This window comes from Coffea arabica, chromosome 5e, assembly GCF_036785885.1.
Source record: "Coffea arabica cultivar ET-39 chromosome 5e, Coffea Arabica ET-39 HiFi, whole genome shotgun sequence".
NCBI lineage: Eukaryota > Viridiplantae > Streptophyta > Magnoliopsida > Gentianales > Rubiaceae > Coffea > Coffea arabica.
This window is the reverse complement of record NC_092318.1, coordinates 40,225,565-40,297,653: the sequence shown is the minus strand read 5'-3', so window position 1 is coordinate 40,297,653 and position 72,089 is coordinate 40,225,565. Positions and strand designations below refer to the sequence as shown.

Sequence of the window (72,089 nt, the reverse complement as noted above, 5' to 3'; positions counted from 1 at the left end):
TGTCTTATCACAACTTATGACCCCCTTATCATTCAATCACGTATGGAAACATTGAAAGTCAAGGGGTATTGCCGGAACTTAAACACAAATCATTTAAAAGTCTTGCACTGTTGATAAAAATTACAAGTTTCGAAGCGCGACACAAATTCTGGGACGGAGGGAGTATTAGGGAATAACTTCAAACCCTTTGTTCTATTTATCCTACGAAATTAATTTAAGTGGACTTTGTTTTTTATGTACACCATCGATCCCTTTTAACTAATTGTAAACCATTCGTTAGAAAACTCACTTATTACATTTGAGAGGGGGGAAACTAAGCTTGAGTATAACTTTATTAGAAAAAAAAGGAATAAATCAAGATTAAATGAACAAAAAATTGAAAATGTTGAAATAAATTTTAGTGGTTATATTTTGATTGATTGTTAGCTCTAGGAATTTTTTCTTAGTTGAATTTCAGAAGAGTTGTAATGGTTGGATATTGTTGACTATTTGAAGTACCAATAAAAATTTGGACATTCTTAGATGTAAAAACTTCAAAGCTGGGGAAAGGGATGAATTAGATGATATATAGGCACCTACACTAAAAAAATTCATAAAGATTTAAGAAATAAATAAAAAAGCTTCAAAGGTTCCAGGCTTAACACTTGTTTCAATAGTCCTTTTATTCAATTTTCTTGCTCCCGATAGTCACAAAATACTCAAATCTCAATAAGTTACTAAATAACCTGAAAAATCACTAGTATAATTAAGTGCAAGCCTTATGTTTTAGAAGTTCTAAACCTTTTGCTTTTTCATCTAAAGCAACCACAAATGTTTAATTTTGATTTTCAAAAGTTTATTCTATTGACAAGTTTTTTTTTTATATTATCAATAACTGTAACCTAGTCTAAAACCATTCTTTTGGTTCTCCTAATCATTGCAGTAGAACTAGTTAAATTCACTATATTCATTAACACAAAACAAAAACATTGAAGTTTATCTAGTTGAAAAATAGAAGAAGTAATTGTCAATTTTATTTAATCTAAAATGACAATTTATTGGACTAATTAGGAAAGGGTAACTAAATTTTAAACCAATGGAGGCACGAAAATTATTGTCATCATAAATGTTATCTCGTGACACCCAAGATCCAAATTCACTTTAGTTATATATATTAAATGCACAAAATGAAAGTTTCATCTTTGAGTGAATATAAAAAAAAAGTTATAACCAAAAAAAAATCTAAAGGTCAATTTTTGTCTTCCATCAAAACGAAACATAGAAAAACAAAAGATTTGCCCAATAGCTAAACTGAATGCTGGAGCCTTGGGTAGATGACTTAATGAAACATTGCAAATAAAATTATCTTCGGACAAAATTTTATATAGAAATTTACAAGACGAAAATCAAGAAGTTACACAGGATAGGATATGGAATTTGCCTGGTTGTCTTTTTAAGGGAAAAAGAATAATTAAAAAAGAAGACAATAGGTAATGGTGGGTTTTTCAATTGTTTTGACTTGGGCTTTCTGTTATAGGATTGGATAACTAAATTGGTATTGGGCATTCTTATTTTTCATGGAAGTAGTTGACATGGTGGAATTTTCGGTGCCATTTGAATTTGGTTTTGGATGGGAATCAGAGTTGGACTTTCTTTGTTTTATTAGTACGAGACATATGCATAAATGTTAGGGGACAGACTTCTTGTTGTTTTAAACTTTAAGAATAATTTGTAAGTAAAATTAAAAGAAAAAGAATAATTTATAGGCACTTGCTTGGTGTCAAAAGGGCACTTGTTAACAAATCTATATTTCATCCGAAATATTATATATAAACACACATTAATAATCATTATTCGTCAGATAGACCGATTTTAAATAAAGACCCTAGAACACTTGCTCTATGACAAGGAAGACAAAAAAATAGGGGAAATTTTATTATTTTTTTCATTTATAATTACATTAAGACTTTTTTATTTGATGCTTAAGAAATCTTAGGTGATAATAAATCATTGAATGCTGAAAAAGTTCCAAATCAGGATGAATCTGATATAATTTAAACTCCTTTTAACTAATAACACACTCCAAGAATTGTGAACCAAGACAGCCTTTATATTGGTTTTGTTACCAAACGTATACATTGTAAACCCGGCCGGGCTATCCTTCATAATTCGTTGGTACAAAGATATAATTGATAGACTCAGTTTGGAAGCCAACTTTGCTATGTACAAATGATAAAAGTTCAAGACACATTGTTTGTTCGATCAGCTGGGGAATAATGTTCATAAATAAAATTGCTCTTCTATTTTTAAAAAATATCTAAAGAGCGACAACAACTTGCATTTTCTTTCAAGCACATCCTTATACCCCTAAGGTGGAAGAAGTCAATTAGTGTGAAGAAGCAAACATTGAAACGATCCCCTAATTTCCAACAATAGTGGGCAAATTTAGATACCTTCCTGGTAAATGAATCATGCTTCAAAATCTACAACATAATGCTGATGATGAACTTGATATTTTCTTCCAGAATTGGCCTATTTCTTCCTTCATCTGGGATATGGTTCAGTAATTGATGCATCATTGACAGAGCTTGGAGCTGAAATTCTTTGAGTGTTGGGTTGATCAACTTTCAGCTCGTCTACTGATAGGGTGTAATTTTATCATTTATTTTATTATTAATTTTCCCTATTACCTGACCCGATGTGGATTAATTGCTGGATTCTACTCATTTTTAGTGTTTTGCATATATTTCAGGGAGTAGAACGAAAATATGATAACAAGTGCTAATTTGACAAAAAAGGAGTCTAAGGCACAGAGCTCACCCCAGGGGCATTGTTGGCAAGCTTATGCCCATTTTAGTAATTGCCGAAGACAAAAGCATTAAAAGGAGCAACGAAGGGCTGAAGGCAGGGGTCGGCTTCTTCCTCTCCGGAAGGAGAGCCGCCGCAGAGGAGATAGGAAATATAGAAATAGCATAGGACTAGCACTACGGAAGCTTAGCTTTTGATTTCTCTTTGGAGAGCTTTTCGTCTTGTAGCTTAGCCGCAGTTGTTGACTTTTCTTCTTAGTCTTTGTTAGTTAGCTTTTTCTTACGCATGGAAGATTGCTGAGGAGCTTAGCTTATGTCTTTGATTCTGCCTATTCAATTTCTCTTCTCCGAATGTCGGGCAAAAGCGAACACACTCAGTGGACTCTTGTAGCTTTCTTTCTTTATTGAATAGACGAATTGAATTCGCCCAGCTTCCCAATTGATGGCCGCAGCTTTTGCAACAATTTCTGGCGGATTTAGTTCATCAATTATGAACTAATTTTCTTTCTCTAGTCAAGGGACAATGGATGCTTTGGATTGCCTAAAACTTGTGAGATCGATTTAATTTTATCTTTTTCTCTTATTTATTGGTATTTGCATATTTCCTGATTGCAGTGCTTATGGTTGTTTAATTAATTGATTGTCTTGGATCCGGATAATTAGTTAATTTAATAATCTATTGTCAATTGAGGTGTTAAATCCGTAATTGTTTAATTGTCTCAAAATATTGATAACTGGCATGATTGGGTTTGTGTCAGGGGAATACGCGGGCTAATCTAAAATAACCCTGGTAGTGCGTTATTTGGTTAGAATAGGGCTCCTCTAATACGTAAGGCAATTGAGGAATTAAATTCTACGGGCGTACCTAGGATTATTTCTCAATTAGAGCAGTGATTAACGGGCGTACCTTGATCACCGACACAGTAAGGAGGGGTTGACTGTCATCGCTTGTTTGGCAGTTATAACCTATTTATTAGTAAATAATTGGAATTGCCTTTGCTTATCGATGATCAATTAGGTGCACCTTTGCTGAAGTTATTCCTTGGCTAGATCCTTAATTATCACTCATTTGATTTTAGTAATTTGTTATTTAATTTTTAGTAGCTTTTTATTTTAGTTGAATTTCTTTGATTGTCACCTTCTGCATAAAAACACTCCCCTTGTCACTGTGAGCTTGAAAAGAAATAATTACTCCCAGTCCCTGTGGATTCGACCCTGCTCACCACTATCTACAGAAACTACTTTTAGTTTGAGCAGGTATTTATTATTGCACAGGCTTCGACAACCTGTCAATTTTTGGCGCCGTTGCCGGGGACTGGTGCCAGATTAATTTGTTTCTTTTTGAGTTCATCTTGTTTTCATTTTCTTTTAATTTATTTTTCCTCTTATTATTTTTTATTTATTTATTTATTTTTTATTTTTGATATAGTTTATGACTTCTAACACTCCGTATTTTGGTGATGTATTGGATTTTATTTCCAGGCAAGGCGATGAGATTTGTTTTTTTCCTGAGTTGGCATATGCAGAGGCAGTAAACTCTATTAGAAAAAGAATGGCTGCTGCAACCTGTAAAATTTGTTATGCCAGGGATCATTCAACAGGTATGTGCCCCGAATATCAAGATAATCTGAGTGTCTCATTCGATAATTATGGAGAATTTTCACCCTGGTCTCAAACGTGGTATGACCCTAATCCAAACGGGTATGATCAAGGATGGTGGGATAACTCCAATTATAATTATACAACGGGGCCAATGGATTTTCAGCAGTATGAGACTCATGTTTTTCCTAATGATCAATGGGCTGTTGCAAATTGTGGAACTTATTTTGACTCAGGTTATTCAACTGACACATGCCCCGCATTTCAAGACAATCTAAGTGCTCCAATTGATACTTTTGGAGATTTTCCACCCCAATATCAAATGCAGTATGACCCTTATTCAAATGGGTATGATCAAGGATGGTGGGATAATTCCAATTTTGATTATGCGACCGGGCCAATGGATTTTCAACAGCAAGAGTCTCAACAACCATCGTCCCTGTCAGGTATGTCTTTTCAGGAATTGGGTGAATTATTTATTAATACATACAAATCCCAACAGGAGACACAAAGGAGGAATGAGATGATGAAGGATGCAATGAGTTATCTGGCGGATCAACTATGTCTATTGACATCCAGAATGAATCGATTGGCTTCTCAAATGGAAGAATTGCCCTCGAAAACCATTGTTGATCTAGAAGAAAATGAGAGTGCAATTTGCCTGACTAGTGATGAGGAGATGCAAGAGTGTCAAAATGAGAAATCTACAGATGCAGTTGAAAAAGAAGCCGAAATGGAAGAAATGAAACCCCAACCGCAACCCATTCAAGTGAATGAATCCAGTGAACAATCTCCAAATGCGGTGAAATCTCCTCCACTCCTTCATCAATATTCTCCTGACTCTTACTCTTCAATTCCTGTTAATGAAATTGACTTTATTATACCAGACAATTTTGAATTTCATGACAGGAATAAATTAAGAGTGGCGATGGCAAGATATTTTGTGCCAATAAATGCAAGTGAGGGAGGAGTGAATGGAGAATGCAAATTATCATCGACTCGTTTGGCGCCATTTACTAGTCCATGGAAGCCCGTAACTCGTATGCCCAAAGATTATTCTATCTACGAGGGCTATCAGGACTATGTAGAGGATGAAGCAATGAGACGAGCCACAAGATTTTATCCTCCATGAAAAAAAACGTGATAATGTCTAGCCAAAGACAGTAAAGAAAGGCGCTCATTGGGAGGCAACCCAATTGTTTCTTTTAATTGGTTGTTGGTTTCGTGTCATAGTTTAAATCTGTTTTCCTTGAATTTGACTGATTTTGGGTGTTAGTTTTCGTTTTTGCTGCTTTATAGGTGCCATTCAGTCATGACGCGCCCGCGTGGTGACGAGCAGGAAGCTCACGATCAGAAACTTCAAACTTCTGGGAGCTCTCTTGCCCTCATGACGTGCCCGCGTGGTGACGTGCAGAAAGCTCACGACCTGAACTTCTGGGAGCTCTCTTGTTCTCTTGACGCGCCCGCGTCACGTTCGCGGAAAAGGTAAGAATTCAAAAAAATAAAAAAATAAAAAATAAAAAAAAGAAGAAAAAAAAGAATTTTTTTGAATAAATGAAATGATAACAAATCAAATAAAAAATAATTAAAAAAAAAGAGAAGAAGAAAAATCTTTCCTCTTAACCGTAGCAAGAGAAAAAAAAAAATTCCTTTTTCTTTTCTTTCTCTTCTTTTCTTTCTTTTCTTTCTTTTCCTTTCTTTTTTTTTTCTTCTTCTTTCTTTCTTCTTCCCCTGTTTCTTCTTCCCTCTGCGCACGCCGACGCCCCGATTGCCGCCGCCCTCCTCGCGGCTGCCAGCTCTCTCACCCGAGGCCGCGCCTCCCTCTATCTACCGTAGCTCCATCGCCACCACCTCGCGCGACCAGCGTCGCGCCGCAAGCCACTCCACCTCACACCAGCTCATCTTCCCCCTGTTGCCGCCCAAGCCGCCAACTCCGCTGCCCAATCTCGCGCGTGGCGAGCCATCCACCAGCGCAGCTCCCTCGCGTGCCTCGCCCTTGCTCACGGCCGCATCACCACCTCATCCGCCACCAAGCAACTGCACGCAGACCCTGCGGTCTTCTCCTTCTCTGTCGCACAGCTCACCCAAGCTCCGGCTCACCGCCGCCACTACTATGGACGCTGTCCACCATCACCACCTGTCAAACAAATTGACGGGTGGAGGTAGTGCTGTTCACCTCTGTTTCTAAATTTTTTTTTTTCTGGATTTTAAACTGCTGGAGTTGTTGCCATTTTCTTGTGTTTTTGGGTGGATATTAGCAAGTGGTATATTGCTTGATTTTCTTTACCTGTGCCTTGCTTGGAGTTTCTAGTGCATGTTTGGGGCTGCCTTGGGAGTTATTTGCCACAATTGATTGCCATTTGGTTTCTTCTATTTCTGGTACTGCTTGTGCTGATGGATTTATCAGTGTTTTGGGCGGCCTATTCGAATTGCTTCTTCCCTATGTGTTTGGTCAGCTGTTTGCTTGAAAACCCAAACCCTTGTGCTTATATTTGCTCCCAGTTGAGTTATGTATTGGACTTTCCAATTGGTGACAACTTTTGGGCTTTAGGGGTGAGTTCATTTTGTCATTATTTGCTACCTTGTTGGGGTCATTTTTGGTTTCACCTGAGTCTATTGTCCTGCCTTCTGTCTTGAGTCCATTGGAGTGAGTAATTTCTGCTTTTGTTTGTTGATTTGGAAGGCTACTGTGCCACTTTCATTGCTTATTGCTTAGTGATTATGTCTAATTAACAATGTGCATAGCATGGCGCAGAATTTGGCAGCATTCATGTAGCATGCGGGTCTTATACCTCAATTGGGTACCTCTATTTGGTTGGCTGCGTTCTTATTGTCCAATATCTATGCTGTTTTCATTGGAATTGCTGATCTTGGGTTAAGACTTTAGCTGGCCAACTGGAGCCATTTGTTGAGATTTTGGGTGAACTGCAATACTGCACTTGTTTGTTCAATTGGGAGTTTGTTCAGTGCGCATTCTCTACGCCAAGTGGCAAGGATGTCTCAGAACTCGACTTCCCTCCACTGTTCCCTCCTATCCCTTAGCTGTTCAACAGGGAAGTTTCATTGTTCTCTTCGCTTTAATTACTTTATTACCTCCATTGAGGACAATGTAGGATTTAGGTGTGGGGGGAGCAGTTATGGTGCTAGTGTCTTTCATTCATTTTCTTTTTCTTCTTTTTAGTGATTGGCTCGTAAGTGCATGCCAAGGTTTGATGTTGGATTATTGCCTCTATTTCTGCTATTGCCAATTTTAATAATAAAAGGGTATCAAGTTAATGTGGTTGAATCCAAAAACATCTCTTTGGTGAATATCAATAATTATTTTACTCTTATAATTTTTTGTTAACTTTCCTAGGCATAGGGAATGATTATTGGCATTTTCATGTGAATTGGTCCGGTTATTAATTTTAGTTCTCCATGTTTGAAAATGAGGCTAGCTGATGCAAGTTTTCTTTTGGTTCTTGTGTTATATTGAGTTTTTGTGATTTTTAGTTATGAATAAATTTGACTGTACTTCGCTATTAGTTACTACTGAGTAACCGGGGATCTGCACCTAAAAGTGTTGATTCTCGCGTCAAAAGGTAGTAATTGCTATGAGTACGTGGTCACGTGGCGATAGAAGCTGAGTAACCGGGCTCTTTCATCTGGCCAATGTTGGAGTTCGCGTCAAAAGGCTCCAATGGCTAGCGACTAAGTCTTTTGTTACTATTGAAAAAAGAAAAAAAAATCAAAAAAAAAAGAGAAAAGAAAAAAAAAAGAAGAAGAAAAATGTGAAAAAAAAGTGAAGGTTGTGTTAGTGTGTAATAAAAATCAGCTTGCCGAATTATGGATTTAATGTTGAGATTTTGGTTAATAGTTGGACCATTTGCTGATAAATGTTATGCGTCATTCATTTTTCTTAGATTAGTTAACCTGAAATTAGAGGAGTTTGTGGTTTAGAAGCTAACCGAAGTGATGTTTCTTGGATCTTGGTCACCCATGCTTGATATATATTTTTCTTGGTATTTTGGCAATATGGTAGATGGAGCAATGACCATTGTCAAATATTGGTACTTATTTGCTGTTCTCATGCTTGAGGACAAGCATGGTCTAGGTGTGGGGGGAATTGATAGGGTGTAATTTTATCATTTATTTTAGTATTAATTTTCCCTATTACCTGACCCGATGTGGATTAATTGCTGGATTCTACTCATTTTTAGTGTTTTGCATATATTCCAGGGAGTAGAACGAAAATATGATAACAAGTGCTAATTTGACAAAAAAGGAGTCTAAGGCACAGAGCTCACCCCAGGGGCATTGTTGGCAAGCTTATGCCCATTTTAGTAATTGCCGAAGACAAAAGCATTAAAAGGAGCAACGAAGGGCTGAAGGCAGGGGTCGGCTTCTTCCTCTCCGGAAGGAGAGCCGCCGCAGAGGAGATAGGAAATATAGAAATAGCATAGGACTAGCACTACGGAAGCTTAGCTTTTGATTTCTCTTTGGAGAGCTTTTCGTCTTGTAGCTTAGCCGCAGTTGTTGACTTTTCTTCTTAGTCTTTGTTAGTTAGCTTTTTCTTACGCATGGAAGATTGCTGAGGAGCTTAGCTTATGTCTTTGATTCTGCCTATTCAATTTCTCTTCTCCGAATGTCGGGCAAAAGCGAACACACTCAGTGGACTCTTGTAGCTTTCTTTCTTTATTGAATAGACGAATTGAATTCGCCCAGCTTCCCAATTGATGGCCGCAGCTTTTGCAACAATTTCTGGCGGATTTAGTTCATCAATTATGAACTAATTTTCTTTCTCTAGTCAAGGGACAATGGATGCTTTGGATTGCCTAAAACTTGTGAGATCGATTTAATTTTATCTTTTTCTCTTATTTATTGGTATTTGCATATTTCCTGATTGCAGTGCTTATGGTTGTTTAATTAATTGATTGTCTTGGATCCGGATAATTAGTTAATTTAATAATCTATTGTCAATTGAGGTGTTAAATCCGTAATTGTTTAATTGTCTCAAAATATTGATAACTGGCATGATTGGGTTTGTGTCAGGGGAATACGCGGGCTAATCTAAAATAACCCTGGTAGTGCGTTATTTGGTTAGAATAGGGCTCCTCTAATACGTAAGGCAATTGAGGAATTAAATTCTACGGGCGTACCTAGGATTATTTCTCAATTAGAGCAGTGATTAACGGGCGTACCTTGATCACCGACACAGTAAGGAGGGGTTGACTGTCATCGCTTGTTTGGCAGTTATAACCTATTTATTAGTAAATAATTGGAATTGCCTTTGCTTATCGATGATCAATTAGGTGCACCTTTGCTGAAGTTATTTCTTGGCTAGATCCTTAATTATCACTCATTTGATTTTAGTAATTTGTTATTTAATTTTTAGTAGCTTTTTATTTTAGTTGAATTTCTTTGATTGTCACCTTCTGTATAAAAACACTCCCCTTGTCACTGTGAGCTTGAAAAGAAATAATTACTCCCAGTCCCTGTGGATTCGACCCTGCTCACCACTATCTACAGAAACTACTTTTAGTTTGAGCAGGTATTTATTATTGCACAGGCTTCGACAACCTGTCATCTACCCTGCTCTCCGATCCATTGCTCCGGAAAACCGCCGGACGATGTGGAGTTGGTAGGGAAACAGAACCAGGATTGAGCATGCTGACCACGGAAGCCATTTTGGGTCTTTTACTGGCATCTTCTTCAACACATAGTAAGCCAACTTGGATGCATTGAATGACTTCATTTCTGGCATAAGAATCTCCAACGCTTGAATCCAAAAGAGCTAAAGTTTGGCCGCGTCTCCAATGGTTCCAAGCCTTTTCGAAATAATCCCACGTATAAGGAGTTCAGACTTAAAAACTTCAATTAGCTTAAATAGATATACAGGTAACGTCAATATTCACAATAGGCAATTGTCAATACTCTCTATTTCAAGTTTAATCATATAAAAAGATTGATCAATCTTTCTTACATTGACAGTGTATACACTGTTGTCAGTGTTGGATGAACAACAATTATGCAAAATTTGAATTTTAAATTTAACTTTTGCATACATGTTATGAATCTAACGGTGATAGTATATACACTGTGTGATATATGAGATTTATTCATAAAAGATTTCGAATCGCAACCTTTTTTCCCATCATTGTAGTTAAGTATAACCTGAGAAAGAAGTACAATGGTCTTTACTAAAATTTACAAGTACTCTACTTTGAGTGTGTGACAACGTACAAAACGAGAGAAAGAATAGCAATTATGACAAGTCTTGCATCCGACATCTAAAAATTTCCATAAGAAGCACATAAACAGAAGTACGTATTTATTTAGGGCAGGTAGTTCATAAATTATCGTGCCATTTTGGTCTGGTTCACACAAAAAATGGTATTGCAAGTTTAGGTGAATTTAATAATGAAAAAAAAGAAAAGATAAAAGGTTGAAAATTAGGAGTGCCAATATCAAATCCTCCTCCCCAGTTCTGCAAAAGCCAAAAAAAAAAAAGGTAACAACTATAGCAAAGGTTTTGCAATTTGTACTTACATAGCTTAGAAGGTCTTCGGAATCTCTAGATTGATGGAAGTCACTGCTCTTCTTGCCCGTGACAATTTCCAAAATTACAACCCCAAAACTAAACACGTCTGACTTTAGTGAGAACTGACCCCACCTTGTGTATTCAGGAGCCATATAACCACTACAAGCCACAACGATTGTTATAATCAGCACAAAGATAATCCGAATGATGCAATCAAATGGAGGTGTACATAATTTTCCATGAAAGATTCAAAGTGATATTATGTGAGAAAAGATAGTATGGGAGCAAAACTTACACTGTCCCTGCAATTCTATTTGTGTTTCCTTCATATTGATCAACTCCACAAATCTTTGCCATGCCAAAATCTGCTATCTTTGGACTCATATTTCCATCCAATAATATATTACTTACTTTGAGATCGCGATGAACAATTCTTAGACGAGAATCCTCATGCAGATAAAGAAGTCCTTTTGCTATACCTCCAATGATATTGTAACGTCTTGACCAGTTCAATGATCCTTTATTTTCTGGATCTACACAAATTTAAACAATAACTCCAGAAAGCATAATCAAATAGGTAAATTACATTTTTAGCTTTTAAAATATAAATGCACTCCACAGACACTTCACCCTAATGAAATCATCCAAAATTAAAGTTTAAAAACTAAAGTTTGAGTGCGTCTGTGGTTTAAGGGTCTAAACTAGAATTCACACCAATTAAACATTTCTAGAGGCGATTTGTCCGTCATTTCCATAAAATGGCAAGTCACATGGAACAACAAAAAATTACTATAGAACAGGATCACATGGAACCACAACAAATAGAACAAGATCACATGGAACAACAAAAAATTACTATAAGTATGTCCAGATTGAACCCACCAAAGAGAAAGTAGTCAAGGCTTTTGTTGGCAACAAATTCATAGATGAGTATCTTTTCTTCTCCTTCCAGGCAAAATCCCAACAGCCGAACTAGATTTCTGTGTTGAAGCTTTGCAACTACTACAATTTCATTTTTAAATTCTTCTGCACCTTGCACTGAGCTCCTTGACAGCCTTTTAACAGCTACTTCTTGTCCATTACCAAGTACACCCTGATTAAACATGCATACTAGAATTTAATTGAAATATTCAATGTGTAGATATTCAAATTCACAAAAGCAAAATATTTCATGCAAAGACCTTGTATACACGACCAAATCCACCTTCGCCAATTTTGTTATCCACAGAGAAGTTATTTGTGGCAATTTGAATTTCAGTTAAGCTATACTGTAAGGATTCGACTGTTAAGATTTCAGCAACTCCATCTACACCAGGGATAAGCAACTTCACTCAATTTATTAGTTCAAAAACCTCTGAGGTTTCCTGTAATTGCAATCAATAAACTTTACCACTTGTTTCCGGTGCCATTGCAACACAACTCTTCCGCAATCTTCTTTTCCGGAAAACTAAAGCCATGACAAATAGCACAACAGCAACCCCAATTAATGGGACAGCAATTGAAAAAGCTGCTCTTCGCCCTTTGCCTGGATGAAAGTTAGTTTAATTTAGCTTCGAAAGTCAGCTGATCATAGGAGATCAAGTTTATTAAACTTCGAGGTAGAGTCACTCTGAGACAGCCTTACATAGACAAAAAGCTAGAGTTGAGATCCTCTCTATTACTTTCTCACCATTTATGTGCCTAAATTTTTCATAAAAGTCTATTTATGTCAACAATTTTACTTCCACAAGTAGAACAACATACTTAAAATTCATTCTCATTTATGAATTTTTTGTCATTCAATTTGTACAAAACACTTTGACGGTGTGAAATGGGTCAAAATTACGATAAAAAATGTAAAGTTTGATCCCATAGTAAAATCCAATAGCTTAACTGTTTTTGGACAAATCACCAAAAAATTCTTTACCCTATGCACTTGTAGCCTTGTGTTGAAGTGCAAATCCTTATTTCTTATTTGCTGGATGATTTCGCACCACGCATCTGTGGCCTGTGAAATTGGATAGCATAAGTTTCCTTCTCTTTCAGAAGACCATGGATCTGAGGTGGGAAATCACCCAACGATGTGTTTCCTCTGCGGTGTTTTTTGTTCTTTTGTCATGTATTTGTTTTTAGTTATTCCATTTTGATTTTTTATGACCCTACATGAAGAATACATGGCAATATGCATAGTTATTAAACTCGATCAGACAAAAAATCCAACAGAGGGACCAGGGCAACAGGTGACTAGTTTAACCAATCATTCATTAGCTGAAGTAGTGGGTACTAAATTAATATTTACAAATATAAAATAGTAATAAAGTGCTTTTAAATACTAATTATTATACTTTGAAAGATATATTATGAACATACAAATATTAATAGATGATTCAATTTCATTTTACTGTACTTGCATATAATTAAATAACACATTCAAATATAGAACAAAATTGTATTACTTATTTTCAAAGATATAGCATTATTTTTATTATTTTATCTTTCAAAAATAAAATAATTTTTAACAACTCAAATATTGTAAGTTTGAAAGTTAAAAGAATTAATTGTATAACAAAAAAGTAAACAAGTTTATGTAATAAAACATTTAATTAACAAGTAAAAACTAAGCAAGTAGTAAAATTTCATACACATTTAAATGAAAATCCAACATACAAATCTAGTCAAAAGTATATTACACTTTATTTCAAAAACAATGATCCACAATTGTGTTAGAAAAAAGAACCCAGTCAAGTGGAAAACCGGACAGGCTCCAATTGAACCACCATGTCAAACAGGTTTGATCGGACCAATTCATTCTCCAATCAAACTGGAAATCCTTTCGGCCGGATGGTCGAGTTATTGGTAGGATTACAAACGAATCGAATCACCTACGAGCAACCAAATCCAAAGCTCGACTCGAGTTCAACCTAATCAAGTCGAACTCGAATTCAAACTCGAGTTCAAAGATATTCAGTTTATTAGTTCATAAGCCGACTTAATTATATATATATATTATTTTTTATTTTAATAGTAAAATTACGTATATATTCCTAATATTTTATTATTTGTTAAGAAAATTATTATTTTATTCACTTTTTCAAAAATAAAATAATTTTTTTAAACTCGAGTTTGAACTCAAACTTGATTCAAATTTGAGTCAAGTTCGAGCTCAAGTTGTTACATTGAGAGCTTGTTGAGTTCAAGCTCGAGTTTGAGTTTGATAAAACTAAGTCAAGTTTGAATCGATTAAACCAAAGTCGACTCTACTCAACTCGTTTATAGCCTATTTCATTGGGCTGATTGTTTCAACTGCTAGGGTCATGCCAGGTTCAATAACTATAGGGGATGAAATAAAAAGTGAAACAAAAAATCCATTGTGAAACAAATGTAAAAAATTTTATTTGGCAAGAAAACAATGATAGGATTTAAAAGTGGAGGAGAAAGGAAATTTGAATTTAAGATCTCTAAATCCTAAGGTCTCAACCTTAGCCACTAAGCATATAGTGCGTTACCTCATGATCTCTTGTGCATGTGAAATTATCCTATTATCCTGGCCCCTTGCACTTTCTTTGAAAGTGGATCACTGATTTTTCCTTTTTTGGCTAAATTAACTTCAAAGAGGGTAAATATGGTATTGGTTGATTTCAATGCTAATATTTGTCTTGTATATTTTTTTCTCAGCTATTTTCTACTTTGGGCTCTTGAACTATAGACATACTACCACTTTAATCATTAAATTTCAAAGTTAAGCACTTTATTTCTTAAAATATGAAATGCATCTTACTTTAGTTCTTAATAATTGTATTCAAAATTTTGACAGCTAGTTTTGTCACAAAACAAAGAAAGATCAAATGGCTTCACGTTGCCAAAGCACAACTAAGGTAAAATTACGATTTTGAAACCACAAGGGGTTAAGAGGCAAAACATTAAACCACAAAGAAGTAACATTAATTTAATTATTTAATATCATATTTCAAACTAGCAAACAAATTATATTGCACTATAACGGAAAATCTTTTACATGCATACAATACATCATCGATCTTCTTCAATGTCTTTGTCTTAAAGTGGAAAAACTAAAATGGATTCTTCTTTGCATTATGCCATAGTAATTTCATTTTTTTACATCAATTTTGCTATCAATACCATTCATAATATAACTCATGTACTATTTTAGTTAAACTCAAAAGTTAAATTAAAAATACCAAACTTTTTCCATTTGATTAATCATTGCAAAATTTTCCATGAACTTAAACCCTTTTACACTATATAAATGTTTCTAGCAAATTGAATGCAAAAACTTTCTCAAATGCACTTTATATTCATGTATGCTGATCAACCAATCAAAATAAAATTATAACATAAGTATATGAGTTTTAAAAACCATATCATAGATAAATGGATAGATAACTAAATAAAAACGTAATGCAAAAGTGCCCAACCCATTTTCGGACGTCAGGCCATCACGGTTAAAGGGATTCCGCAATGACCATAACAATACTACTTCAACAGTTCAACATATATTCAATAGTTATTACAGTCCTAATGCTTGCAAAAAGACTAAATTTACTGTCCATAAATGACAAATGATGGATCCAAATCTGCATGTGATCTGCTAATGCTGAAATCTTACTGTTGCGTATTCAACTAAAATTTGACTTAGAAAATTCAATAAGTTACGTGGTGGTCTTCTATAGGTACATATTTTCGTTTGAAAGTGAATTCACACCCCTCATCCTATATTTACATATTCTACTAACTTCAATAATATTAATTCCAATAATAAAGGTATGAATTTAAAATGAAGGCATGTGAATTTAGTACTACAAACAAGAAATTGTAAGAATTAAGATTGTATTCAACACCAATTCCAAGAAGAGACGGCCATAGCAAGGCTGCAGAACTTACCTTCAGTGGATTTAGGAGGAGGACCGCCAGGAGAGTTTGGCGATGCAGAGGATACAGTATCATAGAAGCTGGAGACCTCATACCTCAGGTTACAGCTTGGATAAATTACTCTCCCTCCCTGCTTCTTGGAACAGCACGCGGGTACATCTATTATAGCCTCTGTGAGGCACCTTTTGCAGTCATAAGGGGATAGATCTGGTGTGCACTGCGTAAGGGTATACAATCTCTTTTGATCAGTGGAATAATTGCCTTCTTCGACAGCAAACTTTTTGCCCATGGTATGATTTGCAGCCTTATCCGCAGCGTTATGCAACAAATTGATCAATACCATTTTGAATTTGTCCCAGTCAGGTCCAGGGACATCGAATGGATTGCGCCTAGTCAAATTCTCTCCCAAATCAGCCCTGGAGAAGATCGTCTGGTCAGAAAAACGTAACAAGCACTCGTCATACTAAACAATAGCAGCTTTTTGATTCGGGCACTCATCAAGTAGTCGTGTGTGGGCATCTGCGACGCATTCTTTGCAAACATCAGTGTTGACATCACCTCGACAGAGAAAGAGGCCATAGACCTTGTTTGAAGGGTCATCGCCAGTACTGAAATTATAGAAGCCATTGTTGTCTGTCCGAGATGCATGCGAAGACAGATTGTAAAGCAAGAAATTCAGATTGGCTCTGTAAATGCTGCCGGAAGGACTGTTAGGATTGTATGTAATATTTCCACAGTAAGAGTCAAGATAGTTCCAGGGGTTTGTGTCGTTGGAAGTGGAACAACAGTATTCAATGGTATGGAAGCTAAGCAAACAAAGCATGTAATATTTGAAGTGGAACAACAAATTTCTGGAGATCATTTCAAAGGAAGGCATCAAAAGAGTAAAAGGCTAACAACCTACAAACTAGATTGGTAGATTAGGAGCCAAATTAAGTATTTTTTGAGGGACCATGAAAGTTGTATAAGCCAGGAAAACTTATGGCCTGGGAAAACTTGACCTTGGCAGACAGCTAACTCGCCTGGACGTGAACCATCAGCTGAATGGTCTCTAACCAAAATTCAATACGTCAGTAATAGATTTTTACCGTTTGACCAAAAAAAAATAATGGATTTTGACGGGAATGCAAATTTCAGGATGCTAACAACTATCAAACAACGTCATCGTGGAGGATAATTGTAATTTGACTAATGCTCTATTGAGTAAAGTGGACCCAAATTGAATCTCTATCTACTAGCTCAATACTTTTAAGAAAAAGTTCTCTATATATAGTTAAAAGGATAAATTACACACATAATCCCCTATAGATTCATTGATTTTCAATATTCATATAAAACCTCTATGGTTTCATATAAAATAGAAATTTTACAAAAAAAAATATCTTATGTTACACAATTAGTTGAACTACTATTATTGCCCTTACTTAAATATTAAATCGAATAACAATCAGACCACCTTGTATAAAGTTATAGAAGAATTATGTGGATAAATACAAAATCTATAGAGGGTTAAAGTGGATGTTTATAAATTGTAGGAGCATTAAGTGGATATCATTAATTCACCACATGCATTTTTGGAGCACATCTAGTTCAATCACAATAACCATTGATGTTTTCTGTCTATTTTTCATATTACATGAAACAATAGGGATTTATGCGGATATTTTGAAATGTAAAGGAGATCATATATTAATATAAAAATCCAAGGTGATTACATGTAATTTACCATAAAATCCCGTAAAGTCTGTCACATTTTAATTGGATTGGAACTTTCCAACAATTTTCGTTGTCAAAAACGCCAATAAACTGTCCAACTACTTGTTTTGCAGTACATGCGTGTTCACCATTTTGTCAAACTGATTTACATTTCTTAATCTTCTTTTGATTAATTCAAAGGAACCCTCAAGGAAAGCAACGTCTACCCATTTATTAATGACCAATTCCGCGTTGCTTTGTTTTAAAAAATTCATCAAGTTTAAGGGCCACTTTTTAAACATATTTACAAGGGTGCCTGCAGCATCAGTAAGAAGCGACCATTATGATGGTTGCTGATCTTTGTTTTTGCAAGAAACCGGTCACAATAGAGCTACTCCTCGTTTATGTTATCAGTTTTTGAGAACCAGGGTTTTTCGAGAATGAAAAGGAACTAATATTCTCTTGCTCCATATTCTAACTCAAGCGATGACCAACCTAAAAATCCCCACTACACTACTAAGTAGTAGGCCATAATATATGCTTGCTTGCTGTGGATGAGAGAGAGAGAGAGAGGATTGGAGGAGGAAAAGAAAGAGAAGGAAATCTTTGTTATTGTTTTGCATTAGAATCTTTAAGAATACCTTATGATGATGTTCTAAAGCATATAATCGTGAAAATTTAATGATGAAAACAAGAAGAATTCATGGCTGAAGATTCGGTTTCAATGATGAAGGTTTGACATTTTCATTGGAGAAAATCAAAAAGAGCTGTAACATTTAAAGGAAATTTGTGATCCTATTGCCAATTGCGTTTGTACACATACCTTCTCAATGATCCAATATACTCTTCTTTAGACTGACCCTCCATTTCGTTGACCTCATTTTCAGACGTCGAGAGCTACATACATTAAGCAAAACCGCTATGATTATCTAACCTAAAAAAAATTTTTAAAAAAAAATTCTTCAACAAAAAAGGGAAAAAAAATGCATAGATTTGCAAGATGAATTATAGATTACAGGAAAATTAAGAATTGTGTCTTGTCCCCAGTACTTCAATGCTGCCAAGTCATATGCACGTGCAGCCGCTTCTTCATCATCGTAAGCTCCTGCCAGCAAAAAAGAAAAAAAGAAAAAAAATTCCCCGATTCATGGAGCACCCACTTGTACAATATTACTTGTATCCACGTAGCTACACTAAAGTGACTCTTTTTTCTTTTCTTATTTCATATGTCAGCACAAGAAGAGTGGACCTTTTCAAACCGATATAGTAATATTTCTTTCGGGGTTCGGTTCACTGGTTGTAGTCCCAGTTGGGGGAGAGTCAGGTCACGGGATCGAATCCCCGGTTTACCGTGGCTGGTAATGCTTAGGGCGAGCCGCTCCCAGCCCGCAGTGGAATTAGTTGGGCCGTACGGTAACCAATCTATGGGTCCAGATACCCACTGTGAAGAAAAAAAAAATATATGTATATATATAGTAATATTTCTTTCAAATTTCGAATTGAGGTTTAGTGATAATTAAAGAATTTGATAGTACCTAGCACCTTTTATCCAATCTACTAAGTGCACGCAATAGAAGGACCTAACTTTTAAGAAAAAGTCAATTAAAATTTCAAGCATAATGAAAGTCAAAATATTGTATCGAGTGGAAAGTCAGGCTTAAAATTGAAACTCATATCCAGCTCGATGTTGATTTCGAACCCGAGTTGGAGCATGTTAAAAATAAGGCTCAGCCCGATTCGATTACACTTCGGCCCTCACCTACCCCGTCACTAATCTCAATATTTGAAATTCCATCGAGCTCTAAACAGCAACCTATCCTTTCTTGACATGCGTCACAATAAACTATCAATAGATACCATTAGGGAACGGCTTCAAACCCTTTGCTCTATTTAACCTGAGGAATTAAGCGGACTTTGTTTTGGATGTACATCATTGGTCCCTCTTAACTAATTGTAAATAGTTCGTTAAAAAACTCATGAATTAGCATATTGCATTTGAAATCAGGATGGGATGGAGCAGTGGCGGTGCCAGGAATTTGTTATAGGGGGAGAGAGGGGGGGGGGAACTAAGCTTGAGTATAACTTTATTTTAAAAAAAAAGGAATAAATCAAGATTAAATGAGCAAAAAAAATTCAAAACGTTGAAATAAATTTAGTGGTTATATTTTGATTGATTTTTAGCTCTACGAATTTCTTGCTTAGTTGAATTTCAGAAGGGTCGTAATATTTGGATAATGTGGACATTCTTAGATGTAGAAACTTCAAAGCTGGGGAAGGGATGAATTACACTAACAAAATCCATAAAGATTTTAAAAATAAATAAAAAAGCTTCAAAGATTCCAGGTTCAACACTTGTTTCAATAGTTCTTTTATTCAATTTTCTTGCTCAAAACGTATATGCTACCAAATACTCAAATCTCAATAAGTTACTAATTAACCTGAAAAATCACTAGTATAATTAAGTGCAAGCTTTATGTTTTAGAAGTTCTAAAGCTTCTGCTTTTTCATCTAAAGCAACCACAAATGTTTTATTCTGATTTTCAAAAGTTTATTCTATTGAAAAGTTTTTTTTTTTTAAATATTAGCAATAATTGTAACCTAGTCTAAAACCATTCTTTTAGTTCTCCTAATCATTGCAGTAGAACTAGTTAAATTCACTATATTCATTAACACAAAACAGAAACATTGAAGTTTATCTAATTGAAAAATAGAAGAAGTAATTGTCAATTTTATTTAATCTAAAATGACAATTTATTGGACTAATGAGCAAAGGGTAACTAAATTAATCTAAAAGTGAATTGTTGTCTTCCATCAAAACGAAACATAGAAAAACAAAAGATTTGCCTTGGGTAGATGAATTAATGAAACATTGCAAATAAAATTATCTTAGCACAAAATTTTGTATAGAAATTTACAAGACGAAAATCAAGAAGTTACACAGGATAGGATATGGAATTTGCCTGGTTGTCTTTTTAAGGGAAAAAGAATAATTAAAAAAGAAGACAATAGGTAATGGTGGGTTTTGGCTTGGGCTTTCTGTTATAGGATTGGATAACTAAACTGGTATTGGGCATTCTTATTTTTCATGGAAGTAGTTGACATGGTGGAATTTTCGGTGCCATTTGAATTTGGTTTTGGATGGGAATCAGAGTTGGACTTTCTTTGTTTTATTAGTACGAGACACATGCATAAATGTTAGGGGACAGACTTCTTGTTGTTTTAAACTTTAAGAATAATTTGTAAGTAAAATTAAAAGAAAAAGAATAATTTATAGGCACTTGCTTGGTGTCGAAAGGGCACTTGTTAACAAATCTATATTTCATCCGAAATATTATATATAAACACACATTAATAATCATTATCCGTCAGATAGACTGATTTTAAATAAAGACCCTAGAACACTTGCTCTATGACAAGACAAAAAAATAGGGGAAATTTTATTATTTTTTTCATTTATAATTACATTAAGACTTTTTTATTTGATGCTTAAAGCACCAAATAAGCATATAGAAAAAGGAAATTGGCCCACCATTAAACCTTTAAAATTACCACCCTGAAGTACAGCACTTTAGCAAACAAATTACCCTTTTGAAAAAAAAAAAAAGGAGACCCACTCCTTATGGTGCTTTCAGGGCACAAAATATAAACCCAAAAGATAAGACAACATTTAAATCAGTAACTAATCTAATCTAATTTTATTAGATGATGTCTAATCTGATATTTATAAAACATTTACGTATCTTAACTAAGGGTGCATATCAGGATCATCATGATTTGAGACTTTTTAGGCACCCAATTATGCATTGCGACCTAAACTTCCTTTTAAGTGTTCTACTGTTACACTAATACACCATCACCTATGATATCTGGACACCAAATTTGACTTAAAAAGTTTTAAAAAATGATGAAATACAGAGTCCTCCTTAAAGTGCCAATAGTTTTTCCTGTCAATCACAACATCACAGATCACAATTCCCTGGGCTTTCCTTACCCAGAAAAAGAAAGAATGAAATGAAGGAAAGAAAAATCCAAGATGAAGAACAAGAAATATTTTGTTGATCTGCCATTATCTCTCATACACTTGCTAAGATATTCACTTGTATAATTTTGGGTTGATAATTTTGTATTTTTTAATATCAACTTCCATACTCTAAATTTCATCTATGCATTTGGGGATTTCATAGAATTTTATATACCTTTAAATTCTCAAGATTTCTAGGTTATTTGTGATTATTTATGTTGCAGAATAGTTCACAGATGTAGTTATTCACTTGAAAAAGTTCATATGCTAAATGTGAAGATTGTATAAATGCATCAACTATCCTTTTTCTTTTTTGCGTAATCATTGATAGTTGGGATAGCCATATTTACACAATTATATGAATGGTTTTTACAATTATATGCATCATATTTACACAATTATATGAATGGTTTTTTCTTTGCTTAAGGAAAAGGGAAAAAGATTGGCTAAGTTACATTAAAAAGAAGAACAGAAAAAGGTAAGTGCAATAAAGAAAAGAATAAAGAAAACAGAAAATTAAATGACAAAATTGGGTAAATACTTTAAACCAAAAAAAAAAGAAGGAATAACAAATACGAAGATTGTATGAATGCAAGAACAATGTTTTTTTTTTTTTTGGTCAAAGGTAATTTTTTATTAGAAAAATTTTGGCAGAGTTTCCCCTTATAAATGGACGAAACTCCCTGCCAACAAACTCAAATACAAGAAAATTATCTGCATGGTAGTAAGTTAATACAATGTAACTTTACGACAGTTTGCAAACAATTTAATAATAACTGCACGATTAAAACAGAATGTGACGGCCAACCAAATAAGGCTCAACTGCAGAATTTCGAACTAGACTTTTCATCCACTCTAAACACATTTCCTAATTGAAGGCAGGCCTATTCTATCTAAGCGAAACACCCCACAAGCTTTGATAGGGAGGTCCACAAGCTGATGATATGTTGTATTGAAACCTTGATCACATCCCATGTTTGCTAAAGAATCGGCAACTTGATTACTTTCCCGAAAGCAATGAGAAATTGCAACAAAATTAGACGACAACTTTAGAAGGTATTTAACCACTGTATAAATACTCAATGGACAGCTAGATCCCTGTTTTAGGATGTGAACAAGAACCAACGAATCCATTTCAATGTGCAAGTTAACATAACCACGAGAGAGACACAACTTAACCCTAAAGAGAAGAGCGCACGCCTCAGCTTGAATGCTGGTTACATTCCCAAAAAAAGAGGAGAAAGCAAGCAGGAAATTTACTCCATCATCACGCAAAACCCCACCACCACCTGCCCTCCCTGGGTTACCCCTTGAACAGCCATCAGCATTAAGTTTAATTACACCCAAGAGTGGCCGACACCACCTTACAATCATAAATGAGACTTTCTTATGAATATAAGAGAGCGAAGAATAAAACTCCATCCATGTTGAGGAAGTGAATGGGTACCCAGGGAATTGCAACCTAAAGAGGTCCTTCACATTGTCAAAAACAAACTCAAAGATAGTGACGTGAGAAAGAAGTCTCCCTTCAAAACGTGCCGAGTTTCTAGACTTCCAAATATTCCAACAAATCAGAGAAGGTATAATAAAATGAACAAATGCAATGAAACCATTTCTTGGTGCGCTATACCACCAACCTGCAATATAAGCCCGAACCGAGCCACCTGCATTAAGCACACTTGAAGCAGAGCCAAAGAAATTCCAAACTGAAACTGCTACCTGTCCACTACAAAAGACATGGTCCAAAGTCTCACCATTAGCCTGGACATAATAGAAACACTTTGATGGGCCCGAAATACCAAGTTTGCATAACGTGGAGTCCATGGGTAATCGATTTCGCAACAAGCGAAGAAGAAAAACAGACACTTTGGAAGGAATTCGTGGGTGCCAGACTTTTGAGAACATAAATGACCTTTGCTTATGTGATTGCACCAGGTTAAAAGCTAAGTTCAGCGTGAAAACTCCAGATTGAGAAGGAGCCCATATCATTAAATCTTCCATACCAATCTCAATTTGAGGGAGAGAGAACATTCGGATGTCGTTGATAATAAATGGAGGTACCCACAAACCCAGCAACTGAAAATTTCACCTGCCATCAACTAAAATATCAGACATCTTGTGATCCGAAACACTCCCTAACCGCATAACCAAAGGCCCAGAACCTAACCAATTATCAAACCAGAAATTAGAGTCCCCAGAGTGGATAATGAAAGTTATATGTTGTTCAGCAATGTCCCGAACATATAACATCCTACGCCATGTATGAGAGGCCCCTTCCGAACGAACAACCATACCTGGGTGCGCATTCGAATAATATTTGGCCATCATAAAATTAGCCCAAAGAGACGCATTTTGTCGAAACCTCCACCATAGCTTAATAGAAAAGGCATTAAAAACATCATCCAGTGATCTAAAACCAAGCCCACCCTCCTCTTTTGGGGCACAAAGATCCTTCCAACGAATCCAATGGCATTTTAAACCACCCTTATCTGAACCCAAAAAGAAATTTGCAAACAAATGCTCGAGAGTAGAAAATACAGATTTTGGAGGTGACACAGTAGCTAGCAAATGCAATGGAAGCGAGGACAGTACATGTTTAATAAGTACAACCTTACCTCCTAGTGACAACAAACGATTTTTCCAAGAAGCAATCGTAGCAGCCACAGTCTTGATCAAATTGTGGAAATAAACCTTTTTACGTCTCCCCACCATTAAAGGACAACCAAGATAGTTAAAAGGAAATTCCTTGGGAAAAAAGTCCGTCATGCTCTGAATGAATACCTTCCTTGTTCGGGATAGTCGCGGGTGAACCATGAAACAACTCTTTGAGGCATTTATTCTCTTGCCCGAAACATGTTCATATTTTTTCAGCGTTTCCATTAACAACTTCAGGGATACTGCTGAGGCATTAGAAAAAATAAGAATATCATCTGCATACCCCAGGTGACTAACTAGAGGACACCCTCGAGGAACCTTGAAACCATTAAAGCGTGGATGCAGCAGAAGTTGATTCAAAAGCCGGGAAAGCACATCTGCACCTACAATAAATAAAGAAGGAGACAAAGGATCCCCTTGACGAAACCCCCGAGAAGATGGGAAAAAACAACATGGCACCCCATTAATCAAAACAGAAAATCATGGATTAGAAATAAGATGCCAAACCATATCAATACATCTTTCGCCAAACCTAAAAGCACGTAACACATTGATCAAAAAAAATCCAAGAAACCCTATCATAAGCTTTGGTCATATCCAATTTGAGAGCAACATTACCTCCCCTATTCTTCTTACCAATACCTATAATAATTTCTTGGGCAAGTAAGAAGTTATCAGATATTAGCATACCACAAACAAATCCACTTTGATTTGGAGAGATAATTTTAGGGAGCAACTGTGATAACCTAACAGCCAGGAGACGTGAAAACACCTTATTTATAAAATTGCATAAACTAATAGGACGAAAGTGAGAAAAATCTTTTGGGTTCTTCACCTTGGGAATTAACATCAATAACGCCGCTATCACTTTTTTTGGCAACTCAGCACCACAAAAAAAACTAATAACAGTGTTTTACAAATCTTGAGCAACTATATCCCAAGCAAAAGTGAAAAACTTTCCAGTATAACCATCAGGACCAGCCGCACTATCACCATCCATATTAGAAACCACCCGCCTCACATCTTCCATTGTAGGAATTTCTTCTAACTTAGCATTATCAGCTGGCTGAATTAATTTCGGGATAACAGAAGATAAATCCCAAGAAGATGTAGCCTCAGCTGAAAATAAAGAAGAGAAAAATTTGACGGCTTCCTGCCCTATGTCAGCTTCAGAAGAAAGCCAGTTTCCTCCCTCGTCTTGGACTCAGTGAATAACTGATTGTAATCTCTTCTGCTTTACCACTGAATGAAAAAATTTAGTATTTTTATCTCCTAAATCTAACCAACGGACCCTTGCTTTTTGCTTCCAGAAGCTTTCTTCCACTATCAAACTCTGACGAAACTTTGCCTGGGCTCTTCGTAAAGATTCCTGAGCACTAATCGAGATATCATCCTCCACTTATTTCTCAGCTAAAACCACCTCCTTCTCAGCCCTTTTTACATTATTAAAAATATTACCAAAACATTGTACATTCCAAACTTTAATATCTGCCTTTAATCTTTTAAGTTTGGAGCAAAACACTTGAATAGGAGCACCAACATACTCTTACTGTCAAGACTTTCTAACAACTTCCAAAAAGTCAGGATGAGTAGCCCAAGCATTAAGGAAACGAAAAGGGCGAGGTTTATCATCCAAACGGGTAGTAAACGAAAGCAAAAGAGGTGAATGATCAGAAGGATCCCTAGCAAGATGAGTAACAGAAACCCCAAAACCCGCATCATAATAGGAATTATTAATCAACAGGCGATCCAAACGTTTCCAAATTCACGCCCTTCCAAATCGATTATTACACCAGGTGAAGGAAGATCCAGAAAAGTCAGCATCAAATAATTCAGCAGAAGACATAAAATCCAAAAACTCAACTGCCTCAGACAAACGAAAGGGCTGCCCACCTTTTTTTCCCCCCACATCTACCACAACATTGAAATCCCCACAGACTAACCATGGCACTACAAGAGGCTTATCTTGCAACAACCCACTCCATAAGCCTTGTCTCTCCTCTACCGTGCACAACGCATGAACAAAAGAAGCAGTAAAAGGGGCTGCGTAGAAATTATGATAAACTGTAAAAGAAATATGTTGTTCTCCCTCGCCCACCAACAAAAGATGAAAAGGATCATTATAAAAAAATCCAAAGAGATCCAGACTTGTTACACAGGACATGTTCAAAATGAAGCTTTAGTCGAAAGCTTTCAGCAAGGATAACATTAGCATTAGCTTCACAAATAACTAAAAATTGAATTTGTTGCTGAGAAATAATTTTTTCCTAACGTCTAAAGTGAGAAGGTTTAGACAAACCTCTTATATTCCAGAAAAGAGACTTAATCATTGGATGGCAGTTGGAAAGAAATCTGTGAATTTTTTAATGAAGAACGCAGCTGCCTATCCGAAGGAGTGATAGTATGAAGTCCCTTATGTTTCCTACCATCTTGGAATGAATCATCTTGAACACACCGGCCAGCTTCTGGAATCGAAGGCAAAACCACTGCCAATTCGCCTCTTGGAGAAAGATTACCAGAAGAAAAGGTAACATAGAGTCGACATTTACTTCGTCATCCAAAACCTCCTGCTGCTTGTGAAGGGAACAAGAGCCATGGTCAGGTTGGTGAGCAGAAGCACTAGCAAAAGACTGATCAGACTCAACTTGGACATCTATAACAGCTGCTTGACATGCAGACGCAGACTTAGTAGTTTCAAGAGGCTACTGTTCTTGAGATTCCACCATCAACATATTATCTTGAAGATTATTTTCCGCCGGAGCCCAAGGTAATGGAATAGTAGAAAGTGCCGCAGACGTAGCAATTTGAAATTTCTGCTGTGCTTGCAACTCTGAAGATATCACCTTGTTGGGGGTAGCATCATCAACGTGCAACGTCGCAGCCGTAGCTTTCGTATCACAGTGCTGATCTTGGGCCAAAGAAACAGCTTGCACCATTGTGTCTGGTTTATTTGTCGAAACTGGAACCCAATTTTTTTTTGTAATGTGGCCACCATCCAAACCTATAGAACCTTTTCCTATACGTTGATTAAAATCCTCCTCCAAAGGCATATGGTCCTTACCCAACTGTTGAGACGAAATTCCAGCAAGCACATCCTTATTACAAGCAGTACTAGAATGTCCTAAATGGCTAGAGCAATATTGGGGCAAATTTTCAGCTTGCAACTGCTGCCAAAACCCCTCATTAGAATTCTCAGTCCCAATCCAAACCCTAGAAGGAAGTGGGTGAAGTAAATCTACTTCCACGCAGATACGTGCCACACTTGGCTTGGACAGATTAGCAGTTGCAGCATCTATAAACATTGGCTTCCCCAACGGATTCACAATGGAGAAAAGGGAATATTTGTCAAATAGATGAATGGGTAAACTCGGGAGAGAGAATCACACCGGCACCAATGAAGATTCTTTAGTCACATGAAATGAGGGAGTCCACTTAAAGACTCACATTGGAAAATTACCAACGTACCAGATTCCTCTGGTCCATAGGCGATGAAAATCTGTTTCTGAAGCACAGCGAATGAGAACATGTCGAGCATCCATATGTCCAACCGAGCATGCATCCTTTAAATCAAAAGAGTGAATGAACTTTCTGATCTCCTCCAATTAGAACGACCACGTACGCGAGAATTTTCCAACCAAGGCCAGCCGAAAAGGTGAAGCTAACTTATTAATATCATCAAGTGAAAAGAATATCGCAGCTTGCCCTTTATGAGTTGAGAGGGATTTAATGGAGATGGGAGAGGATGGAACAGGGTCAAACAATTGGGCAAATGATTTCTTTTCCCCCATAATGGCTTGGGCATTTATTCAAATAGCTAATAGGCATAGCAGAACTAAATGTATTTCTATTCAACTTGTACCTAAAGTGCCCAATATTTCACCAATCGAAACCGAAGACTACTACAAGCTAATTATTCTATAGAAGCTCTAAATAGAACCTGGATTTGAAGATCTGGTGTTTAGCAAGTACAATGTCATTACAATAGAATATTTAAGAAAGCTTAGGTGATAATAAACCATTGAATGCTGAAAAAGTTCCAAATCAGAATGAATCTGATATAATTTAAACTCCTTTTAACTAATAACACACTCCAAGAATTGTGAACCAAGACAGCCTTTATATTGGTTTTGTTACCAAACGTATACATTGTAAACCCGGGCTATCCTTCATAATTCGTTGGTACAATGATATAATTGATAGACTCAGTTTGGAAGCCAACTTTACTATGTACAAATGATAAAAGTTCAAGACACATTGTTTGTTCGATCAGCTGGGGATTAATGTTCATAAATAAAATTGCTCTTCTATTTTTAAAAAATATCTAAAGAGCGACAACAACTTGCATTTTCTTTCAAGCACATCCTTATACCCCTAAGGTGGAAGAAGTCAATTAGTGTGAAGAAGCAAACATTGAAACGATCCCCTAATTTCCAACAATAGTGGGCAAATTTAGATACCTTCCTGGTAAATGAATCATGCCTCAAAATCTAGAACATAATGCTGATGATGAACTTGATATTTTCTTCCAGAATTGGCCTATTTCTTCCTTCATCTGGGATATGGTTCAGTAATTGATGCATCATTGACAGAGCTTGGAGCTGAAATTCTTTTAGTGTTGGATTGATCAACTTTCAGCTCGTCTACCCTGCTCTCCGATCCATTGCTTCGGAAAACTGCCGGACGATGTGGAGTTGGTAGGGAAACAGAACCAGGATTGAGCATGCAGACCACGGAAGCCATTTTGTGTCTTTTACTGGCATCTTCTTCAACACATAGTAAGCCAACTTGGATGCATTGAATGACTTCATTTCTGGCATAAGAATCTCCAATGCTTGAATCCAAAAGAGCTAAAGTTTGGCCGCGTCTCCAATGGTTCCAAGCCTTTTCGAAATAATCCCACTCATAAGGTGTACATTCTTAAAAACTTCAATTAGCTTAAATAGATATACAGGTAAATGTCAATATTCACAATAGGCAATTGTCAATACTCTCTATTTCAAGTTTAATCATATAAAAAGATTGATTAATCTTTCTTGCATTGATGTCAGCGTTGGATGAATAACAATTATGCAAAATTTGAATTTTAAATTTAAATTTTGCATACATGTTATGAATCTAATGGTAATAGTATATACACTGTCTGATATATGAGATTTATTCATAAAAGATTTCGAATCGCAACCTTTTTTCCCATCATTGTAGTTAAGTATAACCTGAGAAAGAAGTACAATGGTCTTTACTGAAATTTACAAGTACTCTACTTTGAGCGTGTGACAACGTACAAAACGAGAGAAAGAATAGCAATTATGACAAGTCTTGCATCCGACATCTAAAAATTTCCATAAGAAGCACATAAACAGAAATACGTATTTATTTAGGGCAGGTAGTTCATAAATTATCGTGCCATTTTGGTCTGGTTCACACAAAAAATGGTATTGCAAGTTTAGGTGAATTTAATAATGAAAAAAAAAAGAAAATGTGTAGAATTTAATTGAAATATTAAATGTGTAGATATTCAAATTCACAAAAGCAAAATATTTCATGCAAAGACCTTGTATACACGACCAAATCCACCTTCGCCAATTTTGTTATCCACTGAGAAGTTATTTGTGGCAATTTGAATTTCAGTTAAGCTATACTGTAAGGATTCGGCTGTTAAGATATCAGCAACACCATCTACACCAGAAATAAGCAAATACACTCAATTTATTTGTTCAAACAAATCTGAGGTTTCCTGTAATTGCAATCAATAAACTTTACCACTTGTTTCCGGTGCCATAGCAACATAACTCTTCCGCAATCTCCATTTCAGGAAAACTAAAGCCATGATAAATAGCACAACAGCAACCCCAGTTAATGGGACAGCAATTCGAAAAGCTGCTCGTAGGGGGCTTCGCCCTTTGCCTGGATGAAAGTTAGTTTAATTTAGCTTCGAAAGTCAGCTGATCATAGGAGATCAAGTTTATTAAACTTCGAGGTAGAGTCACTCTGAGACAGCCTTACATAGACAAAAAGCTAGAGTTGAGATCCTCTCTATTACTTTCTCACCATTTATGTGCCTAAATTTATGTCAGTAATTTTACTTCCACAAGTTGATCAACATACTTAAAATTCATTCTCATTTATGAATTTTTTGTCATTCAATTTGTACAAAACACTTTGACGGTGCAATATGGGCCAAAATTATAATAAAAAATGTAAAGTTTGATCCAATATTAAAATTTAATCAATTTAATTTGAATTTTTTAATATACTTTAAACAACACGAGAAATATAATTTGGATGACCTTTTATTTCAAAAATAGTAGTATAACCATGTTTACTTAGGTGTAATGGAGAAAAAATTTTCTTCAATTAATGGAGAAGAGCCTAACCCAAAAAGCTATGCAAAAACACATTATTTGAAAGAATATTTTTTTTTTCAATTCTTTTTGAAAGTTTTTCACCACCTTTTGGCCTCACATGCTTCATGTTGACGGTAAATGAAGAGAGATTTTCATTATCAATTTTCAATATTATGGATTAATATTAAGATACTCCCCTGAGGATTGAACATATACAAGGTTAATTGTGTTTGGACCAAATTACGACTACCCATTGTAAGCGAGGCTGTCCAGACCCAGTGATTATAAGGAAATGACAACAATGCCAAATATTACCAAATTGCTGTAGAAGAACAAAGGTTGAAGAAAATTATTTACCAAATTAAGAAGAGAGACAAATCACCAAAAATTCTTTAGCCTATGCACTTGTAGCCTTGTGTAGAAATGTAAATCCTTATTTCTTATTCGCTGGATGATTTCGCACCACGCATCTGTGGTCCTGTGAAATTGGATAGCATAAAGTTTCCTTCGCTTTCAGAAGACCACAAATCTGAGGTGGGAAATCATCCAACGATGTGTTTCCTCTGCTGTGTTTTTTGTTCTTTTGTCATGTATTTGGTTTTAGTTATTCCATTTTCATTTTTTATGACCCTACATGAAGAATACATGGCAATATGCATAGTTATTAAACTCGATTGGACAAGAAATCCAACAAAGGGACCAGGGCAACATGTGACTAGTTTAACCAATTAGTCATTGGTTGAACTAGTGGGTACTAAATTAATATTTACAAATATAAAATAGCAATAAAGTGCTTTTAGATACTAATTATTATACTTTGAAAGATATACAGTGAATATACAAATATTAATAGAAGATTTAATTTCATTTTATTGTACTTGTACATAAATAAATAACACATTCAAATATAGAACAGAATTGTATCACTTATTTTCAAAGGTATAGCATCGTTTTTATTATTTTATCTTTCAAAAATAAAATAATTTTTAACAACTCAAATATTGTAAGTTTGAAAGTTAAAAGAATTAATTGTCTAACAAAAAAGTAAACAAGTTTATTTAATAAAACATTTAATTATCAAGTAAAAACTAAGGAAGTAGTAAATTTTTTTACACATTTAAGTGGAAATCCAACATACAAATCTAGTCAAAATTATATTACACTTTATTTCAAAAACAATGATCCACAATTGTATTAGAAAAAAGAACACAGTCAACTGGAAAATCGAACGGGCTCTGATTGAACCACCATGTCAAACAAGTTTGATCGGACCAACCCATTCTTCAATCAAACTGGAAATCCTTTCGGCCGGATGGTCGAGTCATTGATAGGGTTGCAAACGAATCGAACCGCTCACGAGCAACTCAATACAAAACTCGACTCGAGCTCGATGTGCTGCTCATGATAACTCGAGCTCGATCAACATCGAACTCGAGGCAAGCTCAACCTGATCAAATCGAACTCAAATTCGAACTCGAGTTCAAAGCTATTCAACTCGATAGTTCATGAGCCAACTCAATTTTATATATATATATATATATTATTTTTTATTTTAATAGTAAAATTACATATATATCCCTAATATTTTATTTTTTGTTAAAAAAATTATTATTTTATTCCCTTTTTGAAAAATAAAATAACTATTTTTTTATTTTTTTAAGCTCCAGTTCAAGTTCAAACTCAATTCGAATTTGAGTTAAGCTCGAGCTCGAGTTGTTACATTGAGAGCTCGTCGAGTTCAAGCTTGAGCTTGAGTTTGATAAAACTAAGTCGAGTTTGGATCGATTAAACCAAAGTCGACTCGACTCAACTCGTTTGTAGCCTATTTCATTGGGCTGATTGTTTCAATTGCTAGGGTCACGTCAGGTTCAATAACAATAGGGGATGAAATAAAAAGTAAAACAGAAAATCCATTGTGAAACAAATGTAAAAAAATTTTATTTGGCAAGAAAACAATGATAGGGTTTAAGAGTGGAGGAGAAAGGGAATTTGAATCTAAAATCTCTAAATTCTAAGGTCTCAACCTTAGCCACTAAGCATATAGTGCGTTACGTCATAATCTCCTTATGCATGTGAAATTATCCTATTATCTTGGCCCCTTGAACTTTCTTGTGAAGTGGATCACTGATTTTTCTTTTTTAGGCTAAATTAACTTCAAGGAGGGTAAATATGGTATTTGGTTGATTTCAATGCGAATAGTTGTCTTGTATATTTTTTTTCTCAGCTATTTTCTACTTTGGGCTCTCAACTATAGACATACTGCCACTTTAATCATTAAATTTCAAAGTTGAGCACTTTATTTCTTAAAATATGAAATTCATCCTACTTTAGTTCTTAATAATTGTATTCAAAATTTTGACAGCTAGTTTTGTTACAAAACAAAAAAAGATCAAATGGATTCACGTTACCAAAGCACAACTAAGGTAAAATTGCGATTTTGAAACCACAGGAGGTGAAGAGCAAAACATTAAACCGCGAAGAAGTACCATTAATTTACTTATTTAATATCAGATTTTAAACTAGCAGACAAATTATATTGCACTATAACGGAAAATCTTTTACATGCGTACAATACATCCTCGATCTTCTTCAATGTCTTTGTCTAAAATTGGAAAAACTAAAATGGATTCTTCTTTGCATTATGCCATAGAAATTTCATATTTTTTTTACGTAATTTTGCAATCAATACCGCCCATAATATAACTCATGTACTATTTTACTTACACACAAAAGTTAAATTAAAAATACCAAACTTTTTCCATTTGATTAATCATTGCAAAATTTTCCATGAACTTGAGCCCTTTTACACTATGTAAATGTTTCTAGCAAATTGAATGCAAAAACTTTCTCAAATGCACTTTATATTCATGTATGCTGATCAACCAATCAAAATAAAATTATAACATAAGCATATGAGTTTTAAAAACCATATAATAGATAAATGGATAGATAACTAAATGACGATGTAGCTCTGAAATTAGATATGTCAAAGGCTTATGACCGTGTTTCCTGGATTTTTTTGACAATGGTTTTGAGGAGATTTGGTTTTAGGGAGCAATGGATTGATAGGATTTGGAGATTGGTCTCGAATGTATGGTTTTAATCAACGGGGCCAGTGTGGGTTTCTTTAAGTCTACGCGAGGGCTTTGTCAAGGGGACCCGTTATCCCCAAGTTTTTTTTTTTTTTTTTTTAAACCCATGTATATATCTATTTTTTTTTTTTTTAAAAAAAAACTCAACTTTTATTGCCACCGAGGGAACAAAGTTACACAGAGCCAAAAAGTCTAGACAAAACTACTAATGCCGGACCCTGCCTAGCCGAATCGAGGGAACTGAGAGCCTGTCCAACTGGAGAGCGGACCGAGCCTTCCGAGGAAGCTCAGCCCTGACTGTAAAAACGCCATCCTGTTGTGGCCGCGAGCACGCAAGGGCATCCGCTACCGTATTTGCTTCTCGATAGATGTGTGCCACTGAGACCCCCATTTGCCCTGAAAGCCATTGAATATGACGTAGAGTATTGACCAAAGGCCATCGGGCAGGACCGCAAGAGGAGACCATGCGCACCAAAACACTCGAATCCACCTCAGCCACAAAGTGCATGATGTGCCGAGCATAACATAACCGCAAACCTTCCAATAACGCCAACGCCTCTGCCGTGAGCACATCGCACTCCCCGAACTCCTTGTAAAATGCAAAAACCAGGTCGCCATCTGAAGTACGCACCAGTCCTCCCCCGGTGGCCAGCCCCTCGGTGACGCTAGCATCGGTATTCAGTTTTACTGAGGACGTGGGTGGCAATGCCCAAGTAACTGCGCGGGGTATAACCTGCCGTCGATTGTCCATGCCAAATGTCGCCCACTCGCAATCCGCATCCCCCTGGAAGTCCTTCCGGCGTAACCGACCTCCCCTTCCCAGCTGCTGGATAAATGCGCTAACCTGCAAAATGATAATCCCTGGGGACATGGCCGTCCCCTCAAAACGAGCTGCATTACGGGATTTCCAGAGAAACCATAGGATCACCATAGGGAGAAGGACACGAATATGATTCCTGCTCACACAGGAGTGGGAGAAGAACCTGCTGGAGAGTCTAGCCTGCACCCCCCGCCCCTGTGTCTTAATCCCAAAGCGATCTGCAAAACTCCTCCACACTGTCGTAGCCACTGGCCCAGATACCAAGAGATGGCCAGTGGTCTCCGTCGCACTCCCACAACATGAGCACCTTGACGCCAAAGGACGTCCCCGTTGCTGTAACACCCCATCCAATGGCAGCCAGCTCCTCAGTGCCCTCCACCCAAAGAAAGAGATCTTTTTTGGGATAATCGGGCTTCATAAAAGGGAGTCCACCATGGAGATGTTTCTTTTCCCCCGAAGCTGCTCCCACGCTGAGGTGATGGAGAATTCCCCCGACTGGGATGCCACCCAGATCATCCTGTCCCGCATACCCGGGAACACACGTAGGGCCAGGACCTTTTCCACCAAGGCTCCCGGCAACAACTGCCGCAGGCGCTGAGCATCCCATCCCGTGTCCATGAAGAGTTCCCCTACCAGAAGATATGAGTGACTATGGCCCGAGACCAGCTGGGCGAGGGGGACATCCGAGCACCATCTATCCTGCCAGAAATCTACCAAACCCTCACCAAGGCTCCACCGGATGTTTTCTTCAGCAACCCCCCGCACCTCCAGCAGACGTCGCCACACAGCCGAAGGTCGATGAATCGAAACCAAGCCCGGATGCTCGCCTTTCACATACTTGCAATGCATAAAATTTGCCCACGGTGACTCATTTGCTCTTAATTTCCACCACAGCTTGCATGCAAACGCCTGCCCTAGCGTTTCAAATGAACGAAATCCTAACCCCCCTTCCTCGACCGGGTAGCACACCTTCTCCCATGCCGTCCAGTGAATTCGGCGAGAATCTGGGTTGTTCCATAAGAAGGCATTGCAGAGCCGACCCATCGCTACTAGCACTGCCCCTGGGGGTTGCAGAGCCTGAAGCCAATACAATGGTATAGAACCCAATACGTGACGGATGAGGACGATCTTGCCCCCCATTGACAGAATCTTTGAACTCCAGTGACATAATCGCCGCCGCATCCTAGACAGTAGACCATCAAAGATCGCACTCGTAACGTTATTATTGGCGCGGAGGTGCTGTCCCGTTCTTTGAACCAGTTAGTGGAGCATCGGGAGTTCAAGTGCTTTTCAGTTCCGCGGGGCTGTCCTAAGATCACTCATCTCAGTTATGCAGATGACGTCCTGGTTTTTTCAGGTTCTTCATCCTCTTCGCTGAGATGTGTTATGCAGATTATTGAGAACTATGGAGCAGTTTCGGGGCAGGAGATTAATGTTCAGAAGTGCGGGTTCATGGTGCATGCTAAATTGCCTAGTCACTGTGTGGCAAGGGTTCGACGGGTAACTGGGTTTGGTCTTAAGTCGTTTCCCGTGCGTTACTTGGGTTGTCCGCTTTTTGTGGGGCGCCGAAAGTGCCTATATTTCATGGAGCTGGTACAGTCAGTTATTTCTAAAGTTTCATCATGGAGGTCCAGCTTTCTATCCCATGGGGGTCGGATTGTACTCATCAAACACGTGCTTTCAGCAATCCCAACTCATTTATTGGCAGATTCATGTCCTCCGAAGGGAGTTCTAGCCTTAGTTGAACGGGCTATGGCAAATTTTCTCTGGGGGGAACGGGAAGGTGGCCTCCGACATCATTGGATTAAGTGGGCAGACCTGTGTGCCGACTCGTCACAGGGCGGGGTTGGTGTTCGATCGCTACTGGATGTTCATACAGCATTCTCGCTCAAATTGTGGTAGCGTTTCCGTACGGGAGAGTGTTTATGGGCGACATTTATGAGAGCCAAGTATTGTCGGCAGAGTCATCCATGCATGGTAGCGGCGGTTCAGGGCAGTTCATATATGTGGAGGCGTTTGCTTCAAATTCGTGAGGTGGCGGAGCAAAACCTTTGGTGGGAGGTGCGGTCGGGACAGTGTAATTTCTGGTTCGACAATTGGATGGGTTCTGGTCCTCTGTGTCAACGGTTACAAAGTGTTTCTGATCACTTAGTTTGGGATTTCGTATTGAATGGAAGGTGGAATCAACAGTTGCTACGGCTTTGGGTTCCTGATGACATAGTCTCAGAGATAGTTACTAAAGTTGCCCCAGTGGGGTTCACGGACGATCGTGCGGTGTGGGCCTTGACAGAGTCAGTAGATTTTTCCATTGCTTCCACATACGTGCTGCTTGGTAGTCAGACCCCCTCATCTTTCATGTTTGATAGGGTTTGGCACCCTGTAATTCCAATCAAGATTTCATTCTTCATGATAAGACTGCTGCGGGATCGGTTACCGTTGGCGTCATCCCTAGGAAGATTGCAAGTGTATGGCCCTTCCAAGTGTTTTTGCTGCTTGGCCTCGCAATCTGAATTGTTGGATCATGTCTTTGCGGAAGGTGAGTTAGCTCAGTTCTTGTGGACCTTTTTTGGGAATGGCGCTGGAGTGAGTTATAGAGGTATGGGGGTGCGGTCGCGTTTGGCGGCTTGGTGGTGCCAACCGGTTCGGCACTCTCATATGAAGTCATTACACTCGGTTTTGCCTTGCATTATTTGTTGGCATATTTGGTTGGCACGGAATCTTGCAATTTTTGAAGGGCAGCTCCTGCGTCGACAGACCATTTGTGATCGTATCTTGGCGGACGTGGTAGGGCTATTTTCCAGGAAGTTTGCAGGTGAGTTTATTGGGGTTGGCTCCTGGCCGGCGGTCTTCTCCACCTTCTCTGGGTGGAGGCCTCGGTATTCCCATAGAGTGGTTTGTTGGGAATTTTCAGCCCAGGGAGACTTCAAGTTAAATACGGATGGGTGCTCGCTTGGCAACCCGGGCATTAGTGGCGGGGGTGGTGTTCTTAGGGATTCGTCTGGTGCTTTTTTGTTTGGCTTTTCTGTTCCGTTTGGGGAACTGACATGTCTGCAGGTGGAGATAAAGGCTTTGGTGGTTGGGGTGCAACAATGCCGTCTTCGGGGATTCTCGTGGATTCGGGTGGAGGTGGATTCTCTTGTGTTAGTCAACCTACTGGTACGACGATTCAGGTGTCCGTGGTTAGTTCGGTCGGATCTGGAAACGTTACTGGCAATCCAAGGTTTGGAGTGGACGGTGGGGCATTGTTATCGGGAAATGAATCAAGTGGCGGATGCCTTAGCCAAGGTTGGGGCACAATCTGAGGGTATTATCTTGTACACGACACAGTCTGAGTTGCCAAGGTTGGCAAGGGGGGCCTTAGGTTTAGATAGGTCGCAGATTCCTGCGATTCGTACTGGAGCTATTTCTCACTGAAGCCTGTATATTTTCTTGATTTTAATAAAATGAGAAGTTTTGAAAAAAAAAAAAAAAAAAAACTAAATAAAAACGTAATGCACGTTAGGCCATCACAGTTAAAGGGATTCCGCAATGACCATAACAATTCTACTTCAACATATATTCAATAGTTATTACAGTCCTAATGCCTGCAAAAAGACCAAATTTACTGTCCTAAGAAGTATGACCACTTAAAATCTTCCATAAATTGATGCATGTGATCAGTAAGATGTGCTGATGCGGAAATCTTACTGTTACGTATTCAACTAAAATTTGACTTAGAAAATTCAATAAGTTACGTGGTGGCCTGGGAAAACTTGACCTTGGCAAGCCTTACAACCAAGTCGCCTGGACGTGAACCATCAGCTGACTGGCCTGTAACCAAAATTCTATAGTCAGTAGATGCTAAGGGTATCGAACAACGACATTTGTGGAGGATAATTGGAAATTGACTAATGCTGAGAAGAATAAAGTGGACCCAGATGGAATCCCTACCTAGTAGTTCAGAGTTCATACTGGTTTGAGAAAGAGTTCTCTATATACAGTTAAAAGGATAGATTATACATAATACCCCCGTGGATTCACTTGTTGTCACATAAACGACCTAATATTTCTAAATACCCACATAAATCTCATGTGATTTCATGTAAAGTGAAAACTTGAAGGAAAATAAATCCCGTAATATTGTTAGTTACTAGTACTGTCCTATTCAAGCACACTAAATCAATCAACACTTTAACCACCATACATAAAATCATACGGGAATAATGTGGATAAATGCAAAAACTATTGAGAGCTAAAGTGAATATTCATGCAAATCGTAGGGACTTTAAATGGATATTTTGATTTCATTACACGTTTTTTATATATGGTTCAATCAGTGTAACTATTGGTGCTTCCTGTCCATTTTTCATATTACATGAAACCACAGGAGGTTACATAAATATTTTGAAATCCTAAAGGGATTGTATGGAAATATGGAAAATTATTTTTTGGGGGGGTTGGGGGGGGCTAATTTAACCTGGTCAAATCATGTAAAGTCTGTCGCATTTTCGTTATTGGATTGAAACTTCCAAATAATTTTCATTGTCGAAAATACCATTTGCAATATATATGAGTGTCTTCACCATTTTGTCCAACTTGTTTACATTTCATGGACTTTTCTTTTTCTTTGGCTCAAGTGGGAATATCACAAGACAGGCATTAAATCAAAGGGCCCTCCAACGAAAGAAATACCTGTCCAATTTAATACGCCATGTGCTTGTTGGCTTTTAATTTATGTTAAAATTAACTTTTCAAGATTGGTGTTCTTTTTATATTGTTTTTTGTTCGTGTTAAGAAATTATTGTGCAGGATTTTAAATCTAATTCAGTATTTTTGTTGTCAAAATCACCCAAATTTTACAACATATGTATATTTTGGTGTACATATTTGTGTTGTTCATAAGATGCTTGTATTTAGTTTAGATATTTATTCTGTTTAGTAATTATAAGGATGCACATTCTTCTACGACCTATTAGTGCTGAAATTATCAAATGTGAATAATTTTTATTGTTTTAGTTATTATTAACATTTATCATTGCCCAGAAAGGGAAAAGAAGAACAGATTTTTTTTTAAAAAAAAGAGAACTTAGAGAAAAAGGGTTTTTCACGAATGAAAGGAACTATTGAAGGATCCTAAAAAACCCTTGATCACTACTAGCTAGTAGGCCCTGATATATTCCTTAGTAATTGTGGATGACAGAGAGAGGATTGGAGGGTGGAGAAGAAAGAGAAGGAATTTTTGTGTAGGGTAAAATCGCTACTTCTATTTCATGTTACTTACAAATTGTTATTGTTTTATATTAAAATCTTTCAGAGTATCCTATGATACCTTATGATCATGTTCTAAACCATATGATCCTGAAAATTCAATGATGAAAAACAAGAAGAATTCATGGCAGAAGGTTTGACATATTTGTAATGGCTGAGCTGGAGCCTAGTTAGCTGACGTCAGGAAGTTAGTTAGAAGGAGATATTCCAAATAACAGATTGCATGTGTTGGTTAGCTAATCGTGCATGTGAGTCATTTCATATTGCATGCGTTAGTTATATTGTTAGAATACCAGAAACTAGTATAAAACAGAGGAGGAAGATAAGAGATGTAGCTTGGGATGTAAACATTTCTCATTTTCGTCTATACTATCCCAGTCTTCCTTCTACTCTTTCTTCTCTCTTTCTCCGTATCTACATTTCTCTTATTTTCTGTCTTGAATTCGTTCCTTGTGGTGCAAGTCCAGTACAATTGGTATCAGAGCTTGCAGTCCTTGGATCTGCAAGCTCAGCTACCGAATCTGTAGCTGACTATGGCAGAGGGCACCAGAATGAAAGGCTTCGAAGAACAGCTGAAGAAGCAGGATTCAAGGATCCAAAGCATCCTTGAAGCCAATGCAGCTGAAAGACTAGCACTGGAAGAGAAGTTGGCGACAAATCACTCTGATATGAAGGCGCTCTTGGAAGCAAACTCAGCTGAGATGAAAAATTTCATGGTTTCCATGAATGCTCAATACACCGCTTTTGTGAGAAGCTTGCAAAGCGACTGAGGGATCTTAGGAATTTCACCAGACAACACGGAGAGAAAACCTGTCCAAAGGCCTCAGAGAAACTTGGAGTTGGGGCTGTCCAGTCAAGGGGAGAGGAATTTCCTACCTGTAGGGACTCCTAAGGTGGAATTTCCCAAATTTGATGGCTCTAACCCCAGAGAGTGGGTTAGGAGATGTGAGAAGTTTTTCCGTTTATGTCACATTCCAGATTCGCAGCAAATGGATTTAGTGGAATTGCATCTGGATGGAAAAGCTAGTATCTGGTATCAAGGCTTCAAGATGGACAAGGGGGAGTTACGATGGGACAGATTCAGCCAAGAGTTTTGTAGTAGATTTGGGAATTTAGGGGAGGATGATGTTATAGAGGAGTTTAACAAGCTTCATCAGACTTCCACAGTAATCGCCTACCAAGAAAAGTTTGAAGAGCTGCGAGCTACCGTGATGCTCAAGGTCCCTAGTCTTACTGAATCTTATTATATTTCCAGTTTCCTGAGTGGACTAAAGGAGGAGATTAAGTCTGTAGTCAAGATCCACAAACCTGCAACCTTGCAATCAGCATTTGAGAAGGCGAGATGGCAGGAGCATTATTTACAGGTTATGGCTAAGCAACACAGGATGGCTACAAAACCAACTCCAGTTACAGAGACAATACAGAGGAAGCCTGCACATCAGGTGTTTGACAGCAGCAACAACAAAACTACCCCCCAAGGCTCTAGGAGGATTACCCCCACTGAGTTCCAGTATAGGAAGGATCACAATTTATGTTTCAAATGTGGAGAGAAGTTCTCCCCTGGGCATGTTTGCAGAAATAAGGGAATTCATTTGCTGCTAGCAAAGGAGGGCGAGGCTCAAGTAGAGGAAGTAGCAGATGAAGAGGATGAGGTCATTGAATATCAAGGCAACAAGTATGGCAGGGATGTTACACTATCCCTCCACTCAATTTCTGGCCAATTGTCTTCCAGTACCATTAAAATGTTGGGATATTATGGTGATCAAGAGGTGTCAATCCTGCTGGATGGAGGTAGCACCAACTGTTTCATAAAGCCAACTATTGCCCGACTCTACCCTGAAGCTGTTGAGAATCATAAACCTTTTAAAGTCAGAATTGCTGATGGGAAAGAATTAGTTTGTGAGCAATGGATTCCTAATATGAAGTGGATAATGCAAGGCCATCATTTTACTCACAATGTGTATGTACTAGACTTGGAAACGTACGACCTGATTTTGGGGGTTGACCGGATGAAGTGTTATAGCCCCATGACTTTTGACTTTCAAAAGCTGTCATTATCATTTGAGAAGGAGGGTGAAATGGTGCTACCACAAGGGGATTCCCACTCTGCTAAGGTGTTGATGAAGCAAGGAGTATCAGCCCAGAAGTATTGCAGAAACAAAATCAGAACAGCCTTGCAACATTCTTGCATGATACGAGTACAAAACTCACAGGTAACTACTGTGCCCAAAACACTCACTCAATTACTTGCTCAATATGATGACATATTTGTTGCACCTACAACTTTACCACCCAACCGTAGCCTCAATCATCAAATACCTTTGAAACCTGATGCTAAACCTTTCAAGATTAGCCCTTATAGGTATCCCCACAGGCAAAAAACAGAAATAGAAAGGCAAGTCAAGGAAATGTTGGCCACTGGTATCATCCAAACCAGCCATAGTCCTTTTGTATCCCCAGCCTTACTAGTTAAAAAGAAGGATGGCACTTGGAGGTTATGCATTGACTATAGACAACTTAACAGCCTCACTATCAAAGACAAGTTTCCCATCCTAATCATTGATGACCTCCTTGATGAACTGCATGGTGCCAAAATTTTTTCAAAGATTGATTTGAGGTCAGGATACCATCAGATAAGAATGAACCCATCTGATATCCAAAAAACAGCTTTCAGAACCCACTCTGGCCTCTATGAATACTTAGTGATGCCATTTGGCCTCACTAATGCACCAGCAACCTTCCAGGCTTTAATGAACTCGGTATTTGAACCTTTTATTCGAAAATTTATGCTAGTGTTCTTTGATGACATTGATAGGGTATAATTTGTTAGTATTTTTATTATTAATTTTCCCTTCTATCCCTGACAAATATTGTGTTAATTGCTGATATTTACTCATATTTGGTATTTGAAATCAATTTCAGGAATAAAGCAGAAAACTACCAAAAAGGAGGGACTTTGTGAAAAATATGGAGACTTCTAAGGGCTTCAATCCTTGGGCCCTTGAATTGGTGGGGGGACCACAAGCTAGTGAAAGGCATTTGGTCATTTGGGCTTCAAAGAAAGCAACGTAGAGATACTTGGAACAAGAAGTACTTGGGAGGCTTTGTCCACATGTGTGGGGACCACCTAGATAGCTTTTAGTCATCTTTCTTTTGTTGCTTTAAAAGGGGGACAACGTACAGAAGCAAAAGATATCTAGGGCTTTAGTTTTAGTTTTTTAGTTGAGTTCTAGTTTTTCTTTCTTTGGACTGGCCTCTGACACACGCCAGGTATTCGACAATATTTCCCAACGGGGAGATTTTCTCATGAGGCGTGGTTAAGCTTTTCTAGTCAAGGGGACAACTGACGATTTGGTTCGACAATTACTGTGAGATCGAATCTGTTTTAATTATTTTCTTCATTTATTGGTATTTATATGTTTCTTGATTTTAATTGCTATGGCCTTGTGTATGATTGATTAGTGCGCAATAATTAATTATTCATATAGGCTATTTTTGCTAAATAGGGGTAATTGAATCCGTAATTGTTCGTTATCTCTACCTCAGTAGCAACTAGCGTAATTGGGTTTATGTCAGGGGAGCATATGATGTAAGATTTGACTGTTATACAAAGCCAATTCCCATCCTTCAATCCTAGAGACTAGGATTGTTTGAAGGGAGGGCAACTGTAATGGCTGAGTTGGAGCCTAGTTAGCTGACGTCAGGAAGTTAGTTAGAAGGAGATATTCCAAATAACAGATTGCATGTGTTGGTTAGCTAATCGTGCATGTGAGTCATTTCATATTGCATGCGTTAGTTATATCGTTAGAATACCAGAAACTAGTATAAAACAGAGGAGGAAGATAAGAGATGTAGCTTGGGATGTAAACATTTCTTATTTTCGTCTATACTATCCCAGTCTTCCTTCTGCTCTTTCTTCTCTCTTTCTCCGTATCTACATTTCTCTTATTTTCTGTCTTGAATTCGTTCCTTGTGGTGCAAGTCCAGTACAATATTCATGTTTTAGCAGTTTCAAGATCGTGATCCTAACCCATGAATACTCTAGAAAATTGGACAACCTATTAAACCTAGAAGTTATATGATACAGAGCCGTTTATGATGAAGTTTCATGGTTTTTGTATTCTACAACAGCAGAACCATGACTTGGAAATAAGAAAAACTCATAATCTTGCATAGCATAGTTGCATTGAATCGGTCATAATTTGGTGTATAAAGCTTGGATTAAGGTGCCATGTGCTTTCCCAAAGGGCTTTTACTAATAAAGTAATTCTTCTGGTTCAATTTATATTGAAGGTAGAAATTTTTTCAAGGTTGACTGTTTCAATTCAAAATCTTGGAATAGTTTCTCATCAAAGTTTTAGCCTCTTGATGTATATAGTAGTGGAAAGCCCATTCTTGTATGATTTTTTCAAACTCACGAGCATCCGATTATGTAAATCTAGTCCATTCTGGAAGTTTTAGTTCTGGTAACCTTGTAGTCATATTTGAATGTTCTAAAATTAAGATTTCGGAGATGACTCCTTCACGAAAGCTAAAGACATCATTGATCTTTCCAAATTCCAACTGTATAAATATCTTGTGAAAACAGTGAATCGGCCGGGACAATTAAATCTTTTAACCATTGTCAAATCTTGATATTTCCTGATTTGCACAAGTTGAATATTTTGAAATTGAAAGAGACTTATAAACTCAATGATTTTTAATAACTGTTTACTGAAAGGTTTACTAGAATCAATTAATGGTACATGGAACTATGTTAAAGAATTTTTAGATAATTATTGTTAGTTACGGATGAAAAACTTTTTAAAATATATCGATGAATGCTGATGGGATTTTATATTTGCTAATTTCCAGGTTTTAGATGAAACTCATGTTTTCATTCAAAGGGTTTTTATTTAGTGTAAGATTAGTGTTGTGTGTGTATGTGTATGTGCCTATATATATACGATTAATTACAAAATCTCCCCCCTAAGATTTAACCAATTTTGTACTTTGTCCCCTAACATTATTTTTGATTTTTGACTTTAGCCTCTAAACCATTAATCAATGCTAACATTGTATAATGGAAATGTCAAAAAGACATTGATATCCCTAAGGGTTAATTACAATAAATTCCCTTACGATATAATGCATTTTGCACGAATTTCAGATTGGTTCTGTAAATGCTGCCGGTAGGACTGTTAGGATTGTATGTAGTATTTCCACAGTAATACTCAAGAAAACTAACGGGGCTAGTGAATGTGGTATGGAAGCTAATAAGCAAACAAAGTAATAATGGAAGTGAAGCAACAAATTTCTGGAGATCATTTCAAAGGCAGGCATCAAAAGAGCAAAAGGCTAAAAATCCACAAATTACAATTGTAACATAGGTGCCAAAGTTTTGGTTGAGGGATCATGAAAGTTGAGAAAATTCTTAAATTGTGATGAAAAAACAAGTTATTCTACAAAGGGGATAATTTGTGAAGTTGGTTCCACAAATGTGATCTTCGCATTTGTGAAATGCGAGTTCAGATACCTCGCATTTCACAAATGCGAGGTAAGTGTTTCCAGAAAAAAAGAAAAACAAGCTCGCATTTGGAGAATGCGAGCTGAGTGCGAGGTACTCAATCTGAACACAAACAAAGTTCCCAATTTCGGCATTCAAGTCTGTCTCACTCTCCCTTCACTCTCTCCGTCCAGCTCACTCCTCACTCTCTCCTCTTGGTCGCCGCTTTCTCATCGGAAATCTTGGTCACAGCTATGTCGTCGGAATCTCTCGGCCTTCTCGTCGGAAGCTCTTCTATTTTGTAGAGCTTCAGCATTTCTCCTCAAGCGAAATCTGGCGGCGGCACTTTCTCGTCCGAAGCTCTCATCGGAAGCATTAGAAGCTCTCGCCCATTGCAGAGCTTCCCCTTTGGGAACATGACCTCTGCTAGCTAGCTGCCCCTCTCTCCCTCCTCCCAATTTGCCATTTTTACAACCTCAACAGGATACCCCCTCACTTTTGAGTCCCATTTGCACTGCACATTTTATTTTCTCTTGGCATCTGGCTTTCTCCATTTGTTGTTTGCTCAGAAACAGCATAAGAGGTATGCATTAAATTTTTTTTCTGAGTTTAAATTTTTTTTGGGATTTTTTGTTTTCCGAATTGAAGTGGCTTTTCTGATTTGGCAATTTATTGGACATTGTTGTTGTTTCGGTTGGTCTTTTATTTGCTTGCCATGCTTAGTCTTCTATGATGGTGTCTTCTTGTAAATCTGCATTTAGTCTTCAATTCATTAAACATCAATGAAGTCAGCCCTTTGAGTCTATGAAGTTGACCTGAGAAATTATACAGAACTGACCACCAAAATAATTCCATGTTGGCAATATGATTTGTTAGTGGATTTTTGCATAATGGATCTTGCACGGGCATGTCCGGGGTCTGGTTGTCAAATATCAGGCCCTTCAAATCATTCTGGTATTGACCCTGAGATATTTTATGTTGCTTCCAATTGTAAGATACCATTAATTATACATTTTTATGAGGATGAACCTCTTATAAATTTTATAAATTTCAGAATCTTCTATTAATATTTTTGTAATTATTTATATTGATGTGTAAGTTGTGTTTGAGAAATTTCCAATTTGATGACGAATTTAAAAAAATTTCTGCAAAAAGGGTGTTTTAAGTATGGACTAATATTACTTAATTGGACAAATGCTTCCACATACTTGAGTAATTCAACAAAATTGGTACCCGAAATGCCATAAACAAGCTCAATAGCTCTTCTTCTATCATACCAAGCTTTCATATAAGAAATTTTAGCATTCAAATTTTTCTTCATGGAGGATATTATTTTTTTAACTTTATTGTTCTTAAAAACAAACTCCATTTTGTTAAGAGAACAACTCATGTACAATTCTTTTTAAAAAACAAAAAATGTGAATGTGAGGTCTCACCTTTCTTTTTTTTTGTTTGTTATTTTATTTTTGTGAAAACATTATGGTTGGTTGTTTTTGTTTTTACATCTGCATTTTATAGAATTATTGAAAAAAAGATAAAAATAAGAAAAGGAAATCATCATGATTTACTCCTTGGCATCAAGAGAAAGGACCATTAGTTTTATAAAGGATGAACAAATAATGAGATAAATATAAACTCTTTGTCGCGCCCCATTTTTGAAAAGAAAAATAAAAGACGAGTTTAGAAAAATGAAAATTTAATTCAATTTTTGATTGAAAAACATGATTTTTGATTTAAAAAGAAAATGGGCCTAAATGGGGTTTGTAATGCGACGATGTGGGCCCAAATTATAGTTTAAAAAGGGTTTTTGAAAAAAATCGAAGTCACCAATTGGTAATGAGTTAAGGTGTACCAAGTCACCTAAAAATGAATTTTTAAAAAAAATAAAAAAAACCCCTTTTTAAACGACTCCAAATCTACGTAAATCAAAGGAAAAGGTTCGGGAGTCACATTTGAAGAAAGGGAAGGCAAGGATAAAAATCTGAGGCACCCTTTCAACCTAACCAAGGCTAGTTGCGTAATTTAGTCAAAGATTTTCTTATTCTTAACCTAAAAATTTATCACATTTAGATGTACTATATGAATGCAAACCCTAGACCTAGGAGGGTGTCGGGGGGTCGAAATGTATCTTCAAAACTTATTTGGTACCAATCACATTTATTATGACGCCCAATGAAGACTTTTCGAAGAAGTCACGAATAATGCAAAAATATGAGACTCTAAGAAAAGAAAAGGAATAAAATAATTATACAAATATACATGTCTTAAAGGAGTGCATCATGTCGGATACGGGGGACTAATGTTCGTGACTCAATTTTCCATTTAGTAGAGGGAATACGAGCGTGCTAAGGCTAGAAAGCCAAACTCGTCCATATCCCATATCCAAAGGGCAATTTCCCTAATCTAATCATGCAAATGTACTAGCTTAGTTCTAATTCTTAAATGGGAATGCAAGTCTAATGTCATGTTTTCATACAAAGGGGTAAGGAATATACATATAAGGGGAAAATACGGGATAAGGGCTATACATATAAGGGGAATATTATACAAAATGATAAAAGACCTGATAAGGGTTTATTTTACGTATTTTTAAGTGTATTTTATTAGTTAATTTGGTTTGATTATTTAGTTTTATAACTAAAATAACTAAGATTTTGGTTAAAATCTACATTTTATGTTAAAATGGCTAACATTGCATTTCTATTGGATTTTTATGGTAAAAACTTCATATTTTGTAGGTTTAATGATTCAATCATCAAATGAAGTGCATTGAAAAGATATTTGGATGATTGAAGATGGATTAAAGTGGTGAAAATTAAATATGAAGTGTAAAAGGAGAAATGCAATTTGAGGACAAAAGAATCAAGAAAAGTCAGCTTTGACAACTCTGATACATTTTCGTATTTTGACTATATCTGGAGCTACACATATTGGATTGAGGTGATCTTTATACCATTTTGAAGCTAAGAGATAGACCTAAAATTGGTATGAAGACATCTGAATCCAATTCAGCCGTTTTCTCAGTCAAAAAGTCAGAATACCAAAATTCAACACTGCTATCCAAAGTTGAAAACAAGGGTTTGACCAGGTGATAGTATTTCGATCATATCTTAGGCTACATAGCTCCGATTTGGGTGATTTTTATAGCATTGGAAAGCTAACTCAAAGGGGTACAACTTTGGTGTTTTACACAAAAGCTAGTTCAGCCTGTATCATGGAGACAATCGTAGTTGAAGTAAGGCCAAAGTGAAAACGCGAGTGTACAAAACGTGAGTTGTAGCCGCGTTTTGTAGCCGAAATTCTGCAATTTGACTCAGCCATTTCTCTTGTGTTCATACCACTTTCCAGCTATAAGATGCAAGGGAATTTGGTGCACATGCTTCAGAAGACAAAAGGGCAAGAAAAGTGGCTTATTTTCAAGTCAAAAACATTGGTTATTGACTATCCTAACAAAGTTGAGATTTGGGAATCAAAAGGTGGAATTTGACTTGGAAAAATGGAGCTCTTGAGCAGTTTTTATGCAGAGACATTGGGAGATGTCTGGACATCCATACGTAGCCGGAATTTCTGATAGCAAATTCTCTCTAGCTAGCAAATATTGAGAATAGAGACATACGGGAGAACTTGGAGAGTGCAGAAATGTAGCTCTTTCATCTTCTGTGTGTTAGATTTGTTTAGTATAGAGTAGTATAGTTCATCCATTCTTGTATATTGGCTAGATTAGGATGAAGATGGAGATGAAGAAGGAGGAGTTGAAACTCAAGTGACATGGGTTATCTCTTCTCTAACTCTTTATCTTTTGTATCAGATTCTTAAGTTTAGTTAATATACAAGTTCTGGATTTTGTGTTTAATATGTGTCTCTAAAGTTTAAGTCTTGGGTTTGGTTGAACTTTCTATGATTGTTAGTGCTTATTATTTGGCTATTTGACTGCTATGATTTGAGCAAGTTATTTAGTACTTTAACTCTTTAAATCATGATTAATCTGGTACATTAATTGTGATTATCTAAGGTGTTATTTCTGCAATAAAAATTGAGATTTAACACTAGTTCAAGAGTGCTAAACATAAGGAGTACACTCACAAAAGTAGAGGTGCACCTATGTGGTTTTCAGTGATTCATTTCATGTAATTTCACTGAAGAAATGAACTTGTAGCTAATTTCATAACCATGAGAATAGGTATGGATTAGTTATAAGTATAATTGATTCACTACGAAAGTATGATTCAAATGCATAAGGAAATTACACCTTAACTAGCCTAGATGTAGTACTAAATGATCCAAATATAGCACTTGTATGAGTAGTTAGGGATACTACAACCTAAGGAGCTTTTATTTGTTATTTTGTATAATTTCAGTAGGTTAAATTTGTTATAATTCATTGATAGTCTAAATAATAGAGAAGGTTTAGTAAAACCGGTAATTGTTCACTCTTCCCTGTGGGATCGACCTGATATATACCCTAAACTACTAGTTGATCTGTAGACTTGCAGTGAACGGGTGTAATTCGGTTTTTTAACTTGCCCGTATGTAAAATACCCGTCAAGTTTTTGGCGCCGTTGCCGGGGAAGATTTGACAATATCGGTGTGAATAGCAACTTTATTAATTTAGACGTTTCATTAGTTATAGTGTGAATGTTATTTTCTGTTGTTTTTGTGTTTTATGTGTGTATGTGTTTCATTACCTATTTTTCTTACTAATTTTGCTTTTGAAGTTGTTTAAAAGCAATTTTAGGTGATGAGAAGGGTAGGTCAATTTGGAGGACAATGCTTGAGAAGTGGAAGAGTGGCAATGGATGGTTAGCAAGTGCAAAACTCCTTCAACAGAGGTAACCAAGAATTTACTGAATGTATGTCTTTTGAAAATGGTTTAAGGTGCTTAAAAGCTAAATTTGATGTAATTAAGTTACAAGTTCAAATGGACACCATGATGCATGAAATTGAGCAAGGGAGGAATGTTAATGCTTTTAATTCTTATCATGTGATTTGTGACTTGTGTGGCGGTTATCATGCTTCTAATACATGTAGACAAGCACAAAATGTGGATTATTATGATGAATTAGAGCATTACAATCCCTGTTTTGATCGATATAGTGCTAATTGGAGCAATTCTCCTGCTTATGGTTGGGATAATCAATGTACTTATAGTGATTCTCCAAATTTTTATGATTACCAACCTAAAAGTGTCCAATATGAATCAAAACCATCTTGGGAGTTGGCAATAGAAAAGTTAGCTAATGCACCTCTACCTTGGGAGTTAGAAAGTGAACCATTAGTTAATGATTCTAATGCATCTTGGGAGCTAGCTGTAGAACATTTTTCTAATCAATTTGATTTAGCAATAGAAAAGCTAGCAAATGCAACTTCCGACCGTTTTGGTAGGATTGAGGAAAGAATAGATGAATTAGTTTCTCACTTTGGTAGAATACATCAGCAATTGAATGTATTGTGTGAAGTTATTTCTTCTAATAATTTGTAAAATGATCCTAGCATGAATGGTGGAAATGTTGTATGTGAAAATGGATTGCATTTGGATGAAAATGATGAATCTCAATTATATTTCAATGAGCAAATATCCATTTCACATGATAATACCTTTGAAACTAACTTTGAGCCTCAAGAGGTGAGTTTTAATGACTCATTTTTCACCTCTCTTGAGGAGTGCAGTGAAAGTATAGGTTCTAAAGGTATTCCTACCCAAGATACTCTCATGACATTTCCTTTGGTAAGTTCTCAAGTGGTGCATATTCATGGTAATATTTATGAAACACTTGGGATAGGTAAGTCACTTCCATTTCTTACATCAATAAATCATGTGGTTTTGCTATAAAGTCATCATTTAATGATCAACCACGTCCAAAAATGGTGGATTATTCGTTAACTAAGCCTCCTTGAAAAAAGGAGGTGATATAGTCGAGCCAACGACTATAAACAAAAGCGCTTGTTGGGAGGCAACCCAATGTTTTAGTACCTTATGTTATTTTGGTGTGATTTTGTGGGTTGAATAAGTGTTTTAGTTGATTTGTTGTTTTTGTGCTATAGGGTTGGCAATTGGAAGCAAGAATGACCATTTGAGATAAAAAAAAGGCGAACTTTGATCAAGCCACTCAACCCCTTGATTTGCGTTAAAGATGTATTTGATCCGTCAAAAAGGGGTAAAATGCATGTTTTTATCAATTTACATGTGTGCACATCGATAAAATTGGTAAAGAAATGATCTATGATGCATTTTGAGTGATTGGGGTACTTGGTGTAATTTTTGAAAAGTTGAAATTCTGCTAAAAGTCGCAGCAGAAAACGCGTTTACAAAGAAAACGCACCACAAAGTCGCGTTTCTATGAAGCGCGTTTTCAATTCTGCAACGAGAATAATGAAAATGCGCTACAAAACGCGACATTTAATCGCGTTTTTATGATAAATCGCGTTTTCAAGCCTGGATCAAAACTCAAAAACGCGACTAAAAGTCGCATTTTCCAACACAGCCGCGTTTTCATTCCTACAAGATTTGTGCAGGAAACGCGACTAAAAAGTCGCGTTTTATGTGACTGAATATAGGTTGCAGAAACGCGATTTCCAGGATTTCTTCTTCTTCAAACTTCATCTCGCAGACGCGTTTTTCCTCTTGCTTTCTACCCAACTCACAAATCTTCATTTTTACTCCATCATCTTGCTAGAAATCATCAACCCAACACCTTTTGAGCTTCATACAACCTTTTTAACCGATTAAAATCCAAGAAAAACACCTAAAATCAGGTTTTTGAGGGATTGAAGGTTAGGGTTCTTAAACTCTAATTTCTTCAATTGGAGGTCAATTGGAGGTTGTTTCATAGGGCTTTTGATATTTTTAGCATCACCAAACTTCCTTCTACGTGATTTGAGGTAAGTTTCTTCATCAAATCTTTTGATTTTAGAAAGTCATATTTTTTTTTATCCTGAGCTATCTGACATCTTTTATTTTCGAAAATTTGATGATGTATATGACCATTTTTGAATTTATTCATGCTTATTAAGATTGTTTAAGCATGTTTACATGTTTAAATGTAGCAATTTGTTGGTCATTATTGCTTTCAAAATTCACAATTGCTATATTTGGAAGAAATTGAAAAATGGATTTAGGATGTTTTTGAGCTATTGGTGATGACTAATTATGGTTAAAAATGGTTAGTTGATGATATTTTAGCATGTGCATTGTGTATAGCAAGTAATTTGGTTGATTTGGTGAGTTAGTTAGTTTAATTTTTGCCTAAATATGATTATAGCTAAAAGCATATTATTATTATTAATTCTAAATAGTTATAATCATAATTGTTCCTATTTTTACTAATTAAATTATAATTGATACATATCTTGTGTAATTTGGTGATTTTGGGCAACTTTAGGCAGAAAATATGTCTTGTTTTGTACGATCATTGAATGATTAGAACTTGAGCAATTGTATTTGAGCTTATTTGGATTAATTCTGGATTTTTGTTGCCAAATAATGAGTTGTAGTACATGTGGATAATTGAAATATTTTTTTAAGTACTATGCCAAGGGGAAGAAGAGCGGTACTTTCATCCTCTAGTAGTGAGGAGAGGGAGGTTAATGAAGAGATGGAGGTGACTGATGAGGAGAATTCACCTTCTCCTCCACCAGTTAACCGTCGACCTGGTGAGGGCACCTCCCGTGGAGCGGAAAAATCGGTATTTGACAGTGCTAGGTTCAACACTCGCAGGAATCAGGAGTGGCATGAGGCGCGTGCTAATTTGGAGTTTTTGTTCGAGATGCACATCAGTCCACCAGTTGAGATGATGTACAACATTTCAGATGCTTTTGCTCAACTAGGATGGGCTCCGATTCTCACCCTACCAAACCATTACTACCCCGACTTGGTGCGCGAGTTTTACGCCAACATTGAAAGTAAGGCGCGCTATAGTGGAGAAATAGTTGAGTCCTGGGTGCGTGGAAGACGAATCACCTTGTCACGTCAGAATTTGGCTGCTATTTTGAGGTGTATGGATGACGGCCGTCCAGTAGATTTGAAGAAGGAGTTTGTTCCCCCGAATAGGAGATGGGATCCCTCGCTGGCCATGACTAGGTTTGATCTTGAGTACCAACCTTTTTGCTCTACAAGGAAGGAGACCATTTTGGCAAATGTCTTTGAACCTCGTCATCGGCTTATCATTTACATGATGGCTCACAATGTCGTCCCAAAGAACACGGGGCATACGGAGGTTCGCAAGAGCGATATTTACTTCCTTGATTACATGTTCCACAACCGAACTTCCCCGTATGCTCGAATTTCATTGCCAAACATCATCATCAACCACATTAGGTCTACGGCGAGGCGTAAGACAACGTCCTTCAAACTTTCATTTCCTCGTCTACTGACTTTAATCTTCACCCGTTTTGAGGTTCGATTGGAAGGCATGCGGCGGGAGTATGTTCCACCACGTGCTGAGATGACTATCACTACTCTTCGCCGCCTTGGTATTGGCACGGGGGACATTCCACGCCCTGTTCAGGAGCGAAGACAGAAGGCTAGACATGGTCGGGATGAAGCTGGACCATCTACTGCAGCACCACCTCCTCCTCCACCACAAACTAATTGGCAGCGACTTTTGGATCATATGGAGGATTTTGCATTCCAGTTCGCTGACGTTAGGAATCGTCTAAGCCGAATTGAAGATCATTTGGGCATTCATTCACCACCCAATCGTGATGCAGAGGATGACGATGATGCCGAGGGGGATGCCTGATTTGGCACACTAAAGATGCCATCTTTTGTTGCTGTATTTGCTTGCCTTATTGTCTTATCTTGTGGATCTTAAGTTGTTTAACTTCATTTTAATTTTTTTGTTTTTTATGTGGTAGGTACTTGTATGTTGACAGTGGTTCGTGATTAGTGGCTGATAAGGATCTCAGCCATTGACTTGGGAAGTACTTCTTTCTTTTCTTTTCTACTTTTGTTTATTTCCTTCCCTACACATTGAGGACAATGTGTAATTTAAGTGCGGGGGGGAGAAATATGTGTGGTACTTGTGGTTTTAGTTGTGTTTGATATAATTCTTATGCTTAAATTGTGTTTCTTGTGGTTGCTGGTAGGGAGTTTTAGTCCACTTTTAAGGGGAGACTCTGTCAAAATTTTTCCAAAACCTTATACATATATATGTTATTAACCATAATAAATAAATAAATTTTGTCACTTATCCTTTTGAAATAAATATATGTGGTTTTGAAACTTCTTTTCTCATTTAATTTGAAAATGACTATTATGTGATTATAATTTTTGCATTTGTAGGAAAGTATATCTTGTAAAGTGGAGAAAATTATGCCTACATTTTGCATATTTGATAAAAAAATTCTTCTTTTTATCTGATTTTATAAGATAAGAAATTAATATGGTCAATAAGTGTCATACTTTTCTCATGATTATTCTTTAGAGGGAATATTATTGTATCATTTACCAAAAAAAAAAAAAGTTATTCTACTCCAATGGTTTTTGTACTAAGTAACCGGGAGTCTTCATCTACAAATGTTGACTTTTGCGTAAAACGGTACTTAAATTAAGAGTATGAAAAGCAACTTGAATATGTGAAATGTTGAGTAACCGGTGATCTTCATCTAAAAATGTCGATCTTCGCGTCAAAAGGCATTTTTCACAATTTAAGTAATATTTAACCCTTAAAATATATACATAAAAAAAAAACAAAGAGTAAGTAAAATAAATCCCTCTTTAACAAAAATAAGAAGTTGATCATGGGTTTAGGAAGCATATTATTGACCATATGAGTTACTTGCGTATAAAATTGGTTAAGGATGAGAAATTGACTTGAATTTGTTATAATGGTGGTATAATTGGCTCTCCTTTACTTGATATTATGAGTACTTGAGAATTAATGAAAGATTGCATAATTGTTATTTACCTTGTTTTGAGAATATGAAATTGATTGTGTACATATATTTATCTTCAAATTTTGGATCATTGTTGGTTTGTATTTCTTATTGCATGAGGACAAGCAATGGTTCAAGTGTGGGGGTATTTGATAAGGGTTTATTTTACGTATTTTTAAGTGTATTTTATTAGTTAATTTGGTTTGATTATTTAGTTTTATAACTAAAATAACTAAGGTTTTGGTTAAAATCTAAATTTTATGTTAAAATGGCTAACATTGCATTTCTATTGAATTTTTATGGTAAAAACTTTATTGTTATTACAATAGAATACTTAAGAAAGCTTAGGTGATAATAAATCATTGCATGCTGGAAAAGTCCAAAATCAGGATGAATCTGATATACTTTAAACTCCTTTAACTAATAACACACTCCAAGAATTGTGAACCAAGACAGCCTTTATATTGGTTTTGTTACCAAACGTATACATTGTAAACCTAGGCTATCCTTCATAATTCGTTGGTACAATGATATAATTGATAGACTCAGTTTGGAAGCAAACTTTGCTATGTACAAATGATAAAAGTTCAAGACATATTGTTTGTTCGATCAGATGGGGATTAATGTCCATAAATAAAATTGCTCTTCTATTTTTAAAAAATATCTAAAGAGCGACAACAACTTGTATTTTCTTTCAAGCACATCCTTATACCCCTAAGGTGGAAGAAGTCAATTAGTGTGAAGAAGCAAACATTGAAACGATCCCCTAATTTCCAACAATAGTGGGCAAATTTAGATACCTTCCTGGTAAATGAATCATGCTTCAAAATCTACAACATAATGCTGATGATGAACTTGATATTTTCTTCTAGAATTGGCCCATTTCTTCCTTCATCTGGGATATGGTTCAGTAATTGATGCATCATTGACAGAGCTTGGAGCTGAAATTCTTTGAGTGTTGGATTGATCAACTTTCAGCTCGTCTACCCTGCTCTCCGATCCATGGCTCCGGAAAACTGCCGGATAGTGTGGAGTTGGTAGGGGAACAGAACCAGGATTGAGCATGCAGACCACAGAAGACATTGTTGGTCTTTTAATGACATCTTCTTCAACACATAGTAAGCCAACTTGGATGCATTGAATAACTTCATTTCTAGCATAAGAATCTCCAGTGCTTGAATCCAAAAGAGCTAAAGTTTGGCCGCGTCTCCAATGGTTCCAAGCCTTTTCGAAATAATCCCACTCATGAGGTGTACATTCTTAAAACTTCAATTAGCTTAAATAGATATATAGGTAATGTCAATATTCACAATAGGCAATATTCAATACTCTCTATTTCAAGTTTAACCATATAAAAAGATGGATTAATCTTTTTTATATTGATAGTGTATACACTGTTGTCAGCATTGGATGAACAACAATTATGCAAAATTTGAAATTCAAATTCAACTTTTACACACATGTCATGAATCCAACGGTGATAGTGTTTACACGGTCAATGTATATAAGATTTATTCATAAAAGATTTCGAATCACAACCTTTTTTCCCATCATTGTAGTTAAGTATAACCTGGGAAAGAGTACAATGGTCTTTACTGAAGTTTACAAGTACTCTACTTTGAGTGTGTGCCAACGTACAAACGAGAGAAAGAATAGCAATTATGACAAGTCTTGCATCCGACATCTAAAAATTTCCATGAGAAGCACATAAACAGAAATACGTATTTATTTAGGGCAGGTAGTTCATAAATTATCGTGCCATTTTGGTCTGGTTCACACAAAATGTTGACCTTTATGCTTTGCTTCATCCCACATCGGCCAAACGGAAGGAAAGGCTCCTTTGGAAAGCCTATAAATAGAAGGGCCGATTGAAGGTTTTAAGTGTACTAAACCAAGAGAGCATTAGTGGGTTATTTGGGTCTTTGGGTCATTAAGCCTTTTGAAGTAGAAATACTTTGGACTCTCTTATGTTTTAGTATTAGGTACCTCTTTGGCCTAGGAACCATTTTTTTATGGCTTTTGTGTATCTTTTTCATAATAGAAATATTGCTCCTCTTCCACCCGTGGACGTAGGTCAATTTGACCGAACCACGTAAATTTCTGTATCTTTTATTTTACTTTGTTATTTGTCTTTATTGGGTTGCCACAACCCTTTTATATGATCGATTTTACCGCCTAAGTATTATATGGCTGGTGTCTACTGCCAAACATTATATGGTCGGTTATATTGTCTAATTTGTTTTAACTTTAGTTTGTTTATTCCTGGGCCAGTCCTAATAAACTGGTATCAGAGTTGGTTGATATATTTTGTAAAACAGGTTCATCTCGTGAGGTCCATTCATCCTGTGGGGTTCGTTCATCTCGTGGAGCCCATTCATCCTGTGGGCCCGTTCATTTGGTGGGGCCCGTTCAACCTGTGGGACCCGCTCATCTCGTGGGGCCCGCTCATCCTGTGAGACTCGCTCACGAAATTTGCGTATTTTTTTTACTAGTTTTTGAGACAAACTTTAGATTATAGATTTTGTGGCAACAATGACAATATCAAAGACGGTTGTCGAGAAATTCAACAGGAATGTCAACTTCGGCATGTGGCAACTCAAGATGGAGGCCATTTTGGTTCAAGACGGAGTTGACCTAGCGATACACGGAATCAAGAAAAAGTCAAAGGATGTGACAGATGCAAATTTTGCTGCGATGGATAAGAAGATCAGATCCAGCATAATCTTAAATCTCTCCGATGAGGTATTGCGTGAGGTAGCAACGGAGACTTCGGCCAAGACTATGTGAGATAAATTGAAAGTCTTTTATATGAAAAAGACTGTCGGGAATCAGCTATATCTGAAGCAAAGTTTGTATATGCTTCGGATGTCTGAAGGTACATTTATACTCTCCCATCTTGATAAATTTGATTATATTATTATAGATTTGGGGAATATAGATTCGAAATTGATGATGAAGATCAGGCCCTATTACTTTTGTGTTTCCTTCCCCAGTCCTTTAAGCATTTTCGTGATACTATGATTTATGGAAAGGAAATAATTTCGTATCGAAAAATTAAATCTACATTAAAATCTAAAGAGCAGATAGATAGGGATATTACTGGGAAAACTAGTAGGAGTCAAGCCAATGGTTTGTTTGTTGGCGGTAGATCTGAAAAGAGAAACACAGAAAAAAGAAGTAGATCCAAGTCCAGACATAAAAATGTGGTGTGCCACTATTGTAAAAAGAAGGGCCATGTTATCTCTGATTACTTTAAATTGAAAAATAAAGAAAAGCAAAAGGAGAAAAAGAGTGAGACCACCGAGACTAGTATTGTAGTTGATGAGAATAATGGAACCATTTTCTATGCAATAAAAAATAATTTTAAATCTAACAATGAGTGGATTTTAGATTCGGGTTGTTCATATCATGTGTCCCAATAGGAACTGATTTTCAACATATGAATCAACTGAAGATGGAGTTGTTTTAATGGGTAACAACGCTGTTTGTAAAGTTGTTGGCAAATGCACAATCCGAATTAAAATGTACGATGGTATTGTGAGGACGCTCACAGATGTTAGACATGTTCCAGATTTAAAGAAAAATCTCATCTCTTTGGGTACTCTTGAGTCTATTGGGTGCAGGTATTCAGCTGGAGGTGGAGTTCTCAAAATCAGTCGAAGTGCTCTTGTTGTTATGAAGGCACACAAATCTAGTACTTTATATATTTTGCAGGGATCTACTGTTACAGGTGCTGCTGCTGTTTCAACATCAACTTTGTCCGATTCTGATTTCACCAAATTGTGGCACATGAGATTGGGGCACATGAGTGAGAAAAGCTTATCTATTTTATGTAAACGAGGTCTTCTTGGTAGCCAGAATATTGAAAAGATGGAATTTTGTGAATATTGTATTTTTGGAAAGCAGAAGAGAGTTAGCTTCCAGTTGCCGGCAGTTCACAGGACAAAAGGAATTTTGGACTACATTCATTCAGACCTTTGGGGGCCTTCTCGTGCTCCTTCTAAAGGAGGTGCCAGGTACATGTTGACTTTCATTGATGATTATTCAACGAAAGTTTGGGTATATTTTCTTAACCATAAAAATGATGTTTTCCTAACTTTCAAGCAATGAAAAGTTTTGATTGAGAAACAAATAAGAAAACATATTAAGCGGTTGAGAACAGATAATGGCATGGAATTTTGTGGAGGCGAATTTGATAGATTCTGCAAAAATGAAGGAATTGTTCGGCATCGCATTGTCAGAATGACGCCTCAATAAAATGGTGTAGTCGAACGTATGAACAGAACGGTTTTGGAGAGAACGAGATGTATGATGTCCAATGCAGGGTTAACAAATGACTTTTGGGCAGAGGCGATCAATATGGCCTGTTATATTGTCAACTGTTCTCCTTTTGCATCTCTTGATTTCAAAACTCGTGAGAAAGTTTGGTCAGGTATTCTTGCTGATTACTCCAATTTAAAGATTTTTGGGTGTCCGGCATACATGCATGTGAATGATGGAAAATTGGAGTTTAGGGCTAAAAAGTGTATTTTCTTGGGTATGCTTCTAGGGTGAAAGGAAACAGATTATGGTGTCCTGATCTCAAATCTCCAAAATTTGTGATCAGTAGAGATGTTACTTTTGATAAATTGTCTACGTTATCTTCCAAGAAGGAGTCTTTTAATCCTTGTACTACTGATAGTACACAGAAGCAGGTGGAGCTTGATATTGGTAGTTCTGATCCTTCTCAGACCAAATTTTCTATTCAACAAGTGCTAGTAGATGCACCTGAATCTATTGTTGAAGATAGTTCAGAAGAAGAGGAGTATTCCATAGCTAGAGATAGACCAATGAGAGACATTGGACCACCACGAAGATATGCAAATTTAGCTGCATATGCTTTGTCTGTTACAGAAGAAACTGATACAGTTGGTGAGTTTTCCACCTATTCAGAATCAGTTTCTTGTGATGATTCTGCGAAGTGGTTGATTGTGATGAATGAAGAAATTGAATCTCTTCATCAGAATGAAACTTGAGTTCTTGTAAAGCCGCCGTCAGATAAGAAAATTGTTGGATGCAAATGGGTTTTCAAGAAAAAGGAAGGTATTCCAGCGGTTGAAAATGTAAGGTATAAAGCACGATTGGTTGCAAAGGGCTATACTCAGGTACAAGGTGTTGATTTTAATGATGTGTTTTCACCTATTGTTAAACATAGCTCTATTCGTGTTTTGCTTGCTTTAGTTACCATGTATAATTTGGAGTTAGAACAGCTCGATGTTAAGACAGCTTTCTTACATGGCGAACTTGAAAAACAAATTTATATAAAGCAACCCCAGGGTTTTGAGATTGAAGGTAAGGAAGACCATGTTTGCTTGTTGAAGAAATCCTTATATGGATTGAAGCAGTCTCTGAGACAATGGTATAAAAGGTTTGATTCCTTTATGTTGGGTCATGGTTATTCAAGGAGCATGTATGATAGTTGTGTTTACTTCCGGAAGTTAGATGATGATTCTTTTATCTATTTGTTATTATATGTTGATGACATGCTCATTGCTGCCAAGAATTTGTCGGAAATTTACACTTTGAAACTGCAGTTAAATAGTGAATTTGAAATGAAAAATTTGGGAGCAACTAAGAAAATTCTTGGCATGGATATTAAGCGAGATCGAGGAGCAAGGAAGCTGTTCTTGACCCAAGAAAATTACCTGAAGAAAGTCTTGGAGCGTTTTGGCATGAAAGATGCAAAACCTGTAAGTACTCCTCTTGCTAACCATTTTTGGTTATTTGCTGGTCAGTCACCACAGTTAGATGAAGAGAAAGATTATATGGCACTGATTCCTTACTCTAGTGCAGTCGGAAGTATTATGTATGCAATGATTTGTAGTCGTCCGGATATTTCACAAGCAGTCAGTGTTGTTAGTAGATATATGTCTTGTCCAGGTAAAGAACATTGGCAAGCTGTGAAGTGGATTCTCAGATACTTGCAAGGAACTTCAAACGCTTGTTTGGAGTTTGGAAGAAATAAAATCACTCTGATTGGTTTTGTAGATTTAGATTACGCCGAGGATCTTCATATAAGAAGATCACTTTCTGACTACGTATTCTACATTGGGGGGTTGTGCAGTCAGTTGGAAAGCTACTTTACAACCCTTTGTGACTCTATTTACTACGGAGGCAAAATACATGGCAGTGACCGAGGCAATCAAAGAAGCCTTGTGGTTGAAGGGATTATTTGGCGAGTTTAATCTACATCAGGGGGTTACCGTTATTCACTGTGATAGTCAAAGTGTTATACACTTGACTAAAGACCAGATGTATTATGAGAGAACAAAGCACATTGATATAAAATATCACTTTATCCGGGATATCATTACTGAAGGGAAAGTCCTTGTTCGAAAGATCAATACCAAGGAGAATGCTGCTGACATGTTTATGAAAACCTTTTCCAATTTACAAGTTCAATCAATGCTTGGACTTGATTGGTGTTCATTGTTTGTGATATGGCCCGTTGGGGCTTATATGAAGAAGGTGGAACAAGTTTATAATCTCTTGATGTTGGGGACTCATCAAGGTGGAGATTTGTTGACCTTTATGCTTTGCTTCGTCCCACATCAGCCAAACGGAAGGAAAGGCTCCTTTGGAGAGCCTATAAATAGAAGGGCCTATTGAAGGTTTTAATTGTACCAAATCAAGAGAGCATTAGTGGGCTATTTGGGCCTCTGGGTCATTAAGCCTTTTGAAGTAAAAATACTTTGGACTCTCTTGTGTTTTAGTATTAGGTGCCTCTTTGGTATAGGAACCACTTTCCTACGGCTTTTGTATATCTTCTTCATAATAGAAATATTGCTTCTCCTCCGCCTGTAGACGTAGGTCAATTTGACCGAACCACGTAAATTTCGGTGTCTTTTATTTTGCTTTGTTATTTGTTTTTATTGGACTGCCAAAACCCTTTTATATGATCGGTTTTACCGCCTAAGTATTAGATAACTGGTGTCTACCGCCTAAATATTATATGGTCGGTTATACCGCCTAATTTGCTTTAATTTTAGTTTGTTTATTTCTGGACCAATCCTAACACAAAAAATGGTATTGCAAGTTTAGGTGAATTTAATAATGAAAAAAATAAAAGATAAAAGGTTGAAAATTAGGAGTGCCAATATCAAATCCTCCTCCCCAGTTCTGCAAACACCAAAAAAAAAAAAAGAAGAAAAGTAACGACTATAGCAAAGGTTTTGCAATTTGTACTTACATAGCTAAGAAGGTCTTCGGAATCTCTAGATTGATGGAAGTCACTGCTCTTCTTGCCCGTCACAATTTCCAAAATTACAACCCCAAAACTAAATACGTCTGACTTTACTGAGAACTGACCCCATCTTGTGTATTCAGGAGCCATATAACCACTACAAGCCACAATGATTGTTATAATTAGTACAAAGAAAATCCGAATGATGCAATCAAATGGAGGTGTACATAATTTTCCATGAAAGATTCAAAGTGATATTATGTGAGAAAGGATAGTATGGGAGCAAAACTTACATTGTCCCAGCAATTCTATTTGTGTTTCCTTCATATTGATCAACTCCACAAATCTTTGCCATGCCAAAATCTGCTATCTTTGGACTCATATTTCCATCCAATAATATATTACTTACTTTGAGATCGCGATGAACAATTCTTAGACGAGAATCCTCATGCAGATAAAGAAGTCCTTTTGCTATACCTCCAATGATATTGTAACGTCTTGACCAGTTCAATGATCGTTTATTTTCTGGATCTACGCAAATTTAAACACAATATATTGTGCTAGCATTGAGAATTATTAAATCAAAAATTCCAGAAAGCATAATCAAATAGGTAAATTACATTTTTAGCTTTTAAAATATAAATGCACTCTCAGTTTAGTTCTCAAATTTTTATTGTGGACACTTCACATTGTCCCACTTCAGTATAATTATTAATGAAATCATTAAAACAAATGGAATATTCCATCCCACTTTGATCATTACTTGCCATTATTCCATTAGTTTTTACAATTGAGTGAGTGATTGTAATGATGTGTGACAAATGTGATGCTTTAGGAGGTGAAGTATCCAAAATTAAAGTTTAAGAACTAAAGTTTGAGTGCGTCTGTGGTTTAAGGGTCTAAACTAGAATTAAACATTTGTCTAGAGGCAATTTGTCCGTCATTTCCATAAAATGGCAAGTCAAGTAAAATAGAATAAGATCACATGGAACAACAAAAAATTACTATAAGTATGTCTAGATTGAACTCACCAAAGAGAAAGTAGTCAAGGCTTTTGTTAGGAACAAATTCATAGATGAGTATCTTTTCTTCTCCTTCCAGGCAAAATCCCAATAGCCGAACTAGATTTCTGTGTTGAAGCTTTGCGACTACTACAATTTCATTTTTAAATTCTTCTGCACCTTGCACTGAGCTCCTTGACAGCCTTTTAACAGCTACTTCTTGTCCATTACCAAGTACACCCTGAGTAAACATGCATACTAGAATTTAATTGAAATATTAAATGTGTAGATATTCAAATTCACAAAAGCAAAATATTTCATGCAAAGACCTTGTATACACGACCAAATCCACCTTCGCCAATTTTGTTATCCACCGAGAAGTTATTTGTGGCAATTTGAATTTCAGTTAAGCTATACTGTAAAGATTCGGCAGTTAAGATATCAGCAACTCCATCTACACCTGAAATAAGCAAACAGACTTAATTCATTTGTTCAAACAAATCTGAAGTGTTTGTAATATTAATCAATCTACTTTACCACTTGTTTCCAGTGCCATAGCAACATAACTCTTCCGCAATCTTCTTTTCAGGAAAACTAAAGCCATGATAAATAGCACGACAGCAACCCCAATTAATGGGACAGCAATCCGTAGGGGGCTTCGCCCTTTGCCTGGATGAAAGTTAGTTTAATTTAGCTTCCAAAGTCAGCTGATCATAGGAGATCAAGTTTATTAAACTTCGAGGTAGAGTCACTCTGAGACAGCCTTACATAGACAAAAAGCTAGAGTTGAGATCCTCTCTATTACTTTCTCACCATTTATGTGCCTAAATTTATGTCAGTAATTTTGCTTCCACAAGTTGATCAACATACTTAAAATTCATTCTCATTTATGAATTTTTTGTCATTCAATTTGTACAAAACACTTTGACGGTGCAATATGGGCCAAAATTATAATAAAAAATGTAAAGTTTGATCCAATATTAAAATTTAATCAATTTAATTTGAATTTTTTAATATACTTTAAACAACACGAGAAATATAATTTGGATGACCTTTTATTTCAAAAATAGTAGTATAACCATGTTTACTTAGGTGTAATGGAGAAAAAATTTTCTTCAATTAATGGAGAAGAGCCTAACCCAAAAAGCTATGCAAAAACACATTATTTGAAAGAATAATTTTTTTTCAATTCTTTTTGAAAGTTTTTCACCACCTTTTGGCCTCACATGCTTCATGTTGATGGTAAATGAAGAGAGATTTTCAATATTATTGATTAATATTAAGAAACTCCCTTAAGGTTTGAACATATACAAGCTTAACTGTGTTTGGACCAAATTACGACTACCCATTGTAAGCGATGCTGTCCAGACCCAGTGATTATAAGGAAATGAGAACAATGCCAAATATTACCAAATTGCTGTAGAAGAACAAAGGTTGAAGAAAATTATTTACCAAATGAAGAAGAGAGACAAATCACCAAAAATTCTTTAGCCTATGCACTTGTAGCCTTGTGTAGAAGTGCAAATCCTTATTTCTTATTCGTTGGATGATTTCGCACCACGCATCTGTGGTCCTGTGAAATTGGATAGCATAAGTTTCCTTCGCTTTCAGAAGACCACGAATCTGAGGTGGGAAATCATCCAACGATGTGTTTCCTCTGCTGTGTTTTTTGTTCTTTTGTCATGTATTTGTTTTTAGTTATTCCATTTTGATTTTTTATGACCCTACATGAAGAATACATGGCAATATGCATAGTTATTAAACTCAATTGGACAAGAAATCAAACAGAGGGACTAATATTCTTCATGTAAAGTACTTTTAGATATGCAAATTAATATTTACAAATATAAAATAGCAATAAAGTACTTTTAGATACTAATTATTATACTTTGAATGATATACAGTGAACATACAAATATTAATAGAAGATTTAATTTCATTTTACTGTACTTGTACATAAATAAATAACACATTCAAATATATAACAAAATTGTATCACTTATTTTCAAAGGTATAGCATCATTTTTATTATTTTATCTTTCAAAAATAAAATAGTTTTTAACAACTCAAATATTGTAAGTTTGAAAGTTAAAAGAATTAATTTTCTAACAAAAAAGTAAACAAGTTTATTTAATAAAACATTTAATTATCAAGTAAAAACTAAGCAAGTAGTAAAAGTTTTTACACATTTAAGTGGAAATCCAACATACAAATCTAGTAAAAATTATATTACACTTTATTTCAAAAACAATGATCCACAATTGTATTAAAAAAAAGAACCCAATCAACTGGAAAACCGAACTCTCTGATTGAACCACCATGTCAAACAGGTTTGATCGGACCAACTCATTCTTCAATCAAATTGGAAATCCTTTCGGCCGGATGGTCGAGTCATTGGTAGGGTTATAAACGAATCGAACCGCTTACGAGCAACTCAATTCAAAGCTCGACTTGAGCTCGATGTGTTGCTCATGATAACTTGAGCTCAATCAACATCAAACTCGAGGCATGCTCAACCTAATCAAGTCGAACTCGAATTCGAACTCGAGTTCAAAGCTATTCAACTCGATAGTTCATGAGCCAACTCAATTATATATATATATATATTATTTTTTATTTTGATAGTAAAATTACATATATATCCCTAATATTTTAGTTCATGAGCCAACCTCCTCGTTACCAAAGCACAACTAAGGTAAAATTGCGATTTTGAAACCACAAGAGGTTAAGAGGCAAAACATTAAACCACGAAGAAGTACCATTAATTTACTTATTTAATATCAGATTTTAAACTAGCAAACAAATTATATTGCACTATAACGGAAAATCTTTTACATGCTTACAATACATCCTCGATCTTCTTGAATGTCTTTGTCTAAAATTGGAAAAACTAAAATGGATTCTTCTTTGCATTATGCCATAGAAATTTCATTTTTTTAACGTAATTTTGCAATCAATACCCCCCATAATATAACTCATGTACTATTTTAGTTACACACAAAAGTTAAATTAAAAATACCAAACTTTTTCCATTTGATTAATCATTGCAAAATTTTCCATGAACTTGAGCCCTTTTACACTATGTAAATGTTTCTAGCAAATTGAATGCAAAAACTTTCTCAAATGCACTTTATTTTCATGTATGCTGATCAACCAATCAAAATAAAATTATAACATAAGTATATGATTTTTAAAAACCATATAATAGATAAATGGATAGATAACTAAATAAAAACGTAATGCACGTCAGGCCATCACAGTTAAAGGGATTCCGTAATGTCCATAACAATTCTACTTCAACATATATTCAATAGTTATTACAGTGCTAATGCTTGCAAAAAGACTAAATTTACTGTCCTAAGAAGTATGACCACTTAAAATCTTCCATAAATTACAAATGATGATGCATGTGATCAGTAAGATGTGCTGATGCGGAAATCTTACTGTTACGTATTCAACTAAAATTTGACTTAGAAAATTCATTAAGTTACGTGGTGGTCTCCTTTCGTTTGAAAGTGAATTCACACCCATCATCCTATATTTACATATTCTACTAACTTCAATAATATTAATTCCAATAACAAAGGTATGAATTTAAAATGAAGGATGTAAATTTAGTGCTTTTCATTTTCGACCTAGAATTTACTACAAACAAGAAATTGTAAGAATTAAGATTGTATTCAACACCAATTCCAAGAAGAGACGGCCATAGCAAGGCTGCAGAACTTACCTTCAGTGGAATTAGGAGGAGGACCGCCAGGAGAGTTTGGCGAGGCAGAGGATACATTATCATAGAAGCTGGAGACCTCATACCTCAGATTACAGCTTGGATAAAGTACTCTCCCTCCCTGCTTCTTGGAACAGCACGCGGGTACATCCATTATAGCCTCTCTGAGGCAACTTTTGCAGTCATAAGGGGATAGATCTGGTGTGCACTGCGTAAGGGTATACAATCTCTTTTGATCAGTGGAATAATTGCCTTCTTGGACAGCAAACTTTTTGCCCATGGTATGATTTGCAGCCTCATCCGCAGCGTTATGCAATAAATTGATCAATACCATTTTGAATTTGTCCCAGTCAGGTCCAGGGACATCGAATGGATTGCGCCTAGTCACATTCTCTCCCAAATCAGCCTTGGAGAAGATCGTCTGGTCAGAAAAACGTACCAAGCACTCGTCATACCAAACAATAGCAGCTGTTTGATTCGGGCACTCCTGAAGTAGTCGTGTGTGGGCATCTGCGACGCATTCTTTGCAAACATCAGTGTTGACATCACCTCGACAGAGAAAGAGGCCATAGACCTTGTTTGAAGGGTCATCGCCAGTACTGAAATTATAGAAGCCATTGTTGTCTGTCCGAGATGCATGCGAAGACAGATTGTAAAGCAAGAAATTCAGATTGGCTCTGTAAATGCTGCCGGAAGGACTGTTAGGATTGTATGTAATATTTCCACAGTAAGAGTCAAGATAGTTCCAGGGGTCTGTGTCGTTGGAAGTGGAACAACAATATTCAATGGTATGGAAGCTAAGCAAACAAAGCATGTAATATTTGAAGTGGAACAACAAATTTCTGGAGATCATTTCAAAGGAAGGCATCAAAAGAGTAAAAGGCTAACAACCTACAAACTAGATTGGTAGATTAGGAGCCAAATTAAGTATTGTTTGAGGGATCATGAAAGTTGTATAAGCCAGGAAAACTTATGGCCTGGGAAAACTTGACCTTGGCAAGTCTTACAACCAAGTCGCCTGGTCGTGAACCATCAGCTGACTGGCCTGTAACCAAGATTCTATAGTCAATAGATGCTAAAGGTATCGAACAACGTCACTTGTGGAGGATAATTGGAATTTGACTAATGTGGAGAAGAATAAAGTGGACCCAGACTGAATCCCTACCTAGTAGTTCAGAGTTCATACTGGTCTGAGAAAGAGTTCTCTAGATACAGTTAAAAGGATAGATTATACATAATCCCCCGTGGATTCACTTGTTGTCACATAAACGACCTAATATTGCTAAATACCCACATAAATCTCATGTGATTTCATGTAAAGTGAAAATTGGAAAGAAAATAAATCCCATAATATTTTGAGTTACTAGTAGTGTCCTTATTTAAGCATACTAAATCAATCAACACTTTAACCACCGTACATAAAATCATACGAGAATAATGTGGTTAAAAGCAAAAACTATTGAGGGCTAAATTGAATATTCATGCAAATCGTAGGGAATTTAAATAGATATTTTGATTTTATCACACACGTTTTTATGTATGGTTTAATCAGTGTAACTATTGGTGCTTCCTGTCCATTTTTCATATTACATGAAACCACGGAGGTTACATAAATATTTTGAAATCCTAAAGGGATCATGTTGCAATATGAAAGATTATTTTTGTTGTTTGGGGGGGGGTTGGGTTTGGTTTAACCTAGTTAAATCATGTAAAGTCTGTCGCATTTTCGTTATTGGATTGAAACTTCCAATAATTTTCGTTGTCGAAAATACAATTTGCAATATATATTAGTGTCTTCACCTTTTTGTCCAACTTGTTTACATTTCATAGACTTTTCTTTTTCTTTGGCTAAAGTGGGAATATCACGAGATAAGCATTAAATCAAAAGGCCCTACAACGAAAGAAATACCTGTCCAATTTATATTATCAATTTCATACTCCATGTGCTTGTCGGCATCTCATTTATGTTAAAATTAACTTTTCAAGATTGGTGTTCTGTTTATATTGTTTTTTGTTCGTGATTTTATATCTAATTCAGTATTTTTGTTGTCAAAATCACCCAATCTTACAACATATGTATATTTTGGAGTACATATTTGTGTTGTTCATAAGATGCTTGTATCTAGTTTAGATATTTATTCTGTTTAGTAATTATTCTACGACCTATTAGTATTTTAGTTTCATAAATGCTGCAATTATCAAATGTGAATAATTTTTATTGTTTTAGTTATTATTAACATTCATGATTGTCCAGAAAGGGAAAAGAAGAACAGATTTTTGGAAAAAAAAAAAAAGGACTTAGAGGAAAAGGGTTTTTCAAGATGAAAAGGAACAAGTATTTTCTTGCTCCGCATTGGAACTTTAGCAAGGAATTTTAAGTGCTGTCCAACCTAATTCCACAAAGATTAAATAAGTACAAAAGTGTTAAGTATTGAAGGATCCTAAAAAACCCTTTATCACTACTAGCTAGTAGGCCCTGATATATTCCTTAGTCATTGTGGATGACAGAGAGAGGATTGGAGGGCGGAGAAGAAAGAGAAGGAATCCTTTGTGTAGGGTAAAACCGCTACTTCTATTTCATGTTACTGACAAATTGTTATTGTTTTACATTAAAATCTTTCGGAGTATCCTATGATGATTTATGATCATGTTCTAAACCGTATGATCCTGAAAATTCAATGATGAAAAACAAGAAGAATTCATGGCTGAAGGTTTGACATATTCATGTTTTAACAGTTTCAAGAACGTGATCCTAACCCATGTATACTCTAGAAAATTGGAGAACCTATTAAACCTAGAAGTTATATGATACAGAGCCGTTTATGATGAAGTTTCATGGTTTTTGTATTTTACAACAGCAGAACCATGACTTGGAAATAAGAAAAACTCATAATCTTGCATAGAAAAGTCTGCATAGCATAGTTGCATTGAATCCGTCATAATTTGGTGTATAAAGCTTGGATTAAGATGCCATATGCTTTCCCAAAGGGCTTTTACTACTTATAAAGTAATTCTTCTGGTTCAATTTATACCGAAGGTAGAAATTTTTTCAAGGTTGACTGTTTCAATTCAAAATCTTGGAACAGTTTCTCATCAAAGTTTTAGCCTCTTGATGTATATAGTAGTGGAAAGCCCATTCTTGTATGATTTTTTTCAAACTCACGAGCATCCGATTATGTAAATCTAGTCCATTCTGGAAGTTTTAGTCTCTCTGGTAACCTTGTATTTGTTGACTTTGGTGGCAGAAATTGATGACTTTTCCAAACCAAAATTGTTGACATTTTTTTGGCAAACATTTAATCCCACATCGGTTGTTTTAGAAGTTGTAGGATTGCTTGAGAATTATAAAAGGACTCTCAAGGTTCCTAATAATATTTACCAAATACACTTACAAAAGAATTACACCAAAAGGATTTTGTAATTCTTTTGTAATTCTTCCTTCTTCCAAAATTTATAAGAGCGGATCGCTTGAGCGGTGCTCAGAAATTAGGCAAAATTGGTCGAACTCTGTTATCAATTTTTCGGATGCGTTCTTTTCTTATCTCTTTTATTTATTCCGCATTTATTTAGTAGTTTCTTTTCTATTGTAGTATAGTATTCAATATATTTGTCGGGTATATTTGTAGCATTTTTATACGGTTCATTTGGGTGTATTTATTCTTATTCGTGTGTACGTATTATTTATGTATACACGGGTATATTTGTGATAATACACTGTGCACGTAAATTCTGTCTAGGAAACTGGGTTTTAAGTGAGACCGCTTGTGACCCCTCCAGCCTGTCCTGAGAATTTATTTGGAATGATAATTCTGTCTTAGGAGATTGTTTGACAATCTTTTTTGGGAATTATCGAATCGGTTTAAATCACTAGTTGAATTTTTTGAGTGGGAAATTACCCGATTTCCCTAACAAGTAGTAACAGAGCCGAAGGTTCGTCCTTTGGCCTGTTTTTAATTTTTATATTGAATACTATTATTTGAGTTTGTAATGACATCAAACGATTCCACGTCAAGAGTTACATCTGGGGCATCGGTTTCCTTGTCCACATAGTCGAGGATTCCAATGTCAAGTTCGAAGTTGGCGATGGAGATATTTGACGGTACTGGCCATTTCGGCATGTGGCAAGACGAGGTTCTAGACTCTCTTTTCCAACAGGGTCTTGACATTGCCATTGAAGAAAAGAAATCAGATGATATAGAAGAGAGGGAGTGGAGTACCATAAATCGGTTGACATGCGGAACTATTCGATCGTGTTTGTCCAGAGAGCAAAAGTATGCTTTCAAGAACGAGACTTCTGCATGGAAATTGTGGAGGGCATTGAAGGAGAAATTTCTGAAGAAGAGTGGTCAGAATAAACTCCTAATGAAGAAAAGATTGTTTCGATTCAATTACCAACCAGGTACTACTATGAATGAACACGTCACTATGTTTAATCAGTTAGTAGCAGACTTGTTAAATTTAGATGTTAAATTTGAAAATGAAGATTTGGCTTTGATTTTGTTGTCATCCCTTCCTGATTAATTTGAACATTTGAAAACTACGTTACTTCATGGGAAGGAAAATATATCTTTAGATGCTGTATGTTTTGCTTTGTATAGTCATGAATTGAGAAAGTAGGATAAAATGAAAAATAAAATAGTTGTAACAGATGAAGCGTTAGTCGCAAGAGTTCGTTAACAAAGCCAATCAAATGGGAGAAGAGGAAGGTCCAAATCGAAAAGTAGAGTTGCCAAAGATGAGTGTGGTTTCTGTCGTGAAAAAGGGCACTGGAAGAAAGATTATCCAAAGTTGAAAAAGAAAGAGAAAGCTCCGCAAGACGCAAATGTATGTTACAGAGTGCAAAAGCGATGCGGAATCGGATTTCTCTTTAGCTGCATCACCTTCAACATCTTATCCAGATGAATGGATCTTGGATTCAGGTTGCACCTATCATACGTCTCCTATGTGAGAGTGGTTCTTCGAACTTGAAGAGCCTGATAGTGGAGTTGTTTACATGGGGAACAACAACCATGTAAAACAGTTGGGATAGATTCAATCAAACTGCGTAATTATGATAGATCCACCAGAATCTTGAAGGATATTCGGTACGTACCGAATTTGAAGAAGAATCTCATCTCTTTAGGACTCTTGGAG

At 36.4% G+C, this 72,089-nt stretch overlaps 4 protein-coding genes across 6 annotated transcripts; 1 reads left to right on the top strand and 3 right to left on the bottom strand.

Annotated features, from left to right (window-relative positions):
- Nucleotides 1-9,795: 9,795 nt before the first annotated feature.
- On the bottom strand, nucleotides 9,796-19,400 carry LOC140007012 (cysteine-rich receptor-like protein kinase 10). The gene is made up of 12 exons (XM_072049692.1): nucleotides 19,365-19,400; nucleotides 18,820-18,910; nucleotides 18,486-18,574; nucleotides 18,293-18,366; nucleotides 16,316-16,580; nucleotides 15,787-16,204; nucleotides 12,296-12,430; nucleotides 12,087-12,211; nucleotides 11,788-11,998; nucleotides 11,201-11,438; nucleotides 10,914-11,064; nucleotides 9,796-10,192 (listed from the first exon to the last, which is right to left on the bottom strand). Exons 1-12 carry the CDS (start codon nucleotides 19,398-19,400, stop codon nucleotides 9,923-9,925), a joined length of 2,103 nt encoding a protein of 700 aa, XP_071905793.1. The 3' UTR covers nucleotides 9,796-9,922.
- A 9,293-nt stretch (nucleotides 19,401-28,693) lies between these two features.
- LOC113687332 (cysteine-rich receptor-like protein kinase 10) lies at nucleotides 28,694-29,972 on the bottom strand. The gene is made up of 3 exons (XM_027204962.1): nucleotides 29,906-29,972; nucleotides 29,697-29,821; nucleotides 28,694-29,026 (listed from the first exon to the last, which is right to left on the bottom strand). Exons 1-3 carry the CDS (start codon nucleotides 29,970-29,972, stop codon nucleotides 28,694-28,696), a joined length of 525 nt encoding a protein of 174 aa, XP_027060763.1.
- A 6,403-nt stretch (nucleotides 29,973-36,375) lies between these two features.
- On the top strand, nucleotides 36,376-37,166 carry LOC140007011 (uncharacterized). The gene is made up of 2 exons (XM_072049691.1): nucleotides 36,376-36,997; nucleotides 37,141-37,166. The coding sequence occupies exons 1-2, from the start codon at nucleotides 36,376-36,378 to the stop codon at nucleotides 37,164-37,166; spliced, it is 648 nt and encodes a 215-aa protein (XP_071905792.1).
- A 764-nt stretch (nucleotides 37,167-37,930) lies between these two features.
- LOC113688301 (cysteine-rich receptor-like protein kinase 10) lies at nucleotides 37,931-68,033 on the bottom strand. Of its 3 annotated transcripts, none has more exons than XM_072048662.1 (7): nucleotides 66,960-68,033; nucleotides 63,767-63,898; nucleotides 63,559-63,689; nucleotides 63,260-63,470; nucleotides 62,522-62,759; nucleotides 62,235-62,385; nucleotides 37,931-38,211 (listed from the first exon to the last, which is right to left on the bottom strand). In XM_072048662.1, the coding sequence occupies exons 1-7, from the start codon at nucleotides 67,822-67,824 to the stop codon at nucleotides 38,170-38,172; spliced, it is 1,770 nt and encodes a 589-aa protein (XP_071904763.1). In that variant the 5' UTR covers nucleotides 67,825-68,033; the 3' UTR covers nucleotides 37,931-38,169. The 3 variants fall into 3 exon arrangements, with proteins under 3 accessions (XP_071904763.1, XP_027061900.1, XP_027061901.1); XM_027206099.2 differs by lacking the exon at nucleotides 37,931-38,211 and adding an exon at nucleotides 55,383-56,230 and having other exon boundaries at nucleotides 66,960-68,032; XM_027206100.2 differs by lacking the exon at nucleotides 37,931-38,211 and adding an exon at nucleotides 56,232-56,282.
- Between the last annotated feature and the right edge of the window lie 4,056 nt (nucleotides 68,034-72,089).

Bases quoted from the DNA above. Each gene is read 5' to 3' on its own strand.
- LOC113688301 (XM_027206099.2), bottom strand. From the start codon at position 67,824: ATGCCTTCCTTTGAAATGATCTCCAGAAATTTGTTGTTCCACTTCAAA. The intron at 62,386-62,521 runs GTAAGTTTTGCT...TGTGGCTTGTAG, and splicing joins AATAGAATTGCTGGGACAAT to TGGTTATATGGCTCCTGAAT. The intron at 56,231-62,234 runs GTAAGTACAAAT...TATTTCGAAAAG, and splicing joins CCGAAGACCTTCTTAGCTAT to GCTTGGAACCATTGGAGACG.
- LOC113687332 (XM_027204962.1), bottom strand. From the start codon at position 29,972: ATGGCTTTAGTTTTCCTGAAATGGAGATTGCGGAAGAGTTATGTTGCT. The intron at 29,822-29,905 runs GTAAAGTTTATT...TTTCTGGTGTAG, and splicing joins TATGGCACCGGAAACAAGTG to ATGGTGTTGCTGATATCTTA. The intron at 29,027-29,696 runs GTCTTTGCATGA...TATTTCGAAAAG, and splicing joins GATTTGGTCGTGTATACAAG to GCTTGGAACCATTGGAGACG.
- LOC140007012 (XM_072049692.1), bottom strand. From the start codon at position 19,400: ATGTACATCCAAAACAAAGTCCGCTTAATTCCTCAG. The intron at 16,581-18,292 runs GTATGTGTACAA...TTGTTTGCTTAG, and splicing joins TATATTGGATCATTGAGAAG to CTTCCATACCATTGAATACT. The intron at 11,439-11,787 runs GTGGGTTCAATC...AAATTTGTGTAG, and splicing joins CCTTGACTACTTTCTCTTTG to ATCCAGAAAATAAAGGATCA.
- LOC140007011 (XM_072049691.1), top strand. From the start codon at position 36,376: ATGGTAGCGGCGGTTCAGGGCAGTTCATATATGTGGAGGCGTTTGCTT. The intron at 36,998-37,140 runs GTATGGGGGTGC...TTTGAAGGGCAG, and splicing joins CGCTGGAGTGAGTTATAGAG to CTCCTGCGTCGACAGACCAT.